Genomic DNA, 72,089 nt, shown 5'->3' with positions numbered 1-72,089 from the left:
CTCCGAGATTAACCCAGTGCAACCAGGATTTCACCCACTTCTCTTTTTTTTTCTCTTTATATATATTTGTTTGTATACAACTATTTTAAGACAATATTTATATAGCTGTTTTTATTTAAAGGGGAGACAATTTCTAAGGCCTGTCCCCGGGCCGTTTGTATATATTTTGACCTGCCCTTTAGGGCTAGGATATTTATACGTGATCTTTTTTTTTTTGATGCACATATTTCTCTTTTTGGACCTGTCCTTTGGATCAGGATGTTTATACTTATGCTTTTTTATTTTTGTGCATACTCTTTATGACCTGCCCTTTGGGTCAGGATATTTTACTTAGTTTGTTTTCTGTCTGTCCGTGCGGTATACCCTAGTACCCCCCTGAGTGGCATAGAAACTTTGTTTTTAAAGCACTCAGTTTTATTCAACATGTGGAGGATGTATACATTTAGACGGTACAAACTCTTTAAACAAAGTCTAAGTTACATTCTTGGCTATTGGTAATATTTTCTGAGGTGATCGGCATTCCAGGCCCTTGGCACAATGGTTCCATCCATTCTTTTTAGCTTGTAAGTGCCTGAGCCGATTTCGTCCTCGATTTCATATGGTCCTTCCCAATTTGACCCAAGTACCCCCACTCCGGGTTCTTGGGTGGCTGGGAAGACTCTTCTTAAGACCATATCCCCAATAGCAAATTTTTTGTTTTTAACTTTAGAGTTAAAATACTTGGTCACCTTCTTTTGATAAGCTGTCATCCGTATTTGAGACTCGTCCCGGAGTTCTTCAACTTGATCCAAGGCTTCTTGAAGCAAAGCCTGATTCGTGGCTGGATCGTAAGTCGTTCTCCTGTGGGACGGGAATAACGTTTCTACCGGGACCATCGCTTCACAACCGTACGCCATTGAAAAAGGCGAGTGACTGGTCGTGGTCCTGGGGGTCGTCCGGTAGGCCCATAACACTCTTGGCAACTCTTCAGGCCAGTTGTTTTTGCAGGCCAGCAGCTTTTTCTTCAAGGTGACCTTTAGGATTTTGTTATCGCTCGCTTGACCGTTTGTTTGAGGTCTGGCCACCGCGGAGAAGCTTTTCACTACTCCGTGTTGGCTGCAGAAGTCAGTAAATTCCTCGCAATCGAATTGCTTTCCATTGTCAGAGACTATTTTGTGAGGCAAGCCATATCGACACACTATGCTTTTGATAACAAAGTCTAGTGCTTTTTTAGCAGTTATGGTCTTCATGGGCTCAGCCTCCGTCCATTTGGTGAAGTAGTCTACTGCTACTATTGCATACTTTACTCCTCCTTTTCCTGTTGGCAGGGACCCAATAAGATCTATTCCCCATACCGCGAAGGGCCAGGGACTAGTCATCAGGGTGATTTCATTTGGAGGAGCTCTCGGTATGTTCGCGAACCTTTGACACGAATCATACTTTTGGACGTAGTCTATGCAATCTTTTTTCATTGTTGGCCAGAAGTACCACTGTCTCAATATTTTCTTTGAGAGACTGGGTCCTCCCTTATGATCTCCACAGAACCCTTCGTGGACCTCTAGCATGATTTGTCTAGCTTCAGGGTCCGATACACACCTTAAATAAGGCATGCTGAGTCCTCTTCGGTAGAGAATTTGATCCATCATTACATAACGATGAGCCTGATATTGAATCTTCCGAGACAGTGCCCTTTCTTGGGGCAACTCACCTTTTGTTATGTATTTTATGATGGGGACCATTGTAACACCCTAACTAATTTAGGCGTATTACGTGATTTTTAAACATGCTGTGCAGCTCGTTGCTAATCAACGAGGTTTATGGAAAACGTGATTAATTAAAATTTTTGCTTTTTAATTAAACTTATAAAATAATATTACAAAAGACTCGGGATCCCGATTACAAAATCATTTACAAAAAGATTTAACTGTTTATACAAAACAATGTCGCCTAGCGACTAGTTACAAAATCAGCCTCGCTGTCCCGATGATCGTACGTTCCAGGCCTAACCGCCCCGACATGTACAATCCTCACAAGCTCGCTCACGGTCCATCAGCTTTAGCCTTGCCTTTACCTACACATAAACGTAGAACTGTGAGTCGACAGACTCAGTAAGAAAAGCATAATAATACTCATACATAAATCCCGGTCATGATCAGACGCCCATACCCCTGATCATAACCCTAACTGCCGTGTCCAACACGATACTGAGTGTCGCTATTGCCGTGTCCAACACGGTACTGAGTCCCGCTACTGCCGTGTCCAACACGGTACTGAGCCACTACTGCCATGTCCAACATGGTACTGAGTTCTGAACGTTCATAGGGACGGTACTATTGACAAGTATCCTCCTGATCGGTCGAACCGGTCATACTCCGGCTACTGGTCATACTCCAGCCTGTACCGACGGGATACGTCAATAGTACGGAACCACCAACCAAGTGTCAGCCTGATCGGTCGAACCGGTCATACTCCGGCTGCTGGTCATACTCCAACCTGTACCGACGTGACAGGGTTGGATGGTTCGAACCAACATACATAATTAATGTAATCTAACAGGCTTCCTACATGCACGCTAAACATGTAATCTACATATGCATACTGTTATACTAATCTTACCTGGATTCCGAATTCAGGTGTGCCGGTCAACCTGACTGGAACTTTAGCTGAGCGGCGGACATGTGCTCCTAAACCATGAAAATCACAACACTATAAGTGACACGCTAAATCACTTCCCGGGGACTTAAACTAGGAACTAAAAGTTTCCCTATCGATAAAAAGCATGGCAATACCCCCTAAAACATAAAAATGAGGAAAACACGGGTTTCTGAAATTTCCCCAACCGGCAGACCGGTTGCCCAACCGGAATTCCGATTCTGGGAATTTTCGAAGCCCATCCGGAATTCTGGATGCACAATCGGAATTCCGGTTCCTCGCAGACAGAATTTCAAAAATTCATATCTCAACCAATTCAACTCCAAATTGATTCAAACCTTCCAGACCTACTCCATATATCCCAAATAACATTTCTAAAGCATCAAACCTACCCAGAATGCACAGGAATGAAAAACACCATTGGAGCTCAAGCTTTGAGTTCTAAACTCAAACTTGAGCAAATCTAAACAACATGCAATCAAACCAGCTTAATTCTACTCAATCAAGCTTAACTAAGCCTCTGAAAACAATTACAAACATCAACAACATTCCAGCAACAAAACATAACCATTTCTTTCAAAAATCACATAATTTACATAGAAAAATCAAAGCTTTACTCAACCTAACTAACATGCTTCCAAAACAATTTAAATAACCCTAATATAACAACCTTTACACCTCTGAAATTAAGGACAAATTCACAGCAGCAACAACAACTATAACTCATGCATGCATCATCATCTTTTCACACATTTTCTAAAAAAAACAAAAGGAAAAGAGTTAGAAACTTTACCAAGGTTGAAGAACACTTAGAATGAAAGAAATTAGCTTGAAAATTCAGAAATTCCAGCCCTAGAATCACCCTACCAGCCGAGAGAGGAAGAGAGGAAAAGAGAGAGCCTTTTTGCAATTTTTTCTATTTTCTAAGTTTGAATGAAAAATGAATAAAATGAAATCTTTAAACATTAATCTATTTCAGCCAAATAACATATAAAATAAACATTTATTTTCAAATAATAAAATCACTAAAACATAAAATCTCTTTGGGGCAAAAAGACTATTTTGCCCCTCCACACTAAAATCACATAAAACACACTAAAGGGGTATTTTTGGGAAATTCTAAATTCCCGGCCATTCCCGACACTCCCAATGTCTAATAAACCGTCCCAAACTACTAACATACTCAGTTGTGATTTTTACTGAGCCAAACGCCGGGTTCCAAAATACCGGGCACCGGAAATGCAAAATATGAGAACTACTGAATGACATAAATGCATCACTGAATTCAATAAATAACAGTATAAATAAATTATTTAAATAGCTATAAATAATTTTCATAATTAATCATAATTAACTGCTAATTTCCAAATTAAACTAAGCGGGCTTTACAACTATCCCCCCCTTAAAAGGATTTCGTCCCCGAAATCTAACCTGAATAACTCTGGATATTGAGCTCTCATATTTGACTCTAGCTCCCAGGTGGCTTCCTCCACCTTGCTGTTTCTCCAGAGAACTTTGACCAATGCTATGGTCTTATTCCGAAGGACTTTATCCTTTCTATCCAGGATCTGCACTGGCTGTTCCTCATAAGTCATGTCTGGCTGTAGCTCAAGGCTCTCATAACTGAGTATATGAGAGGGATCTGAAACGTATTTTCTCAACATCGAGACATGGAATACGTTGTAAACTGCTGATAAGGCTGGAGGCAATGCTAACCGATATGCCACCTGACCTATCTTCTCGAGAATCTCGAAAGGTCTTATAAATCTAGGGCATAACTTGCCTCTTTTCCCGAAACGTTTAATCCCCTTAATCGGAGATACCCATAAAAACACATGTTCCCCTACTTGGAACTCAACATCTCTGGGTTTCGGATCTGCGTAACTCTTCTGTCTGCTCTGTGAGGCAAGCATTCTAGCTTTTATCTTCTCTATCGCCTCATTGGTCCGTTGCACTGACTCTGGACCTAAGTACTTTCTCTCCCCTGTCTCATCCCAGTGGATGGGAGATCTACATTTCCTACCGTATAACAGTTCATAGGGAGCCATCCCTATCGTACTCTGGTAACTGTTGTTGTAAGAAAATTCTATCAACGGTAGATACTTATTCCATGTGCCTTCAAAGTCCATAACACAGGCTCTCAACATGTCCTCCAATATCTGAATTGTCCTTTCGGACTGACCATCTGTCTGAGGATGGAATGCTGTACTGAATTTCAGCTTTGTACCCATTGCACGTTGCAAACTTTGCCAAAACTTGGAGGTGAACTTCGGATCTCTGTCCGAAACTATAGACTTCAGTACCCCGTGAAGTCTTACTATCTCTCTGACATACAACTCTGCCAACTGATCCACTGTAAATGTTGTTCTAACCGGCAGAAAATGAGCAGATTTCGTAAATCAATCCACCACTACCCAGATGGAATCAAACAAACCCGTGGTCCTAGGTAACCCGACCACAAAATCCATCGTGATATCATCCCATTTCCATTCTTGTAGGGTTAGAGGCTGCAACAACCCTGCTGCTCTCTGATGTTCAGCCTTAATCTGCTGACAAGTGAGGCATCTCGATACAAATTCTACCAAATTCTTCTTCATACCGCTCCACCAGAAGTACGGTTTCAAATCTTGGTACATCTTAGTGGTGCCGGGATGCAGAGAATACGGGGTAGAATGAGCCTCCTCAAAGATCTCATTCCTAAGTTCCACACTATTCGGAACACAAACCCTGGCTTTATACAAAAGCATCCCACTGTCTGACACTGAAAAGTCCTTGGCTTGACCAGCCAACACCTCATCTCGGGTCTTCACTAACTCTGGATCCGTCATCTGAGCGACTTTTATTCTTTCCAACAAGTCAGATTGTAGCGTTAAGTTGTGAAGCTGACCTACCACAAACTCAATGCTGGATCTAACCATATCCTCCGCTAGCTGAGGTGAGATCTGAACCATACAAGCTACTTGCCCGGGATCCTTTCTGCACAGGGCATCGGCCACTACATTGGCTTTTCTGGGGTGATAGAGGATTTCACAGTCGTAATCTTTCACTAACTCCAACCAACGCCTTTGTCTCATATTCAAATCCTTCTGAGTAAAGAAATACTTGAGACTTTTATGGCCGGTATAGATCTCACACTTTTCCCCGTAAAGATAATGCCGCCAAATCTTCAATGCAAAAACCACTGCGGCCAACTCTAGATCATGAGTCGGGTATCGCTGCTCATAATCCTTTAACTGACGGGAGGCATAAGCGATAACCCGATCGGCTTGCATCAATACACACCCCAAACCCTGTTTGGATGCGTCACAATAAACTACGAACTTCTCCTTGTCCGATGGCAAGGCTAGCACTGGAGCGGTAATCAACCTCTACTTTAGCTCCTGAAAACTAGCTTCGCACTTGTCAGACCAAATAAATCGTTGATTCTTCTTTGTAAGCTCGGTTAGGGGCATTGAAATTTTAGAGAACCCTTCGACGAACCTACGGTAGTACCCAGCTAAACCTAAGAAGCTTCTGATCTCTGTCACTGTCTTCGGTCTCGGCCAATCCCTGACGGATTCAATCTTCCCGGGATCCACCTTGATCCCATCTTTGCTCACAATGTGCCCTAGGAAGGACACCTGAGATAGCCAGAACTCACATTTCTTGAACTTGGCATAAAGTTTATGTTCTCGAAGCCGTTGTAGTACCATCTGAAGATGTAACTCATGCTCCTCTTCTGATTGAGAGTACACGAGGATGTCGTCGATTAACACAATCACACAGATATCGAGGAAATCCTTGAATAATCTATTCATCAAGTCCATGAATGCTGCAGGAGCATTGGTTAGTCCGAATGACATAACCAGAAATTCGTAATGTCCATACCTAGTGCGGAAAGCCGTCTTCGGAATGTCCTCCTCTCGGATTCTCAACTGATGATAACCCGAACGGAGATCAATCTTAGAAAAGACCGTCTTCCCCTGAAGCTGATCGAACAAATCATCGATCCTAGGTAATGGATATTTATTCTTCACCGTCAGCTTGTTCAATTCCCCATAGTCGATGCACATCCTCATAGATCCATCCTTCTTCTTGACGAATAAAACCGGGGCTCCCCAGGGTGACATACTGGGCCGAATAAACCCTATGTCCAGCAACCCTTGGAGCTGAATCTTTAATTCTTTAAGTTCAGCTGGAGCCATTCTATACGGGGCTTTGGAAACCGGTTCCACCCCTGGTGCCAAGTCTAACACGAAGTCAATCTCCCGCTGAGGTGGTAACCCTGGAAGTTCTTCGGGAAAAACATCCAAAAATTCCCGAACCACCTTGATATCCTCTGGCCGAATGGTATCTGGTCGAGTGGTGTCCACCACCACGGCCAGAAACCCTAAACAACCGCCATGCAATAAATCTCTAGCTGACATGGCCGAAATCACCGGGATCCGGGATCCCTGAACTGAACCAACAAACACAAATGGTTCTTCACTTTTCGGTTGAAAGATCACCATCTTCCTTTTACAATCTATACTCGCCGAATATTTAGATAGGAAATCCATTCCTAAAATAATATCGAATTTGACTAAACTCATCTCTATCAGATCAGCACTTAACTCTCTACCATCTATCCTGATCGGCATAGACCTAATCCACCTATTGGAGATAACCAATTCTCCGCCAGGTAATAGGGTTCCAAACCCTGATTCATATCTATCGTACGGTCTATCCAATTTACTAAAGACTCTGGCCGCCACATAAGAATGTGTAGCCCCAGAATCGAACATCACTGAATATAGCGAGTTATTAACAGAAAGCTGACCTGTGACAACTGATGGGCTGGCATCTGCATCAGCCTGAGTGATAGCGAACACCCTGGTTGGAGTGGGTATCGCTGGAGCTCTCGGTGCCTCTGATCGGAGATGGGGACAATCCCTCTTGAAGTGTCCGGGCATGCCACAGTGAAAGCATCCCTCACCTTTGCACTTACCGCGATGGTGCCTCTTGCAGCTAGGGCACTCGGGATAGGAGAATCGGGTCTCAGTACCACCAAGACGACTCCCTCTGCTCTGGTTCCCCCGGAACCTCTTGTTCTGACTCGAGCCACCGGAAGCAGTGGGTGCTCTCTTCCTCTGATCAATGGCCGAACCACTACTCCCCCTGCTAAAGCCTGATGCAGGAGGGGTAGGAGCCCCGCCACTCACCGGAGTACTAGCTGACTCCGACATATACCCAACTGCGCCCCCAGCTCGCAGTGCCTTCTCCACCATCTGAGCATAGGTGGTGCTGTCGTCCGTGGTAATCATCAAGTCATGCCTGATCTTGGCATTCAACCCGTCCAGATACTTCTCCTTCTTGCTGAAATCGGTCGGTACAATTCCCGAGGCTAACCTCGCCAACCGGTCAAACTGAGTAGTATACTCGGTGACGCTCATATTCTCACGCTGGGTCAGGTGAGCGAACTCTTTCCTCTTGGCGCTTCTGACCGCCTCATTGTAATACTTTGCGTTGAAGAGTTCCTGGAACCTTTCCCAGGTCATGGTGGTGACGTCATGGATCTGAGACACCATGTCCCACCAGACCAGAGCGTCCTCCTGAAACTGGAAAGTGGCACACACCACTCTGTCATTACCGGTGACACCCATGAAGTTCAGAATCTTGGTAATCACCGTCAGCCACTGCTCGGCTTTCATCACGTCCGGACCTCCCAGGAAAACCGGAGGTGCTTGCTTCCGGAACCGTTCGTACAGAGGTTCCAATCTATTGTCCGCCACCACTATCTCGGCCTGGGCAGCAGGGGCAGGTGCCACTGGAACTATGGACACTGGAACTGCAGGAGCACCTGCTGTCTCAACCTCTGAATCTCGAGGTCTTGTTCTTCTATCCGGGCTTGCATTTCCGCAAACCGAACCTCCCAATTCTGGGCTCCCTGATCGGCTGGGGGAGCCTGGGCAGCCTGTGGCGGGTTCTCATCACCCCGACCACGAGCCCTGCCTCGGGGACCTCTACCTCGACCCCTAACAGGTGGGGGAAACTGAGCTCCCTGACCTTGATTCGACCCCACTGAGTTGCCCTGACTCCTGGTGGTCCGTCTGGCGTCCATCTAGTTAGAACCGCCTACGAAACCAAGAGTTGGCATATCAGGTCGTATTCAAGGAGAGCTTACTAATGCCGCTTAATTTGGAAATTAAAAACGAAACATGCGCCTATTCTACTATCACGCTACTAACATGCTTCCTAACAGGCTTTTCTTTTTCATAACTGAATAAAATAAACTACTAAAGCAATAAAGGCTTACTGAACCGTGAAACGAGCTAACTGCTGATGATGATTGTACATGTCGTGACGATCTTCGGAAGACAACCTGGCGGCTCTGATACCAAATTGTAACACCCTAACTAATTTAGGCGTATTACGTGATTTTTAAACATGCTGTGCAGCTCGTTGCTAATCAACGAGGTTAATGGAAAACGTGATTAATTAAAATTTTTGCTTTTTAATTAAACTTATAAAATAATATTACAAAAGACTCGGGATCCCGATTACAAAATCATTTACAAAAAGATTTAACTGTTTATACAAAATAATGTCGCCTAGCGACTAGTTACAAAATCAGCCTCGCTGTCCCGATGATCGTACGCTCCAGGCCTAACCGCCCCGACATGTACAATCCTCACAAGCTCGCTCACGGTCCATCAGCTTTAGCCTTGCCTTTACCTACACATAAACGTAGAACTGTGAGTCGACAGACTCAGTAAGAAAAGCATAATAATACTCATACATAAATCCCGGTCATGATCAGACGCCCATACCCCTGATCATAACCCTAACTGCCGTGTCCAACACGATACTGAGTGTCGCTACTGCCGTGTCCAACACGGTACTGAGTCCCGCTACTGCCGTGTCCAACACGGTACTGAGCCACTACTGCCATGTCCAACATGGTACTGAGTTCTGAACGTTCATAGGGACGGTACTATTGACAAGTATCCTCCTGATCGGTCGAACCGGTCATACTCCGGCTGCTGGTCATACTCCAGCCTGTACCGACGGGATACGTCAATAGTACGGAACCACCAACCAAGTGTCAGCCTGATCGGTCGAACCGGTCATACTCCGGCTGCTGGTCAGACTCCAACCTGTACCGACGTGACAGGGTTGGATGGTTCGAAGCCAACATACATAATTAATGTAATCTAACAGGCTTCCTACATGCACGCTAAACATGTAATCTACATATGCATACTGTTATACTAATCTTACCTGGATTCCGAATTCAGGTGTGCCGGTCAACCTGACTGGAACTTTAGCTGAGCGGCGGATTACAAGCTCCTAAACCATGAAAATCACAACATTATAAGTGACACGCTAAATCACTTCCCGGGGACTTAAACTAGGAACTAAAAGTTTCCCTATCGATAAAAAGCATGGCAATACCCCCTAAAACATAAAAATGAGGAAAACACGGGTTTCTGAAATTTCCCCAACCGGCAGACCGGTTGCCCAACCGGAATTCCGGTTCTAGGAATTTTCGAAGCCCATCCGGAATTCCGGATGCGCAACCGGAATTCCGGATGCGCAACCGGAATTCCGGTTCCTCGCAGACAGAATTTCAAAAATTCATATCTCAACCAATTCAACTCCAAATTGATTCAAACCTTCCAGACCTACTCCATATATCCCAAATAACATTTCTAAAGCATCAAACCTACCCAGAATGCACAGGAATGAAAAACACCATTGGAGCTCAAGCTTTGAGTTCTAAACTCAAACTTGAGCAAATCTAAACAACATGCAATCAAACCAGCTTAATTCTACTGAATCAAGCTTAACTAAGCCTCTGAAAACAATTACAAACATCAACAACATTCCAGCAACAAAACATAACCATTTCTTTCAAAAATCACATAATTTACATAGAAAAATCAAAGCTTTACTCAACCTAACTAACATGCTTCCAAAACAATTTAAATAACCCTAATCTAACAAGCTTTACACCTCTGAAATTAAGGACAAATTCACAGCAGCAACAACAACTATAACTCATGCATGCATCATCATCTTTTCACACATTTTCTAAAAAAAACAAAAGGAAAAGAGTTAGAAACTTTACCAAGGTTGAAGAACACTTAGAATGAAAGAAATTAGCTTGAAAATTCAGAAATTCCAGCCTTAGAATCACCCTACCAGCCGAGAGAGGAAGAGAGGAAAAGAGAGAGCCTTTTTGCAATTTTTTCTATTTTCTAAGTTTGAATGAAAAATGAATAAAATGAAATCTTTAAACATTAATCTATTTCAGCCAAATAACATATAAAATAAACATTTATTTTCAAATAATAAAATCACTAAAAGACAAAATCTCTTTGGGGCAAAAAGACCATTTTGCCCCTCCACACTAAAATCACATAAAACACACTAAAGGGGTATTTTTGGGAAATTCTAAATTCCCGGCCATTCCCGACACTCCCAATGTCTAATAAACCGTCCCAAACTACTAACATACTAAGTTGTGATTTCTATTGAGCCAAACGCCGGGTTCCAAAATACCGGGCACCGGAAATGCAAAATATGAGAACTACTGAATGACATAAATGCATCACTGAATTCAATAAATAACAGTATAAATAAATTATTTAAATAGCTATAAATAATTTTCATAATTAATCATAATTAATTGCTAATTTCCAAATTAAACTAAGCGGGCTTTACAACTATCCCCCCTTAAAAGGATTTCGTCCCCGAAATCTAACCTGAATAACTCTGGATATTGAGCTCTCATATCTGACTCTAGCTCCCAGGTGGCTTCCTCCACCTTGCTGTTTCTCCAGAAAACTTTGACCAATGCTATGGTCTTATTCTGAAGGACTTTATCCTTTCTATCCAGGATCTGCACTGGCTGTTCCTCATAAGTCATGTCTGGCTGTAGCTCAAGGCTCTCATAACTGAGTATATGAGAGGGATCTGAAACGTATTTTCTCAACATCGAGACATGGAATACGTTGTAAATTGCTGATAAGGCTAGAGGCAATGCTAACCGATATGCCACCTGACCTATCTTCTCGAGAATCTCGAAAGGTCTTATAAATCTAGGGCATAACTTGCCTCTTTTCCCGAAACGTTTAATCCCCTTCATCGGAGATACCCATAAAAACACATGTTCCCCTACTTGGAACTCAACATCTCTGCGTTTCGGATCTGCGTAACTCTTCTGTCTGCTCTGTGAGGCAAGCATTCTAGCTTTTATCTTCTCTATCGCCTCATTGGTCCGTTGCACTGACTCTGGACCTAAGTACTTTCTCTCCCCTATCTCATCCCAGTGGATGGGAGATCTACATTTCCTACCGTATAACAGTTCATAAGGAGCCATCCCTATCGTACTCTGGTAACTGTTGTTGTAAGAAAATTCTATCAACGGTAGATACTTATTCCATGAGCCTTCAAAGTCCATAACACAGGCTCTCAACATGTCCTCCAATATCTGAATTGTCCTTTCGGACTGACCATATGTCTGAGGATGGAATGCTGTACTGAATTTCAGCTTTGTACCCATTGCCCGTTGCAAACTTTGCCAAAACTTGGAGGTGAACTTCGGATCTCTGTCCGAAACTATAGACTTCGGTACCCCGTGAAGTCTTACTATCTCTCTGACATACAACTCTGCCAACTGATCCACTGTAAATGTTGTTCTAACCGGCAAAAAATGAGCAGATTTTGTAAATCAATCCACCACTACCCAGATGGAATCAAACAAACCCGTGGTCCTAGGTAACCCGACCACAAAATCCATCTTGATATCCTCCCATTTCCATTCTGGTAGGGTTAGAGGCTGCAACAACCCTGCTGCTCTCTGATGTTCAGCCTTAATCTGCTGACAAGTGAGGCATCTCGATACAAATTCTACCAAATTCTTCTTCATACCGCTCCACCAGAAGTACGGTTTCAAATCTTGGTACATCTTAGTGGTGCCGGGATGCAGAGAATACGGGGTAGAATGAGCCTCCTCAAAGATCTCATTCCTAAGTTCCACACTATTCGAAACACAAACCCTGGCTTTATACAAAAGCATCCCACTGTCTGACACTGAAAAGTCCTTGGCTTGACCAGCCAACACCTCATCTCGGGTCTTCACTAACTCTGGATCCGTCATCTGAGCGACTTTTATTCTTTCCAACAAGTCAGATTGTAGCGTTAAGTTGTGAAGCTGACCTACCACAAACTCAATGCTGGATCTAACCATATCCTCCGCTAGCTGAGGTGAGATCTGAACCATACAAGCTACTTGCCCGGTATCCTTTCTGCTCAGGGCATCGGCCACTACATTGGCTTTTCTGGGGTGATAGAGGATTTCACAGTCGTAATCTTTCACTAACTCCAACCAACGCCTTTGTCTCATATTCAAATCCTTCTGAGTAAAGAAATACTTGAGACTTTTATGGTCGGTATAGATTTCACACTTTTCCCCGTAAAGATAATGCTGCCAAATCTTCAATGCAAAAACCACTGCGGCCAACTCTAGATCATGAGTCGGGTATCGCTGCTCATAATCCTTTAACTGACGGGAGGCATAAGCGATAACCCGATCGGCTTGCATCAATACACACCCCAAACCCTGTTTGGATGTGTCACAATAAACTACGAACTTCTCCTTGTCCGATGGCAAGGCTAGCACTAGAGCGGTAATCAACCTCTGCTTTAGCTCCTGAAAACTAGCTTCGCACTTGTCAGACCAAATAAATCGCTGATTCTTCTTTGTAAGCTCGGTTAGGGGCATTGAAATTTTAGAGAACCCTTCGACGAACCTACGGTAGTACCCAGCTAAACCTAAGAAGCTTCTGATCTCTGTCACTGTCTTCGGTCTCGGCCAATCCCTGACGGATTCAATCTTCCCGGGATCCACCTTGATCCCATCTTTGCTCACAATGTGCCCTAGGAAGGACACCTGAGATAGCCAGAACTCACATTTCTTGAACTTGGCATAAAGCTTATGTTCTCGAAGCCGTTGCAGTACCATCTGAAGATGTAACTCATGCTCCTCTTCTGATTGAGAGTACACGAGGATGTCGTCGATAAACACAATCACACAGATATCGAGGAAATCCTTGAATACTCTATTCATCAATTCCATGAATGCTGCAGGAGCATTGGTTAGTCCGAATGACATAACCAGAAATTCGTAATGTCCATACCTAGTGCGGAAAGCCGTCTTCGGAATGTCCTCCTCTCGGATTCTCAACTGATGATAACCCGAACGGAGATCAATCTTCGAAAAGACCGTCTTCCACTGAAGTTGATCGAACAAATCATTGATCCTAGGTAATGGATATTTATTCTTCACCGTCAGCTTGTTCAATTCCCCGTAGTCGATGCACATCCTCATAGATCCATCCTTCTTCTTGACGAATAAAACCGGGGCTCCCCAGGGTGACACACTGGGCCGAATAAACCCTATGTCCAGCAACCCTTGGAGCTGAATCTTTAATTCTTTAAGTTCAGCTGGAGCCATTCTATACGGGGCTTTGGAAACCGGTTCCACCCCTGGTGCCAAGTCTAACACGAAGTCAATCTCCCGCTGAGGTGGTAACCCTGGAAGTTCTTCGGGAAAAACATCCAAAAATTCCCGAACCACCTTGATATCCTCTGGCCGAATGGTATCTGGTCGAGTGGTGTCCACCACCACGGCCAGAAACCCTAAACAACCGCCATGCAATAAATCTCTAGCTGACATGGCCGAAATCACCGGGATCCGGGATCCCTGAACTGAACCAACAAACACAAATGGTTCTTCACTTTCCGGTTGAAAGATCACCATCTTCCTGACTTGACCCCAAAGGTGCATTTCTTTGGGTTGAGCTTCATGCCGTATCTCCGGACCACTTCGAAGCATTCCTCTAAGTCGTTTGCATGGTTGTTGCATGCTTTGGACTTGACGAGCATGTCATCTACATAAACCTCCATATTTCGTCCCAGGAGGCCTTTGAACATCTTGTTGACCATTCTCTGGTAGGTTGCTCCGGTGTTTTTCAGTCCGAAGGGCATGACTAGGTAACAGTATACCCCCTTATCGGTCCTGAAGCTAGTGCACTCCTGGTCTGCCGTATGCATCTTTATTTGATTGTACCCAGCATAGGCGTCCATGAAGGATAGTAGTTTCAATCCAGAAGTGGCGTCTACCATCTGGTCGATCCTGGGCAGCGGGAAGCAGTCCTTCGGACAAGCTTTGTTTAGATCAGTGAAATCTATACAAATTCGCCAAGTTCCGTTTGGCTTGGGTACCAGGACCGGATTGGCTAGCCACTCCGGATAGTATACGTCGCGGATCATGCCGTTAGTCAAAAGTTTGTCCACCTCTTTCTCCAGAGCCTCGGCTTTCACCGAGTCGAGCGGGCGTCGCTTTTGCTGGACAGGGGGCATGTCCGGATTGACGTTGAGTATGTGGGTGATGACATGAGGGCTTATGCCAGTCATGTCTTCTTGGCGCCATGCAAAGATGTCGATGGCGCCCTTCAGTGTTTTTATTATTTTCTCTTTTTCCTCCAGATTTAGGTTCTTCCCCAGCCGGAGTATTTTGGTGGAGTTGTGGTCGCACACTGATAATTCCTCGACATCCTCCATCGGTTCCACAATTCTTTCGGACCCCACACGGGGGTCTAATTCATCTTCTTCAGCCACTTCGGGCTCAACTGATTCCCGGACCATTAGTACGGGCAGGTGGGTTGCGACATTGTAACATTGTCTTGCTTCCCCTGGTTTCCCCTCACCGTCCCGATTCCAGATTCCTGGGTAGGGAACTTAAGGCACAGGTGCCGAATCGATGTGACTGCGCCAAAATCTACCAAGGTCGGTCGGCCGAGGATCGCGTTGTAAGCGGTCGGACAGTCCACCACCACGAAAGTGCAGTATTTAAATGTGCTTTGGGGGATGTCCGGGCACAAGGTGACTGGGAGCCTTACTTTTCCCATTGGGATAAGTGTCGTCCCATTAAACCCTGTGAGTTGGGACCCACTGGGCGAGAGGTCTCGGTCCGTCAAGCCTATTGCGGTGAAGGCTTCCTTGAAGAGTAGGTTCACGGAACTTCCATTGTCAATTAAGACTCTGACCACCACTTTATTCGCGATGGGAGTCTCTATGACCAATGGGTCATGATGAGGGAAGCGCACTGTCTTGACGTCTTCTTCTGTGAACGTGATGGGTTGGTCCATCAGCCGGTGCCTTTGAGCTGGGAGTTGAGTAACCTCCCAAACCTCATTGTGTTTCACGGCCCCTGCGTATCGTTTAAGCTCCTTGCGAGTAGTTCCTCCGATATGGGGACCTCCGGAGATCATGGCTACCCTCCCATTAGGTCTGGGCGGCAGACCGGGGATGTGCTGGGCGTCGCCCGTGGGAGCAGCTGGAGCTAATGCTCCTGCTGTACTCCCCGGTGTTCCCTGAGGCACACCCTCAGTCGCCTGGCCCGGATTAAGGTGAGGCAACCTATTTTTGATCCACTCGTAGAGGTGGCCTAACCGGATTAGGTTTTCAATCTCGTCCTTGAGATTCTTGCATTCATTGGTGCTATGACCAATGTCGTTGTGGTACTCGCATCTTTTGCTTGGATCTCTCTGGGAGCTATCCTTGTACAACGGTTGTGGCCTTCGGTAGTGTGTATTTTGCCTAGTAGCAAAGTACACACGCTCTTGGGAGTCCGACAGCTCCGTGTATTGAGTGTACTGGGGGGTGTACCCCCTTTTTTGGCGCTTCTCCCTCGTCCGGGTGCTACCCTTGGAGGACCTTTTACTCCTCGAGCCCTGGGAAGGGCCTGCCAGGCTAGCAGCCGGAGCAGAGTGCGAAGGAGTTTGTCCATTCATTCCGAACGGGTTGCCGAAATGGGATGATGCTGGTGCCAAGGCCTGGCCCTGACTATATCTGGGGGTAGCAGAGAATTGTATGCCACTTGTTTGTGGAGTTGCGGTCGGGGTAGTACCCGAGGGCGATACTCCGGGCATGTACCTTGCTATCCCGATGGGATAGTATCCTCCGTAAGCCACGATTTGGGCTTCTTCGAGGTTGATATATTTTTGGACTCTCTTCTGGAAGTCCTGAAGGCTAGCAGCTCCTTCTTGCAGTAGTTCATTCCAAAAAAGAGTCCCAGTGCAGATGCATGCTTGGAGAAGCGCAAGCTGTTGTCCGTCGTCAACTTTCTTGGTTTTCGAGGCTTCCTCTCGGAACCTCTTTATATAATTCTTCAAGGTCTCGGTTGGCAGTTGCTTGATATTAGTCAAGGCACTGACCTTCAGGTTGACCTTTCTTGCGGCGACAAACTGTCTCCGGAAGTTGGTCTGTAGCTTGTTCCAACAGCCCACGGATCCCGGTTCCAATTTTTTGAACCATTCCTCTGCGGACCCACTTAGAGTAAGTGGGAAGCACAGACATTTGGCGTCATTGCTGACCCTCATGACCGTCATGACACGGTTGAACCGTGATAAGTGGTCGCTAGGATCGGAGTTCCATGTATAAGCTGCCATTTCGGGCATCTTGAAGTTCTTAGGGAGTTCCGCCTCTAGGGTGTGCTTAGCACATGGCTCCTGGTCCTCGCTGTCTGAGTCGGAGTCGTCTCCTTTCTGTCTCCGGGAGACTCGGGCAATGTCTTTTCGAAGTATGGCGAGTTCCTCCATAATTCCTTCATTTAACGTATCCGTGGAGACCGCGGGTCCGTATCTTTTTTGGTCAAGGTGATCTCGGAGATCACCTTGGTTCCCATTGATTTGATTTCTCAGATCAACGGGAGGACACCTCTGTCCTCTTCTTCCTCTACCCCCGGCCTCTTGGTGCACAGAAACGCTTTTTTGGTCCTCACGATCCTGAGGGCCAAAGCTCCCTTTTTGGGGCTTGCCCCTCTGCGGACCTTTCCCTTTAGGGAAATCTGAGCGGACCTTTCGCGGATCCTGTGCCTTTTTCTTTCGCCCTGCGGTACAGGTAGGGTTTTTTGCTTGGTTCCCTTCAGCAGGGTACCTTATAGGGCTAGGCTCCCTAGACTTCTGCTGTTGGGAACTAGGCGAGGACGTCTCTGGTTCCTTGCCAAGTCCAGCAGTCATTGCCTTGGGGTGCACGTGAATGCCAGCCGCCTCCATGGCTTTTTGCATGGCCAGCATCACTTCTTGTATTTTCTGGTTTTGTGCTTTCTGAGCTTCGATCTCGGCTTCGTGATCGATAGCTTTTTGTCTCAGAAGCACCAACTCCGAGTAACTACCTTCGTCGTAGGCATACTCATCGAGGTTTTCCTCGTAGTCATCATCTGGAATTCCTTCTTCTTCCTCGGAACCCTCAGCTGCTCTTGAGGCTACATCTTCCTCATTCGGGTCTTGAGCATCTTCTAGAGGGCGAGGGTGACGAGTACTTCTAGTCTCCACCATGTTTGTGAAGTCAAGTGTTCGTTTATAGTAGCTTTCTTCAGCTCTCAATGAAAGCACCAAAATGTTGACCGAGGTTTTCGGCAACTAATAAAATATTATAAAGTTAGTGAACTGTAAGAAAATTAGAGAAGGATTTTTACGTGGTTGGGGCGTTAATGAGCCTTAGTCCATGAGTCTTTGTTATTTATGGATGTCTTTAATACAGAGAATGTATTTGGGGAGTGTTTCACTCTTATAAATACAGAGAATGTTCTTGGTGAGTATTTACTCTACTTGCTCATATGCAGCCCAAGATTCTCGATCCCATTTAATGAGCTTTGAGGGGGTATTTATAGTGTTTTTGGTGGGGTGATCCCCAGAATTATCCTTACAAGTGTATCTGTAAGTATCCATAAAGTTGGGCATTCCCAATGAATATACCATGGGTAATGCATGGTCAAATCCCTAGGTGCTGTAGGGTTTTTATGTGGAATGTCCTTATTGTCTTTTGACTGAAGTGACTCTTCACAGTGTAGCCGTCGCTAGACTTAAATGATCATTACTTTGTAGCTGCTGGTTGGAGGTTGTGCCGTCAGACTTTATTGCGTGTAGCAGTCCCAACACGCTTCCTCCCATGCGGCATTTAATGCGACTTGATTGCTCAGGAGAAACCTGACACCTCGCGGAGATGCCTTAGCGTTACTCGAGCTTCCGGAAGCATATGGGGTTCCATACACCTTCTCCGAGAGCTACGTCCTGGACGCTGCCTTACAGCACAAAGACTTAGCAAATTTTGTAAATTGCTTGATCCACGTGTCCTTGTCTGGTTGGTCCACGTACATTGGGCAAAATCAGGGGCAACAACTATGCAGTCTGCAAGTTATAAATATATCCTATTGACTCTACATTCAACGAGTTATTTCATTCAATATTTATTAATATAATTGTCATTATATTTGTTTGTTCATATTCTCTGAGATTAACACGTGTCACCTTCTGAAGTACCAGCCGAATTTCGGGTATAACAATTGCCCCTTAAAAAGTCATTTTTAATGAAAAGTACTTTTTAAATGATTACAGAGGGTGTATTTGTCATAATCCATTTGGAAAAAATACATGCCTTTTATTTTGGCAGTTTTGTGGTTATGAGGCACATCATGAGCATTAAATAATCATCTTTTCCACTTCTCTCTTATTTCTATTTGTTGGATCCTTTGTATTTCAATCTAACGAAGTCCAAACCCAATGGTATAAAACTGAAAAAGGAACCACCTTTTCACCATCTTTACCATTTCAAAAAATTTCTTGAGCCTTTCTGCGAAAAACTCTACCCCAGTTTTACGAAGCTTTGCATGCCCTCACTATCACTCACTTTCTTTCTGTGAATCTCCTCGGACTTGCTTTTCGACAAGTGTTCTGAAAGATCATCACGCCGTTTGCTTCATCCCCAGTTGTAGAATCGTTCATCGCATCACAACCCGATTTCAAATAGTAAGTAACCCATCCTCCTCTGCATTTTTTTTTACATTCCTGGGTTTGATCATTATTTTTATAGTCTACATTTTTGCCATTTCATTTGGTTTTAGTGATTTCGGTTTAAAATTGTCTGGGTAATTTTTTAGGGTTTAGGCAAAGTACAGGTTTTTAGGTTTCTCATATTTGTAAATTTCTGGTTTGATAAACTTTAATCCAGGAATTAGGATTACCTTTTTTTTTTTTGTAAAAATGTCCCAATTTGGTTCAAAAGTTTATCCCAGAGAATCTTTAGAAATCGAGTGTCCTAATGAACTTTCCATCCCATACAAACCCAGAACTTCAAAACCCAAGTCCAAATTAGAAATAAAAGATGCAAAAATTAGAGACCATTTAATAAAAACCGATCAGGATGATATTGTTAGTCACCATAGGCATTTCTTACAAGAAATAACAGAGGGTAAACGTTGTTTCTTGCGAGATGCTGCTTGGCCTGAACCTCCCAATTTATCAGCTATTACTTTGACTAAGCCCTTGTTTTTACCCAGAGTCACAATTGCTTTTTCGCCAGGTGACCTGGACTTCAAAATTATGTCTTCCAAGCCTCGTAAATCAAAGACTCCCTAAGACCCCAACCTTACCTTCGAGGCTGAACTTATCAAGTTGAGGGTACGAGCCATCAGGGACTATGTAGGTAGCATCCTAAGGACTTGTGGCATTGACCAAAAATGGAAATGCCAGGTAAGATCTGTAGCCCCTGGTGAGTTTAGTTGTTACCCACTAGAACGGCTTACTCGCAAGGCACTCGAGTGGACTAGTGGCAAGGCAAGTACGAGTGGCTCGACAGGGATAGGCGCTTGGAGCCTCGAGCATATCAGGGGTGGACCAATTCTCCCCCTACGAGATTACTTTAAGGACTTCCTTTACCATCTCAGAATCGCCCCATTCCAATTGGTTCCTATTTCTTACAGAATCCTTGCAAGCTTAAGGGTTTTGTAAAAAAAAATTAGGATGAGAGTGCCCCACTCCCTTGGAAATAGTCTACCTTTACTTGGTTAAGGCAGTCCCTGCGAGGAAGAATGTTGTAGGGGCTTTTATTATCTTAGGACTCACACAAACGATTGTAAGATCATTGTTGGGTTGCCAAATAAGACCGCTTTCAAAGAAGATTTCTTCTAGGCAAGTGGTCTCTCCCCAATCAACACAACCACCTTTCGTATAATATGTAAGTAAATATGCTCCAAACATGGTTTTAGATTATTCCATGTCCTTAATTTTGGCCTCACTGACTTGTAATTTTACTTTTTTTGATAGTTGTCTCGAAAAGACCAGCCCCTACTCCCGAGATGGCCAAGCGACGCAGGCTTCTGCTAGGTCTTCCATTCGGTCTCCGATCAGCTGAGTTTCTCCTGAACGAGGCCAATCTGAGATCTGTTGGACTACTCGCCGAAAACAAGTATACTTGCGATTATAAGTATCCCAAGTATGCATCATGGCAGCAGGTCCCACTCCCAACTGACGAGGAGACTCAAGACTATGTGGCTCGGGCGCATTACCTTTAGAATGCAGTCCCTCAAGAAGCTAAAGAAGGAGCATCCTGAGGTAATCAATGTGGATGGTCGCCCATAGTGTTTAGGGCCGAGCGTACCACTCTAGTGTCTTTTTGATAGTTGGTACCCAGAATTCTACGTTCAGCTTAGCTGTTCTAACTCCTACTATGGGATTGCCGAGCAGTATGGTACCCAAAATAAGTAAGGTTACAACCTCTTCAAGCCAAGTGCATTTTTGTTTATTTGTTTTTAGCAAACCCTAAAAAATACTTGTACATTTTTGTTTATTTGTTTTTAGCAAACCTTTATTTCTTTTGTCACCCAACATCGGGGTCTCGATAGGATGAGACAACTGGAGAGCGAGCTTTAGAAGACCATTGGGAAGCGTTAGGCCGTGGCTAGGGAATGGAATGAGGCTCAGTCAGAGATTTCATGCCTAAACAAAGAGGCTGAGGAGGTGAAGAGGGCTAACAAAGCTGAACTTGAGGCACCTCAGAAGGAGGCCAAGGACAACTTCGATCTGTGCCAAAAACTCTAGGAAGAACTCAGTGCAGCCAGCGCAAAGCTCGAGGGGGTTGAGGCCAACACCAAAGAATGATGCAACACCATTACCAAGCACTCCATCTACTGAGTTTGGATGGTGAATCCAGAAATGGATTTGAGTTTCCTGTGAAAATGAAGGAAGTCCTTGCCTACTACGAGCAAGTCAAGAAGGCAGAGGAGGAGGCTGAGGCAGCGGGAGAAAAAGAAGAAGAACCATCCAAGTCTCCTACTATGTAGGCTTGGTTTTTAGTTTTTTTTTTACTTTAGGAAAATGGCCATATGGCCGAGACAATGGTTTGCCCTTTGTGGCCCTTTTTTGTAAATACATATTTGCATAGTTGGATGGCCAACTTTGCTTTTATTTTATCTTTTATTTATTGCCTCATATTTTTGCATGCGAACTTAATATGTTGGCTTACTTGTGTTTTTACTCACAATTTAAACAATTATACTTTGATCAAATTTAACATACTTTAAGGCTTTGCATGGCTCTTATTTTCCTTTGATATTGTTTAAGTAGTTAGTAATCTACTATGTGCGCGGGCAGTTATTATCTACTATACTTTCGATTTGCGAGCAGTTATCAGTTCTGCTTCACGTAAACAATTATAATCTATTTTTAGACAAACTTAAACATACTTTAAATAATTCATCTCGTGAATCACTTTGTATATTTTTGATTGCCTGTATGAATAGTTAAGCCTTCTATTCACACCTTAGATTAAGTATTTTTTTAAGGCATCTTGGTGCCTCGTTTTAATACATTCCTATAAAATGAAAGTCGTTAAACATTCAGCTTCGCATGTAGCTTATCGTTGTTTTTATGAGTTAAATCTCATTTACAACTGCTACTTTTGACTTCGCATCGTCCATAGATGACTTCAATCAACGACTTAAAAAACTTTGATTTTTTTTAAATGGGGAGTTTGCAACATATTATGTATTTCCAGATAATTTTCAGTTGATCATACACATATATATATATGCCTCGCAAGTAATTTTAAAGAATAAAACTTTGTAATTACTTGGAAAATAATTCAACTTTATTAATAATTGAAGTTCAAACTATTACATCAGAAAGAGAGATTACAACATTAGTTTATTGGTAGTAGGGTTGCAAATGCTTAACATTCCACTGGTTCTTTATTAGCGAGCCGTTAAGCCGAGCTAATTTATAAACCCCAGTTCCCACTATTGCTTCGATCACATAAAGACCTTCCTAGTTAGGGTTAAATACTCCTGCAGATGTATCTCTCGTGTTTGCAAATACTCGCCTTAGCACCAAATCACCGACATTCAAGAGCCTTTTCTTCACTTTCTTATTGAAATATCTCGTAGCTCGGTGTTGATAGGCTGCATTAGTAATTTGCGACTCAGTATGTTTCTCTTCAAGTAGATCCAAGGACAATTTCAAGAGTTCTTGGTTTTCTTCTTGATTATAAAAATCTCGTCTGTGGGTCGCAATATTGACTTCTACTGGCAGCATTGCTTCCGAGCCAAATGCTAACGAGAATGGAGTATGCCTTGTTGCTGTTTTCTTAGTCATTTTGTGAGCCCAAAGTACTTATGGTAGTTCATCTACACATCTGCCCTTTGCAGCGTCCAACTTTTTCTTGATAGTATCCTTCAAGGTTTTGTTAATAGCTTCTACTTGCCCATTTTGCCTGAGGCCTTGAGACTGACGAGAAGCTCTTGATAATTTTATTTCTTTCGCAGAACTCAGTGGATAACTCACCATCAAATTGAGTTCTATTATCAGATACTATCTTGATGGGTATTCCAAATCTACAAATTATGTTCTTGACAACAAAGTTGAGAACTTTCTTGTAAGTTATAGAAACCAGAGGTTCAGCGTCTGTCCACTTTGTGAAGAAATTGACAGCCACAACTGCGTACTTTGCTCCTCCTCGCCCTGTGGGGAATGCCCCAATCAAATCGATTCCCCATATTGCAATGGGTATGGCGAGGTCATCATTCTTAGTTCCGTTGGTGGTACACGAGGTATATGTGAAAACCTTTGACACTTATCGCATTTTTTGACAAATTCGTATGTGTCTTTATTTATAGTTGGCCAATAGTATCCTTGTCGAATTATTTTCTTTGACAAGCTTTGCCAACCTGCATGGTCTCCACAAAAGCCTTCATGGATTTCTTTAATGATTTCGCTTGCTTCTGCGGGGAGCACACACCGTTGGAGAGGCATTGAATAGCCCATTCGACACAATTTGCCTTCTATTATCGTGTAGTGAGGCACTAATTACAAGAGTTTTTGTGCCTCGTTTTTGTCAGTTGGAAGTTGGCCGTGGAGAAGATAGTTGACTATGGGTGTCATCCAGGTATGCGAGTTTTCTATCATCTCAACTTCTTCCTTTTCACATATACTTGGCTCGTCCAACACTTCCACCAGTACCAAGTTCAATTCATCAAGTTCGTTTTGCGAGGCCAGTTTTGCCAGGGCATCGGCATTAGAGTTTTTTTCTCTTGGAATTTGCTTGATTTTAAAATAATCAAACTTTTCCAAGTTCTTCCGAACCTTCTCTAGGTATTTTGCCATTTTTAAACCCCTTGCCTGCTATTCACCTAGAACTTGATTGACAATTAATTGCGAATCACTATGGCATATAAGATTTTTGACCTTTAACGCTTCAGCTATCTTTAAACCAGCGATCAAGGCTTCAAACTCAACCTCGTTGTTTAAAGTGTCAAATTGAAATCTTAAGGCATAGTGAAACTTAAAGCCTTCTGGCGAAATTAGTATCACCCCTACACCTGAGCCATGTTCATTGGATGCTCTGTCCACGTACAACTTCCAAGTATTTCGTGTCTCGCTGAACAAGTAGATTTTCATCTAGAGTTATCCCTTCTATCAGGAAATCTGCTAAGGCTTAGCCCTTGATGGATGTTCTTGGGTGATAAGTTATGTCAAGCTGCCCCAGTTCAATTGACCATTTTATCAATCTTCCAGAAGCATCTAGTTTTGACAAAACTTATCTCGGGGGTTGATCAGTTAACACCTTTATTGGATGTGCCTGAAAGTAAGGCCTTAATTTGCGAGATGCATGAATTAGGCATAGGGCAAGTTTTTCAAGAGGTGGATACCTCGATTCTGCCCCCAGTAACCTTTTACTAACATAGTAAACTGGTTGCTGGTGCTTTCCCTCTTCTCGCACTATTGCTGCACTAATCGCATTTTTCGAGACAACCAAGTAAAGGAGTAAAGTTTCTCCAGTTATCAGTTTTGCCAAAATTGGAGGTGTTGACAAGTGCCTCTTTATGCTTTTAAAGGCCTCCTCGCACTCATCTGTCCCTCGAACTTTTTTTTGCCTCGCAATACATTGAAGAATTGTAGGCATTTATTAGTTGATTTCGAGATGAATCTGTTAAGAGCTGCCATTCTTCCTGTTAAGGCCTAGACTTCTTTTGGTTTCGTTGGTGATGACATTTCTATCAAAGCCTTAATTTTCTCAGGATTGCTTCAATGCCCCTCGCGTTGACTATGTATCCCAGAAATTTTCCTGAGGAGACTCAAAGGAACACTTTTTTGGGTTAAGTTTCATATTGTACTTTCTCAGTATCTCAAAGCACTCTGTGAGGTCTTTTGTGTGATCTCCACTTTATTGACTTCACCAACATATCACGACATAGACCTCCATGTTTCTTCCTATCTGTTTCGCAAACATTTCATTTACTAGTCACTAATACGTTGCCCCAACATTTTTCAATCGAAAAGGCATGACTTTATAAAATAAAGTCTTATGTTGGTTACGAAGCTTGTATGCTCTTGATCAGGGACATGCATTTTAATCTGGTTATATCTAGAATATGCATCCATGAACGTCATAAGTGTTGGGTTTTATGCCCTAAATAAAACTCTATTTCAATGTAATCCGGATTATTCAATATCAATAAAGAAACATAAGTATTTTTCACTCATTTGTGTATGTTTTGGTTCACCTTATCAATTATTTGTCTATTTGATTTATAAATTCATCCAAGCCCTTTTTGTTAACTCAAACTTTTCGATCTCCTTGTTTTGATGATTAGCAAATATTTGATTATTATTTGTTACTAATGATTTATTGATTTTGTAGCAAATTTAAAAGAGAAAATAAATATTTTGGTATTTTTACCAAACTTTTAAAAGCAACACTAAATGGACTCAACAAGCATATCAAGAGCAAAAGATTCATCAAGGGATCAACAACTCAAGACCCTATTCAAAAGAGGTCTTCAAAATCCCAAAGTCAAAAAGTCAACCCGAAAGTCAAAGTCAAAGTCAAAGTCAAGGTCAACTCTCGGGAAAAATCAACTTGGGATCAAAAACATGCAAATCAAGCTAGGAGGCTCATCTACATCAAGACTACTCAAAATTAAATGGTATAAATCTAATTTAGTCTTGTTAAAGTGATTTGCATAGCACACTAAGTTTTTATAAATTTGAATTTTGGCCCATTCACTAACTTGTGCAACAAGTTTTCTCACACGATAGTCCAAAAATTTTTTTGATTGAATTTCTAAATTACATTTTGTTTAACTAAGAGAACAAAGTTGGAATTTCTGAAATCGGATAATCGAGTAAGAAGTTATGCGCGTTTAAGTCCCGAAAATTGGCACTTTTGCCATTCGGTCATCAGAATTCGGATGGCAAGCGAATTCCGGTTGCAAATCAATCCGGAATTCTGGTTCCCATCCGGACTTCCGGTTCATGGCTGACCCCACCTCGGGAAACGTGCTAACTAGCTATAAACGGCTAGTTTTTCATCAAACACTTATATAAACTCGATTTTTCTTTCAAAAAATAAGTTGGTTGAGCATTTATTACATATATCTAACCTATCTAAGTGAGATTAAGGAGCTTCTAAGTTTGAAATCCAAACCAACACATTTCACACACTTTGAGCCAAAATTTGATTTTATTCATCTTAAGTGTGCTTGCTTTTCACTCTAGGTTTCCATTGTATCATCATATTTCTAGAGTGATTTTAGCTTGTATATCAAACACATTTCCATATTGTGATTGAGGTGAGGTTGGCACCGATTTTGTAAACAACCCGGAAATAGTGAGATTGGCACTTTAACAATCCGAGAAAGAGGTTAATAGTCCTCGGGGGTGCGAAACTATTGTAAGAGGTTTGGAAATACCTTGGTGAAAATTTCCCGATTGTAAGGGTTAGTCAAGCCCGTTAACTTGCAGCTCGATATTGGAACTCAAAGCTAGGTCCATAGCTTTGAAGACCAAGGACGTAGGTGGCATAGTTCTCTGAACCTTGTAAAAATCGAGGATTTGCATTTTCTAATCCTTAAACTCTTTACTTTACAAGTTTAATTATTTGTCTTAATATATCGCTTGCCATACTACTTGCTTTTACTTGATTAATTGACTAATTGCATAATTTTGTGTTAAAAGTTTTAATTTTCCGAAATTAGTTTAAATTTCCAATTCACCCCCCCTCTTGGAAACATATCTTGGGCTAACAATTGGTATCAGAGCTAGGGCTCAAATTATTTGATTAGATTTCACAATCTAGAGCATGGCGTTTCCAAGTAATTCACAAAATAACATGTTAGAAGGTTTTAGCACAAATAGAGCACCATACTTCAATGGAGTAGATTTTCCTTATTGGAAAATTAGAATGGAAACTTACCTTCAATCTATTGACTATGATTTGTGGCATATTGTGTCTAGTGGTCCTTATGTTGCTAAACATGTCATAAATGGTGTTGAAGTAATTAAGACTTATGAAGCATATGATGAAAATGATAAGAAAATGCTTTAAAAAATGCTAAAGCTAAATATGCTCTTATATGTGGTTTGGATAGAGATATTTTTAAAAATATTGAACAAGCCTCTACCGCTTATGATATGTGGAAAATGCTTGAAGTTACTCATCAAGGAACTAGTGCTATGAAGGAAACTAAAATTCAAATTTATTCCACTCAATATGAGAACTTTAAGATGAAATCGGATGAAACCATTGCTAATATGTATACTCGCTTCACTACAATTACTAATGGTTTGAACTCTCTTGCCCAAGCAAGTACTTACTCAAAAGGATATGGTGACCAAGATTTTGAGAAGTCTCACCAAGGCTTATCAAGGAAAGGTGGTTGCTATTCAAGAAGCCAAGGATCTCTCAACACTTCCCTTGGAAGAACTAATTGGCTCACTCATGAACCATGAAATTTTCATGAGTGCTCGAAGAAGAGGAAGTTGAGAAGAAAAAGAAGACTATTGCATTCAAGTCTTCCTCCTCCCATGCCATTAGTGAAGAAGATGAGGAAAGTTTATGTAGTGACATGGAGGACTTGGCACTCTTCTCTAAGAAATACAAAAAGTTCATGAAATTCAAAAAGAACTTTGGGAAGAGGCCACAAAAGAGGAGTGACTCAAAAGAAAGAAAAAGCAAAGATGATCCACCAATTTGCTTTGAGTGCAAGAAGCCTGGCTTGGACATATGAAGATGGATTGTCCAATGAGAAAGAAGAACAAATACAAAGGAAGGGCAATGTTGGCGGATTGGCTCAATAGTGACGAAGAGGACTCCGAAGAAGAAGGAAAGAATGAAGTGGCAAACATGTGCATGATGGCACTTGATGATGGGGTAAGCATTTCTAACCAAAATGATTGTGATAGTGAAAATGATGATGATAACTTAGATATGTCATATGATGAGTTGTCTAATTCATTTAAGGAACTATTTGATGATTTTGGTAAATTGCTTGTTAAAAACCAAACCCTTAGAGAGAAGACCAACATGCTTTTAAAAGAAATTGAGATTTTGAAAATAAATGAAAAAGAACTTATAGCTAAATCTCAATGTGCTACATGTGCTTCACATAAGAAAGAAATTATTGATTTGAAAGCCCATGTGAGAAGCCTAAAAAATGACATATATACCTTCACTAGAGGTAAGGAAGGCTATGATCTCATGGTGGGAAACCAATCATGTGGTTTTTTCAAAAAATGGTATTGGTTATGATCCTAGTAAGAAACAAAAATTTTTGAGAAATTTTTTTGTGAAATCATCTAGTCTACCTCACTTTACATGCACATATTGTAGCAGAGATGGTCATACTATTTCCTATTGTCATGTAAAGAAATTTGCATATCTAGGCAAGACTAAATGGGTAAAAGGGTTTAGAACTAACATGCATGGACCCGAAAGTTATATGGGTACCAAAAGCCAACAAATGAACTTGTTTTTGTAGGAATCAACAAGAAAGAGCCAAAGCTTATGGTTCTTGGATAGTGGATGTTCAAAGCATATGACCTAGGTGATCCATCAAGATTTTCAAGCTTTAAAAGCAAGGAAAGTGGCTTTGTCACTTTTGGAGACAATTCAAAAGGAAAAATCTTGGGCATTGGTGATATCGGTAACATATACTCTCCATGTATTAAAAATGTGCTTCTTGTTGATAATCTTAAACATAACTTGCTTAGTATTAGTCAATTATGTGATATAGGTTTTCGTGTTGTGTTTGAATCCTCAAAAATGCTCCATTGAAAATGTTTGACCAATGAAGTTATTTTCCTTGGAGTAAGGAAGGATAATGTGTATGTTATTGATGTTGACTCTTTTGATAGTAAAAATAAATGTTTAACCGTTATGAATGATAATTCTTGGTTGTGGCATAGAAGATTAGGACATGCTAGTATGGATTCTATTTCAAAATTAGTTAGAAAAGATCTTGTTATTGGTTTGCCATCTATTCCGTTTGTTAAAGATAAACTTTGTGATGCATGCCAATTTGGAAAACAAATTAAAACATCTTTTCATTCCAAGAAAGAAATTTCAACTACTAGACCTTTGCAATTGCTTCATATTGATTTATTTGGTCCTTCTAGAATTGCTAGTCTTGGTGGTAAATACTATGCATTTGTAATTGTTGATGATTTTTCAAGATTTACTTGGGTTATTTTCTTGACTCTTAAAAGTGATGTTTTGGAAAACTTTGTCAAATTTTGTAAAAATGTGCAAAATGAAAAAGGATATTCTATTACCTCCGTTAGGAGTGACCATGGTGGTGAGTTTGACAATGATGCCTTAGAATTGTTTTGTGAAGATCATGGTTTTAACCATAACTTTTCGGCACCAAGAACTCCACAACAAAATGGAGTTGTCGAAAGGAAGAATAGAACAATTCAAGAAATGGCTAGGTCAATGCTAAATGAAATTTAATTACCAAAATATTTTTGGGCCGAGGCGGAATCAATACTTCTTGTTATATTTTGAATCGTGTTTTCATTAGGCCCAACATGAATAAAACCCCTTATGAGCTTTGGAAAGGAAGAAAACCCAACATTGGCTATTTTAAAGTTTTTGGATGCAAATGTTACATTTTAAACACCAAGGACAACCTTGGAAAATTTGATGCTAAATCCAGATGTTGGAATTTTTATAGGGTATTCAACACATAGTAAAGCTTATAGAATTTATAACAAAAGAACTAATGTTGTTGAAGAATCTATTCATGTTGCTTTTGATGAGACTAACCGCCTACAAGCAAAAGTTTAGATGATGATGTTGTAGGTTTGGGAGATGAGGTTCAAAATCTCGAAATTGGAGAGACTTCTAATGCTCCTTCACAAACTCCCAAAGAGGAACCACCCGTGGAAAAGGTAAATGAAAGCCAAGGTATGAACTCTAACCTTCCACATGAGTGGAAATTCAAAAGTGCTCATCCTATAGACCAAATTCTAGGTGATCCTTCTCAGGTGTCACTACTAGAAACTCCCTTAGAAACTTGTGTAATTTCATTGCTTTTATTTCTCAAATTGAACCAAAGAATTTTAAAGAGGCCGAAGTTGATGAATTTTGGCTTCTAGCTATGCAAGAAGAAATAAATCAATTTATAAGAAATAATGTTTGGGAGTTAGTTCCAAGTTAGTCACATCAATCGGTGATTGGAACAAAATGGGTCTATAGAAATAAGGTAGATGAGCATGGGGTCATTGTGCGTAACAAGGCTAGATTAGTGGCCCAAGGTTACAATCAAGAAGAAGGAATTGAGTATGAGGAAACCTTTGCCCGGTAGCAAGACTTGAGTCCATTAGAATGTTGTTAGCTTTTGCATGCCACAAGAATTTTATCTTGTATCAAATGGATGTAAAAAGCGCATTCTTAAATGGGTACATTATGGAAGAGGTTTATGTCTCTCAACCACCCGGTTTTCAAAATCATAAATACCCTAACCATGTTTACAAATTGAAAAAGGCTTTATATGGTTTAAAGCAAGCTCCTAGAGCTTGGTATGAAAGACTAAGCACTTTTCTTATTTCAAATGGTTTTTCAATGGGAAAAGCGGATAATACACTTTTTATAAAAAGAAAATCCAAAGACATTATTATAGTACAAATTTATGTTGATGATATTATCTTTGGTGCTACTAATGATGCTCTTTGTGAAGAATTTTCTAAGTGTATGCATAGTGAGTTTGAGATGAGCATGATGGGAGAACTCAACTTTTTTCTTGGACTTCAAATCAAGCAACAAAAGGATGGCATATTCATAGGTCAAACTAAGTACATCAAGGATCTCCTTCAAAAGTTTGACTTGGCAAATGCAAAGTCCATGAATACACCCATGAGCACATCCATAAAGATGGACAAAGATGAAAGCGGTAAGAATGTGGACATCACCAAGTATCGAGGTATGATTGGCTCTTTATTATATTTAACCGCTAGTAGACCGGATATTTTGTTTAGTGTTGGTCTTTGTGCTAGGTACCAATCTTGTCCTAAAGAATCCCACTTAAGTGCCGTTAAAAGAATATTTAGATACTTGATAGGCACAATGAATCTAGGACTTTGGTACCCCAAGAACTCAAACTTTGAAATAGTTAGCTACTCGGATGCGAAGCTTTGCGGTTGTAAGACGGATAGAAAATGTACTAGTGGAACTTGTCACTTTTTAGGAAATTCCTTAGTGTCATGGTTTAGCAAGAAACAAAACTCGGTAGCTCTCTCCACAACCGAAGCCGAATATATAGCGCGTGGTAGTTGTTGTGCACAAATACTTTGGATGAAACAAACTCTTAAGGATTTTGATATTGATTTTGAATGTACACCCATAAAGTGTGATAACACTAGTGCCATTAACCTCTCTAAGAATCCAATATTGCATTCTAGAGCCAAGCATATTGACATAAGGCACCACTTCCTTAGAGATCATATCCAAAGAGGTGATATTATGCTAGACTTTGTAAGCACCGAATTCCAATTAGCGGATATATTCACCAAGCCTCTTAGTGATGAGAGATTTAGTTTCATTAGAAGAGAGCTAGGAATGACCAACTTAGATGAAATATAAGGTTTGCTAGCTATGAAAAATTTTATATCTCTTTACTTACTTATTTATGCATAATTGTTCCAAATATGATATTAATGAGATTTATATGCATAGATGAGAAAATTTATTGATACTTGACCTATATGAACTCTCCTTGTTGAAAAACTTAAAATTATAGGTCAAAATGTGGATTTTTGGTGAACTTTGGACTTGTTTTTGAACATGTGAATTTTTGCATATTTGATTTTCTTATGTGTCTATATGCTTGAATATGTGAAATAGAGTGTATTTAGTATGCCTATAGGTTTGCCTTGATTGAAATTTGCATGAAACAAATTTTTGGTACCTCACTTGTTGAATTTTTAGATTTTTAGGCCTAAAAGAGTGTTTTTCGCCAAACTCTCTCATTTTTCAACATTTTTCGATTCCGTAAGTTTGTACACCTCACATTTTATTTTATAAAACTGCTGGAAAAAGAATTTTTCAATTTCGTTGCATAAAACTCATTTTTGGTACGGTTCTAGTTTTCTTGACAATTTTCGAAAAACTTACCGTAAATCGTCATTTTTCATTATTTTTCAGATTTTCTTGTTTGAGCAATTTTGTTTTATCATATTAAAGGTATTAGAATTGGTTTGGGGTCATTTGGGTCAAAATTGGATTTTTTAGCCCACTTTTAGAAACTTTTTTTCTGCTGGTCCTGTACCAACCGGAATTCCGGTTGTACCATCCGGAATTCCGGATGGCACAGGATCAGCAAAGGGGGCATTTTTGTCATTTTCATGCGATTTTTTCCCTTTTTAAACCCTACCACCGAATTTTTCTTCCCCCATTCAGTTTTTTCAACCCTAAAATGTGACCACCATCTCCTTCTCTCTAAAATTCTCTCTTTCAAAGCCTCATTCTCATCTTCCAAATAATTTAAAAAAAAAAAAAGAGAAGTGTGTTCTTCAATGGCTTCCTCCTCAAGAGCTCCCAAGAAAATGGCTAGTGCAATTCAACAAAGGGAAATAAGGGCAAAAGCAAGGCAAGAGCCCACTCTCTTCTTCAATGATGAAGATCCTGACAAGTTTGTCAATGATTTCTCCTCTAGGAAAATTCTCAAAGGTAAAATTTGTGATCTCCCTAGCCTTGATTGTGTTGATTTTAGTCATCATTTTGATACCCTAGGATGGACATCTTTTATTCAAATTAACACTCCATTGTATCCTAGGCTAGTTCAAGGTTTTTATGCTTGTATTAAACCTACATTACAACCTTTAGGTGTTAGAGGAACCCTTAGAGGAGTAGCTTTTGAACTCAATGTAGCCTCTCTTAATGACATGTTAGGAGCACCTAATGGTGGCATATTACTTGAACCCAAACTTTCTCTCAAAAATGATGCCATTTTTAACTTTGATGAGTGTTCTAGGAATATTTGTGGTGATGGCCCTTTTATTATGAGACCAAAAAGACACCAACTCACTTTAGAGGCTAAAATCCTCCACAAATTTATTGTTGCAAATCTTGCTCCTAGAAGTGGCCACCAAGATGAGATCAATTCCATTGATCAATTACTCATGCATCTCATTATAGCCAAAACCACACCCATCAACCTAGGCTATCTTATTTTAAAATTCATACTTGATGTGGACAAGCCTAATATGATTAAGGCATACTTTGGTTTTCTTCTGTAGCTACCTTTTTCCTCTCTTAGGAATTCCTACCCTACATGAAAAGAAAAATGATCCTACCTCTAGTGACATTCTAGGATCCAAAACTTTCAAGGCTATGGGTTACAAATTCCTTAACAATGAGTGGGTGTTCACACCCAAAAGAGGGCAAAGAATGCAAATTGATTTGGAGAGTGATGATGAAGAAATTAATTTGCCCGCAAGTGAAAGTGAAGAAGAAGAAGAAGAAGAAGAAGAAGACATGCCTCCTCAAGCTCCTCCCATGCCTACTTTTTCCCAATTCAACCTTGAGGAAGCTTTCACTCGTCTTCACACCTCGGTTGACAACCAATTTCAAACCTTGCGAAATGATCTCAACTCACAATTCTCCAACCTCAACAATGACATCAACACCATGAGGAGTGACATGGTTCATGGGTTTGCTAATGTGCAAGAGGAGATGGCACAATGGAGGGCATACATGGATCGCTTTGGCCCCCCACCAAACTAGTTCTTGCATTATTTTTTTTTTTTTTGGCTTATTTAGTTTCCTTTTATTTTCTTTTTTTTTTGGTTGTGTGCAAAGGCTTCATGCCTTTTGACTTTGTGTTAGTTTTTTTTTATTTGTTGTTTGTTTGGTGTGTTGAATGTTATTTTGGATGTTATGTTTTTTTTTAATGCATTGGCATGTTGCTTTGTTTTTATTTTTATTATTTTTTTTTTTTCTTTTCTTCTATATTTTGTGAATTCCTTGCCACCCTTTTTGATGAATCAAAAGGGGGAGAACAATATTGATTAATTTTTTTTTTTTGGCATCACCTCAAATTTTTTTTTGGTATCTAATCTTTTATCATAAGTAAAAATTGAGGGGGAGTTTACAACTTTATGCAAGGTAAAATTAAAAGGTAAATTTTTTTTTCTTGCACACATTAAGGGGGAGCTAATCCAATTTACTTTGTTTAAATTTTTCTTTCCTTTTAAAAATAATCAAATATTTGATATCATCAAAAAGGGGGAGATTGTTAACTCAAACTTTTCGATCTCCTTGTTTTGATGATTAGCAAATATTTGATTATTATTTGTTACTAATGATTTATTGATTTTGTAGCAAATTTAAAAGAGAAAATAAATATTTTGGTATTTTTACCAAACTTTTAAAAGCAACACTAAATGGACTCAACAAGCATATCAAGAGCAAAAGATTCATCAAGGGATCAACAACTCAAGACCCTATTCAAAAGAGGTCTTCAAAATCCCAAAGTCAAAAAGTCAACCCGAAAGTCAAAGTCAAAGTCAAAGTCAAGGTCAACTCTCGGGAAAAATCAACTTGGGATCAAAAACATGCAAATCAAGCTAGGAGGCTCATCTACATCAAGACTACTCAAAATTAAATGGTATAAATCTAATTTAGTCTTGTTAAAGTGATTTGCATAGCACACTAAGTTTTTATAAATTTGAATTTTGGCCCATTCACTAACTTGTGCAACAAGTTTTCTCACACGATAGTCCAAAAAATTTTTTGATTGAATTTCTAAATTACATTTTGTTTAACTAAGAGAACAAAGTTGGAATTTCTGAAATCGGATAATCGAGTAAGAAGTTATGCGCGTTTAAGTCCCGAAAATTGGCACTTTTGCCCTTTGGTCGATCATGGAATTCGGATGGCAACGGGAGTCCGGTTGCAATCAATCCGAATTAGGTTCCCATCCGGACTTCCGGTTCATGGCTGACCCCACCTCGGGAAACGTGCTAACGGCTATAAACGGCTAGTTTTTCATCAAACACTATATAAACTCGATTTTTCTTTCAAAAAATAAGTTGGTTGAGCATTTATTACATATATCTAACCTATCTAAGTGAGATTAAGGAGCTTCTAAGTTTGAAATCCAAACCAACACATTTCACACACTTTGAGCCAAAATTTGATTTTATTCATCTTAAGTGTGCTTGCTTTTCACTCTAGGTTTCCATTGTATCATCATATTTCTAGAGTGATTTTAGCTTGTATATCAAACACATTTCCATATTGTGATTGAGGTGAGGTTGGCACCGGTTTTGTAAACAACCCGGAAATAGTGAGATTGGCACTTTAACAATCCGAGAAAGAGGTTAATAGTCCTCGGGGGTGCGAAACTATTGTAAGAGGTTTGGAAATACCTTGGTGAAAATTTCCCGATTGTAAGGGTTAGTCAAGCCCGTTAACTTGGCTCGATATTGGAACTCAAAGCTAGGTCCATAGCTTTGAAGACCAAGGACGTAGGTGGCATAGTTCTACCGAACCTTGTAAAAATCGAGAGTTTGCATTTTCTAATCCTTAAACTCTTTACTTTACAAGTTTAATTATTTGTCTTAATATATCGCTTGCCATACTACTTGCTTTTACTTGATTAATTGACTAATTGCATAATTTTGTGTTAAAAGTTTTAATTTTCCGAAATTAGTTTAAATTTCCAATTCACCCCCCCTCTTGGAAACATATCTTGGGCTAACACTTTTCACATACTTGATCTTGTTTATTGTATTGTCAACACAGTGGAAAGTAAACATGACTATGTGATTAAAGATTCCTAGATTTATTAGAACACTAGGGTTTTACTGATATGACAATCTACAACAGAGTTTACTTGCATTTGGAGAAATGCTATGTTCTTTCCAGAGCATTGGTTAAAGTAAAGCTTGGGTTGGATGCATGGAGTATGCATCGGAATGGACCGATATTGAACTTTGACATAGATTTATTAAACTTACTGTAATATCTATTCAATTCAATATCACCTAGTTGATCATAGATCAAATGATCTTAATCCTGATATGATTAGGCTCAATCTCAAGAGTGTTATTCGTGTTCTTTGATTTGTTAGTTAAGCCTACTTTTCGGTCAGGGTGATACGTACATTTTGGGAACACGGTAGTGCAATTGAGTGGGAGCGCTAACATAAATATGGAATCTATAGCTTCTATATTGCGAATAGAAAGTAAAGGATGATTTCCTTCGAGCTTAACCAAACGAAAATAAATGGTGGAGTACTCATTTCACTTAGCTGAAATGTCATTTATACGGGTTAAGTGTTTTAAGGATAAAATACATTGTAGGGTGTTACAGTAATTTAATCCCTTTATAGTGTAGATCATCTATATAGAGGATCATTGATCAAATTAGGATTATAACAATGGATAATTAATAGCGTGTCTATATGGTGGAACATATAGAGCGTTCTATATAGCTGAGAGTGCAATTCTAAGTTCTATGCGTGGATTCAACGAAGAATTAATAAGTTAGTGAATTTTAGTGCTAAATTCTTGATCTACTTATTGGAAGCTCGGTTATATAGACCCATGGTCCCCGCACTAGTTGAGATAATATTGCTTGTAAGACTCATATAATTGGTTTTGATTAATCAATTATAATTCTCAAATTAGACTATGTCTATTTGTGAATTTTTCACTAAGTAAGGGCGAAATTGTAAAGAAAGAGTTTCAGGGGCATATTTGTTAATTATGATACTTTGTATGGTTCAATTAATAAATATGATAAATGACAATATTATTTAATAATTAATTATAGTTATTAAATACTTAAAATGTACATTTAAATGGTTGAATGTGAAAATTGGCAGTTTTGAGAAAATGGGATACATAAATGATAAAACAGGAAAGTTGCAAAAGTGAGGCCCATTTCCACAAGCCAAGGCCGGCCACATGCATAGGTTTTATCATTTAACTTTTTCATTATTTTAATGCCAAGTAATTCAACCCTAACCCTATGTGGTATTCTATAAATAGAAAGTAATGGCTTCAGGAAAGTATCACAATTGCATCTCATTCCTTTCAGAGAAAATTCCTGAGCCGCCACCTCTCTCTCTTTCTTCTTCTTCTTGGTTTCGAAATCCTTAAGTGATAGAGTAGTGCTCACACACAACAAGTAGTACATCAATCATAGTGTGGAAGATCGTGAAGAATCCAAATTCAACAAAGAAGAATATTCGGGATCAGATCTTGATAATACGCTGTGACAGAAAGGATACAAGGGTTAGAGATTTGAGTGGAAGGAAACATATTATTCCGCTGCACCCAATGTAAGGTTTCTCATACTTTATATGTGTTTACTTATAATCGTTTTAGAAGTTCATATTTAGGATGTTAATCAACATACTTGTGAGTAGATCTAAGACCCTGGTAAAATAATTCCAACAATAAGCTCATGTCCAACAGTAGCATCCACTAACTGGTCGATCCTTGGTAGTGGAAAGCAATCCTTTGGACACGCCTTGTTTAAATCTGAGAAGTCGATACAAGTTCTCCAAGTTCCATTTGGTTTTGAGACAAGGTCAGGGTTGGATATCCACAAGGGATAAAATGCCTCACGTATAAAGTCATTACTCAACAACTTATCCACTTCCTGCTTGAGTGCCCCTTATCTCTCAAAATCCAAGGGTCGTCTCTTTTGTCTCTTGGCTGGGAAATTTGGGTCGATATTCAAGTGGTGATAAATAATTTTAGGGTCAATCGCTATCATATCTGAGCGGCTCCAGGCGAACTGATCCTGGTTTGCCCTTAAAAAACTTATTAGTTGCTATTTTAGTTTGTTATCCAGGTTTTTCCCAATGAATACACAATTTGTGGGATTTTTTGGATCTTAAATAATTTCTTCCAATTCCTCAATTGGTTCTGTTCATCTTGAATCCGAGGATGAAGATCCTCATCCTGCTTCTCGTATTCCTCAGTTGTGACTGCCATTAGTTGATGACCAGCTTTTCTATTCTGTAGCTCTATGCGGTAGCATTCACGAGCCAGAAGTTGGTCACCTCGCGCCACCCCTACACCTATTGATGTCTGAAACTTCAGGGATAGGTGTTTAATTGAACTAACTGTCCCTAGTCCAATTAACGTTGGTCGACCCAACAGTATGTTGTAGGCTGATGGCAGGTCAACAATTAAAAAATCTTGCATTATGGTAGTGGATAAAGGCGTCTCGCCCACTGTTAATGGGAGTTCAATTATTCCTTGACTGGCAACACTATCGCCTATAAATCCACACAGATTTACCATGTAAGGTTTTCACTTTGCTCTTTCCAGTCCCATTTTCTTCAATGTATCCTTATAAAGGATATTCACTGAACTTTCGTTATCCACCAACACCCTCTTTATTCTTTTATTGGGAAGCTGGATTGTAATCACTAGTGGGTCGACATGAGGATATCTCACATGCTTTGCGCCTTCCTCCGAGAACATAATTGGAGGTTCCTCAGTCTTAGCTTTCTTAGATGATTCTGGAGCAAAGGCTGACTGTTCATTCTTAACTTCCTTGACATATCTCTTTTGGGCATTGTTACTTTCTCCAGTGAGATGTGGCCCTCCCGAGATAACGAGAATGTCTTCTCTTTCAAGAGGAGGAGGTTGTAATCTATGGTTTCCTGGGTTATTGGGCGGATTTGGCTGGTTTTGTCCATTGCCTTGTCGCTTCACATATTGTTGAAAGTAACCACGCGAGATAAGGATATCTATCTCGTCTTTCAATTGACAACATTCTTCTGTCGTATGCCCTATGTTCTTGTGAAATTTACAAAATTTTGTTGCATCTCTTTTGTGTCTCGCATGTCTCATGGGCTCAGGTTTGTAGAATGCAACCTTGTGCTCATGTGCGAGGTAGATATTTTCTAGAGTTTCATTATGCTTGGTATAAATAGTGTAGATTGGCACGTACTTGTCGTGCTTCTTCTGTTTTTTCTTATCTTTGGTTGATTCCTTAGAGTCATCTTTCCTCTTTGTACTAGAGCCTCCTGGATTGTTAGCCTTTGTCAAAACAGTGCTGGGTTTACTTCCCGAGCCAGTCTTTAACAACTTCATCTCTTTCCTTGCTTCCTCTTTTCGAACAAACACCTGAGCTCTCTCATTGAACTCCCTGATGTTTTTAACTGGGCGATCTTGTAAATAATCCCACAATTCACCTCCAACTGTCGAGAGATCAGTCGTGATCCCTGCTTGAAGAGCTGTAAGCTAGATACTGTCGTTCAAGTTTCTAAACCTTGCAGCAGTTGTACTGAAACGACTTAGTAGGTCTTAAGTGTCTCGCCCGGTTCCTGCTTTATGTTAGTAAGGGAAGATGCTTTAGGTCGCCTGTCTCTTGCTGCCTGAAACTGTTTCTTGAAGTCTTTTGATAGCTGTTCCCAAGAGGTGATTGAGTGATGGGTGAATTTGTTGAACAAGCTGCTCGCTGCCCCAGTTAGCATGGTGGGGAATAAAATACAGCGTAAGTTATTCGTAACATTGCTGGCTCGCATGATGGTATTAAAGTTATTTAGGTGAGCGACCGGATTCGTAGTCCTATAGTATGACGAGACGTGAGGGTTTTTAAATCCTTGGGGGAATTCAATGCTCATAATGTCTAGATGGAAAGGCTCGGGTTCTTTGTCTGAGTCGTAACCAGGCAGTTTCCCATATTTCACATCTTGGTATCTCCTAAATTTTTCCTCCAACTCAATGATTCACAATTGGATAGGATCCTCTTGCTTTTGATTGAGTTATTGACGTAAGTCAGGCTTCTTCTGGTTCAATTGCTCACAAAGATTCAGCCATTGTGGGTCATAGTTACTTACAGACCTTATCCTTGAGTAGCTTTCAGTTCTAGTTGTGCTCGTACTCTGTCGATCATTACCGCGACGAGTTCTATCCCCTCCTTGCGTAGATCGACTATGATATCGAGATCTTGTACGTCCTGAGCGAGAACTTGCCTCGTCATGTACGGGCCTTCTCCTTTGGGAACGGGTTGATACATGTCCCTTGCTGGGGATTGTATACACTCCTTTCCCTATCAGTGCAAGAAGGATGTTGACGATGTCTCGGGGGCAACCCACTTGTCCTAGGTTGAGTCCCAAGATCTCTCTCGTTACCACGAGGGATTTCCTGTTCCCTAGTCCGAGGTTGACTTCTATTTGCATTTCTTCGAGAAGACTCTGGTAAATCACAGTTTCCATTCACATAAGTTGTAAATCCCCGAGGTCTCTGTGGCACTTCTTGATGAGGTGCCTGGTCATCTGGTTGTTCATCTTCAAGTGCATCCCTAGTTTCCCCAGGTTGCTCCTCCTGAGTGTTTGGGGGTTTTCCTGAGCCATTTCCTGCCTCCTAGTTCGTGAGCCGCGAAGTCTACCTCGTGGCCTCCTCACTCCAGGATCTAGTTGGTTTTGTGTGTTGTTTTCCTGTGCCGCCCTGGCTGCGGCTGCCTCCCGTTCCAACTCAGGGTTTCGTTGGTTTGCCTCCTCCAAGCGTCGTCAGAATTGATGATTTTCCAACTCGACCAACGGTACGTATCTTGTGGGGTCATAGGCACCCTCACTCACAGGCGTAGAACCGCCAGCATTTGTGTTGGGTTTCTCATTCCCAGTTTCTGGGTTCTGGTCACCATCACGTTGGCTTCTTCTTGAACGTGTTGACCGTGTTGAACGAGTTGTTCATGAATTGGGTAGCCTCCGTGAGCCCATTGGCTCTTTCCAAGACGGTGAGTAGTCTCTTCAGGATGAGTGTTATTGTTTTCCCCATTATCAGCCATGGAGAAGAAATTCCTTCTTTGATTAGGAGGGATTTTTCTGAGCTTTTATCACGTAGGCTCTCAATGAAAGCACCAAATTGTTAACACGGATTTTCGTTAATGATTATGAGCCTATTTTCGTAATAGATTGGCACAGAAATTTTAAGTGATCTAAGAAAAATAATAGAAACAGAAAGAACACCAGGTTTTTACGTGGTTTTGCAGTTAACTCTGCATAGTCCACGAGTCAATCTTTTTCAGATCTTTCTAATATAGAACTAGGGTTCTTTACCATCAGTGTATTCTTTTTTCTCTCAAGGTTTTTTTTCCGTCCCTTTTTTTGTATAATCTGCCTTTATTTATAGTAACATAGGTAGGCAGTTAATTACATTTAGATTCGAATCCCACAACAATATTTCCCCGAAATTGTGGGCCTTAATTAGGCTCCACGTAAATAAATACAGTTATTATTTGAAAATCACACAGCTGTAATTTAAACTGCTTTTAAAGGGTCAACGCTGATGTGGATTAAGACACGCCGCAAAACATATCTCGTTGAGATGTCTTGCCCGGTACATAAACGACATGATTTATTCATAAGTCTTCCAATAATGGCATGACCACCAGCATACTGAGCAAACTTAAGAACTGCTCTTTGACCATAAGGCCTTGTAGACTGGACAATCATGTCCTGGGAGTTCTCAATAGCAACAATAACCCCGGCGGCGAGCTGGAGCTTACTAGGAGTATGCCTTCCTGTACATAGCGAGATGGGTGTCTCGCTATGCGTTATCTATGTCCTTCGAGCTATTACACTTAGTTAGTATAATGTATTACACTCTAAGTGTTCTAACAGCCAATTCACCTTATCAACACCTCCTTACATATTGCGAGGTAGATGCCTCGCTATGTATTATCGATGTCTTCCTTGCGATTACGTCCTCTGGCACGAAATTGTTTCTCGTTAATACGTGATTCAATGGTTCGTACATCCTTGTCTCCCTAAAGACTGTGCAATCTGCGAGTTATAAATATACCCTATTGACTCTGCATTCAATGAGTTATTCCATTCAATATTTATTAATATGATTGCCATTATATTTGCTGGTTCATATTCTCTGAGATTAACATGTGTCACCTTCTGAAGTACCAGCCGAATTTCGGGTATAATACTTATGCTCTAATTAATTAGTTTTCGAAAATCTTGATAAACATTTTGGTGCTTTCATTGAGAGCTGAGGAAAGTTTACTAGTCGTTGCATCACTCCAACCATGGTAAATACCTAAAAGAATATAAGCAAGAAAATTCCATTGGACACTGTTATGGAGGAAGCAGACTCCCTCGCCTTTGGCCCTCAAAAATGTAAGATAAGAGAAGAAGGTACGACCAATGCCGAGAATCACAGGGAGGATGCCGAGAATGTGTTCAATGGCCTAGATGACAACCAGCCCCTGAGAGTGGGGAAGAAGAGGACATGGCAATGACTATGTGAGAGATGGGTACTACAAAGATGGTTATTATTATGACCATGACCCTAACCTGCTACAAGTGACCAAAGAGTTAGAAGCTACTCAGACGGAGTTAGCAGAATAGAGGAAGCTCACTGTAAAAATGAAAAGAATGATGGATGTCTTCAAAATAAGTTTGACAACTTGGTGAAGTCCGAAAACGAACCTTCGGTGGAGGTAATGGCCAAAGAGCGTGCTCACAAACAAAAGGAAATCGAAACCTTGAATCCTCACAAGGATAAAGGTAAAGGCAAGGGGGTGAGCCCCCACAAAAATTTGCTCCTCAACCTCCTCAAAAAGATACGAATTCGGCTAGCCAGCCCTCGAGGATGCAGAAGGCCACTGATGCTTTCGAGCTTGGATGCCCTTCTGATCCTAGAGGCAAAACCGTGGCAAGGGGGAAAAATAAAAGAGTACCTAAGCCCAAAGGGCGGAGGAACCACCCTAGCAATTCTGTCAATCAGGACAAAAGGACAATTGTGGAACATTCGGAGGACAGCTGGTCCACTACAGACCTTCGACGATGATTAGATGCCAAGTACGAGAAGTATAAGAGTGAAAAAGGCAAGGCCACGTGGGGTGACTGTTGGAAATTATTTTACCAAGATCTAGATCTACTACCAAGTATGTTTTATTAACACCCTAATATGAATTCTAAAACAATAAAATAAACACATAAGAGTTTAAGAAAACCTTACATTGGGTGCAGCGGAATATTATGACTCCTTCCATTCAGATCTCTAGCCCTTGATTCCTTTCTGTAGCAGAGCATAATCAAGATCTGAACCTGGATCTCTTTCTCTCCTTCTTTGATGTTAATTTTCCATAGTCTTACATACTATGATTGAGGTACCACTTGATGTGTGTGGGCACTACTCATTCACTCAAGGGATTTCGAAATTTAGAGAGAAGAAAAGAGAGAGGAAAGTGGCGCTCAGGAATTCTCTCTGAAAAGAATGAGATGCAATTGTGTGTTGTTTCCTGAAGCCATTACTTTCTATTTATAGAATGCCCTCTAGGTTTAGGTTAGAATTGTGTGGCATTAAAATAATGGAAAAATAAACTGGTAAAAGCCTATGCATAGTGGGCGGCCTATATAAGGAAATTGGGCCTCACTTTGCAACTTTCCCATTTTGTTATTTTCCATTCCCATTTTCTCAAAAATGCCAATTTTCCAATTTGACCATTCAAATGGCAATTCTAATTATTTAATAAATTAAAAATAATTATTAAATAATATTGCCATTTAATGTATTTATTAATTTAGACATATAAAGTATCTTAATTAATAAATAAACCTAGAATCTCTTTTCTTTACAATTTCGCCCTTGCTTAGTGAAAATTCATAAAGTAGACATAGTCTAACTTTTAGAATTATAATTGATTAATTAAAATCAATTAACTGAGTCTTACAAGAAGTATGGTCTCAACTAGTATGGAGACCATGGGTCTATATAACCGAGCTTCCAATAAGTCGAACCGAATTTACCAAGTAAATTCCCTAACTTATTAATTCATTATTGAATCAACTCTTAGAACTTGGAATTGCACTCTCAGTCATATAGAACGCTCTATATGTTCCACGATATAGATACGTCATTAGTTATCCATTGTTATAATCCTAATTTGATCAATGATCCTCTATATATATGATTTACACTGTAAAGGGATTAAATTACCGTAACACCCTACAATGTATTTTATCCTTAAAACACTTAACCCTGTATAAATGATATTTCAGCTAAGTGAAATGAGTACTCCACCATTTATTTTCGTTTGGTTAAGCTCGAAGGAAATCATCCTTTACTTTCTATTCGCCTGATAGAAGCTATAGATTCCATATTTATGTTAGCGCTCCCACTCAATTGCACTACCGCGTTCCCAAAATGTACGTATCACCCTGACCCAAAAGTAGGTTTAACTAACAAATCAAAGAACACGAATAACACTCTTGAGATTGAACCTAATCATATCAGGATTAAGATCATTTGATCTAGGATCAACAGGTGATATTGAATTGAATAGATATTACGGTAAATTCTAATATATCTAATCAAAGTTCAATATCGGTCCCTTCCGATGTATACTTCATACATTTGATACTGGTAAACTTTGCCAATGTCCTGGAAAGGACATAACACTTTTCCAAGGTGTAAGAATACCTATCGCTGATTATACCATGTCAGTCTAAATCTAGTTTTCTGACAAATCAGGGAATAAACTTTCGAACATATAATTAAGATTATATTCCACTGTGCTGACAACACTATAATCATTAACAAATTCATATGTTCTGGACTTAAATGGAATTCATACATTATATATATAATCATGAAATAAATCATGTGAACCATGCAACATAAAATGTTATTTCTGATCTCTATTAATAAGTAAATATGATTATATTGAAATGAGTTTTATTTAGGGCACAAAACCCAACAGTGACCTCAGGAACCACTTAAGTGATAAGATGAGGGGATGTGATCTTCTCGGGAGTGACACAAAGAGATTGGAGGAGCAAATAGCTACTCTAACCAAGTTGGTCAAAAAACAAAGTGGAGTCCTCTTAGACTCGAAAGATGAAGACCCGGAACCTTGTGTAAGGAGGATCACGAAGACGCCACTTTCGGAGAGCTTTAAAATGCCTCATATTGAGTGTATGAGGGAAGGACTGATTTGTGAGCACATTTGGCAAAGTACAAGAAAATGATGCAAGTAGCCTGAGTCAGTGATGATGCCAAGGGCTTATGCTTTTCCTTAACCTTGACCGAGTCAGCAGAAGATTGGTGGAAACTACTAACTCCAGGATCAATTGACAGATGGAAGGATTACAGTCAGCTTTCCGCAAACAGTTTATTGTTGCACGTGACAAGGACATGGAACTTAGTTCTCTTACCAATGTCAAACAACAACATAATGAAAGCTTGAAGGCTTTTATTCAAAGGATGATGGAGGCAGCTGCCAAGACTAAGGTTAGTGATGACATGAAACTGATGGCCTTCCAATCTAGATTAGATGTTGGCTCTCTGCTATGGGGAAAGATGTAAAGAAAGAGAGCCAAAACTTTGAGTGACTTTATGGCGAAGGCCCAAGGCATCACAAACCTTGAGGACGCCTACATACAAGCCTTTGGAGTCCCTCCAACTCCAACTCTGACTCCTTCCACGACTACTCCCAACTTTGCATCCCGAATTCCAACTGTTTACGGACCTACTACTTCCGCTCTCGCCCCTATGCAGACCCATATTTTTAGGTATGGGGCGACTCAGACTGGATGTAGTGTAGCTATGGACAAGCGAAGACTGAGGTCTCAGAGCCTACTGTAAGCCATTCCTGGAACAAAAGAGGGGGTAAAAGCCACAATTGCAGTGATTCTTCAAAGAAGCCAAGGAAGGAGTATGACCTAAAGTACACTGAGTATACAAGTCTAATAGACGCTCAAGAAAATATCTACAAAGCAACCTGCAACATGGATTACTATAGAAAACCTCCACGGATGTCGCACAAAGGGAGGAATAGACATTATCAAAACAAAGAATACGAGTATCACAGGGAGAAGGGTCACACCACTAATGAGTGTGATTATTTGAAAGATGAGATTGAAACTTTCGTCCAGGCGGGACACTTGGGACTGTGGGTTCGAATCCTTATCATTTATCCTTGACAGGGGGTTCGTGCACGGACACATGATCGTTCTCGAGTAGCAAAACATTGTAAATCCTCCACAGGGGTATGGCGTTCTCAAGCTCCAAGAACATCATTACCTACCCTCTCTGCTTTACCGGCCTTAGCTGGGGTAGCGTTACTTGCACGGGGACCGGGAACCCCATATCCTCCTGGACTCGCTCTACCTCCGATGGACGGACACGTGGCTACAATCTCAAGTGGACCCCATCTTGCTGGAAGTACCTGAAACCCACAAAAAAGGTATCTGAGCGAGGTAAAAGAAGGGGAAGTATGCGCTCTGGTGCAGTCTCCTGCACAATGTCCTAAAACGATGAATTTTCCCATCACCTTTACCGAGGATGATGCTAAAAACGTGCGCTTCCCCCATAATGATCCTCTAGTGATAGACACACATATCGCCAACAAACGAGTTTCTAGGGTCCTTGTGGAAAATGGAAGCTCAGTCAACATCCTGCTCAAATTGGTGCTCCAGGGGATAGGGCTTACTTAAGCGGACCTACTCCTTGTCCTATCCAATTGCAAGGCTTCAACGGGGATGACCTAATGCTGATGGGTAAGATTCAATTGCCTATCACCCTCAGAGGGGAGATAATGCAAGTTCTTTTAAGCACTCAACCTTTGTGGTGGTGGACTGCCTGACCGCATACAATGCAATACTAGGGTGGCCAACCCTAGTGGACTTTGGGGCGGTAATTTCCATCAGGCATTTATGGATGAAGTTCCCATGTGACAAAGGATGTGCTGGCATGGAGCCATTTTGATATGATCGAGATTGACCGTAACACCATCTGTCATGCTTTGAACATTCGAGAAGATGCGAGACCATTCTGCCAGAAGAGAAGACCGCTAGATTCGGTAAGAGCAGAAGTTGTGAAGGCAGAGGTGGATAAGTTGACAGCCAACGATTTCCTCCGAGAAGTGTTATATATGGTATGGCTTGCAAACCTTTTTTTTTTTAAGAAACCCAATGGCTCATGGAGAATGTGTATTGACCTTACAAACCTAAACAAGGCCTACTCTAAAGATTGCTTTCTGATCTCATGGAGAATGGTAGATGCCACATTCGGGTACAAGTTGCTTAGCTTCATGGATGCCTACCCCAGGTATAATCAAATTAAAATACATGTCGCGGATGAGGAACACACTAGCTTCCAAACTGACAAAAGTGTTTATTGCTACAAGGTGATGCCATTTAGGCTTAAGAATGTTGGAGCCACATATCAAAGGATGGTCAACCGAATGTTCAAAAACTAGCTAGGGAGAAACATGGAGGTGTATGTAGACGACATGTTGGTTAAATCCAAGACTTATGAAGGAGATGGCCAAGATCTTGAGGAGGCCTCGAAGTAATCAAGAAGTACGGGATGAGGCTGAATCCCAAGAAGTGTACCTTTGGAGTTTCCTCCGGGAAGTTCTTGTTGGAATTATTTTACCAGGATCTAGATTTACTAACAAGTATGTTTGATTAACATCCTAATATGAATTCTAAAACAACGAAAATAAACACATATAAAGTTTAGAAAACCTTACAGTGGGTGCAGCGGAATAATATGACTCCTTCCATTCAGATCTCTAGCCCTTGATTCCTTTCTGTAGCAGAGCATAATCAAGATCTGAATCTGGATCTTCTTTTCTCCTTCTTTGATGCAGATTTTCCATAGTCTTACATACTATGATTGAGATACCACTTGATGTGTGTGGGCACTACTCATTCACTCAAGTGTTTCGAAATTTAGAGAGAAGAAAAGAGAGAAAAGCGTGTAGCTTTTCTGAGAGGAAACAATGTTCAAAGCTGTGTGCGTGTCTACTTCCTGAAGCCAACACTTTCTATTTATAGAAAACCCTCTAGGTTTAGGTTAGAATTGTATGGCATTGAAATAATGGAAACTATAAATGGTATTCCTTGTGCAATGTGGCCGGCCATACAAAGGAATTGGGTCTCACTTTGCAACTTTCCCATTTTGTTATTTTCCATTCCCATTTTCTCAAAAATGCCAATTTTCTAATTTAACCTTTTAAATGCCAATTCTAATTATTTAATAACTTGAAAATAATTATTAAATAATATTGCCATTTAATATATATTTATTAATTTAGACATATAAAGTCTCTTAATTAATAAATAAACCTAGAATCTCTTTTCTTTACAATTTCGCCCTTGCTTAGTGAAAATTCATAAAGTAGACATAGTCTAACTTTTAGAATTATAATTGATTAATTAAAATCAATTGACTGAGTCTTACAAGCAGTATGGTCTCAACTAGTATGGGGACCATGGGTCTATATAACCGAGCTTCCAATAAATCGAACCGAATTTACCAAGTAAATTCCCTAACTTATTAATTCCTCATTGAATCCACACTTAGAACTTGGAATTGCACTCTCAGTCAAATAGAACGCTCTATATGTTCCATGATATAGACACGTCATTAGTTATCCATTGTTATAACCCTAATGTGATCAATAACCCTTTAATAGATGATCTACATTGAAAAGGCACTACTATTACCGTTACACCTGTTGGAAATTATTTTACCAGGATCTTAGATCTACTCACAAGTATGTTGATTAACATCCTAAATATGAACTTCTAAAACGATCATAAAATAACACATATAAAGTATGAGAAACCTTACATTGGGTGCAGCGGAATATTATGTCTCCTTCCGTTCAGATCTCTAACCCTTGTATCCTTTCTGTCGCAGAGTATTATCAAGATCTGAACCTGGATCTCTTTCTCTCCTTCATTTAATGTTGAATCTCCTTCTTGTTGAATGTCTTTCTTCACGATCTTCCTCACTATGATTGAGGTATCACTTGCTGTGTGTGGGCACTACTCTAACACTAAGAGGTTCGAAATTATTCAAGGCAGAAGAAGAGTATGAAGGTGGCGGCTAGGGTTTAGAAAGCGAAGGCTCAGGTTTTTCTCTGAAGGAAACCAGAAGTAAAAGTGTAAATTTCCTGAAGCATTCACTATCTATTTATAGCATTCCACATAGGGTTAGGTTTGAATTATTTGGCATTAAAATAATGAAAATATCCGATGATAAAGCCTATAAAAGTGGCCGGCCATGGCTATGTGGATTTGGGCCTCACTTTTTGCAATTTTGCAGTTTTATCATTTCTGCATCTCATTTTCTCAAAAACGCCAATTTTCAAATTCAACCATTTAAATGCCGATTCTAACTATTTAATAACTATAAATAATTATTAAATAATATTGTCATTTATCATATTTATTAATTGAACCATACAAAGTATCATAATTAACAAATATGCCCTAAAAACTCTTTCTTTACAATTTCGCCCTTACTTAGTGAAAAATTCACAAATAGACATAGTCTAATTTGAGAATTATAATTAATTAATCAAAACCAATTAAATGAGTCTTACAAGTAATATTGTCTCAACTAGTGGGGGGACCATGGGTCTATATAATCGAGCTTCTAATAAGCAGATCAAGAATTTATAACCTAAATTCACTGACTTATTAATTCTTCGTTGAATCCACGCATAGAACTTAGAATTGCACTCTCAGTATATAGAACGCTCTATATGTTCCACCATATAGACACGTCATTAGTTATCCATTGTTATAATCCTAATTTGATCAATGACCCTCTATATGAATGATCTACACTGTAAAGGGATTAGATTACCGTAACACCCTACAATGTATTTTATCCTTAAAACACTTAACCCCGTATAAATGATATTTCAGCTATGTGAAATGAGTACTCCACCATTTATTTTCGTTTGGTCAAGCTCGAAGGAGATCATCCTTTACTTTCTATTCGCCAGATAGAAGCTATAGATTTCATATTTATATTAGCGCTCCCACTCAATTGCACTACCGCGTTCCCAAAATGTACGTATCACCCTGACCCAAAAGTAGGCTTAACTAACAAATCAAAGAACACGAATAACACTCTTAATTTTTCCTGTTATTTTAATTTGTGTGATACTTGGTATATGATTTGTTAAGAACGAAATTCTAAAAATTATTTCGTCAAAAATAAATTATTGTGGGTTGAAATTAAAAGTGAAAATTTTACATCATGGAACCAAATCAAGTAAATGTGGAAGAAAAAACTCTCATTGATCATTTTTCTCCCATTTATGCTAATTCTTCATCATGCATTATTTTTCCTGAAATAAATGCTACACATTTTGTGTTGAAACCTTCTGTAATTCAATTTTTGCCGTCTTTTTATGGGTTAGATAGAGAGAATCCATACATGCATGTGAAAGATTTTTTAGAAATTTGTTCTACTTTTAGATTTCAAAATTTTTCTGATGAATCTGTTAGGCTTAGACTTTTTTCATTCTCATTAAAAGATAAGTCTAAAGCCTGGTTTAATTCACTCCCAGCCCTATCCATTTCTACTTGGGATGAATTAGTTAATAAATTTTTGTCCAAATTTTTTCCAATGTCTAAAACGGATAATATTAGGAGAGAAATCTCTGAATTTTATCAAAGAGATCACGAAGAATTTTATGAATGTTGGGAAAGATTTAAAGATTTATTGCTAAAATGTCCACACCATGGTTTTGAGAAATGGAGATTGGTAAAATACTTTTATGATGGATTATCTCCTTCAAACCGACAAATGGTACAATCAATGCACACTGGAAAATTTTTGCAATTTAGAGGGGATAAGGCTTGGGAGTCTCTTGAGAATCTTTCGGTAAATTCTCAACAGTGGAATTGCCAAGATCCTAGATCGAAAGCTTCCAACACACCTAAGAGAGGTGGAATTTACGATGTCAAAGATGACGTAGATATCATAACATCATTAGCAAATCTAACTAGGAGAGTTGAAGCTATGTCATTAAGTCAATCCAGGAATACTCCTATCCATAGGAATGAAATTTTTTCTCTATGTTATAGTACAAGTCATACTACCCAGTCTTGTCCATCATTGCCTATATACCAAGAGGCATTTTCTGAAGATGTGAATGCTCTTCAAACTTATGGGAATCCATTTGATAGCCCATTTGCTCAGTCCGACAATCCAAATTGGAGAAATCATCCAAATTTTTCATGGAGACAGAACCAGGCTCCAATGAACCAAGGGCACCAATACAACTCACCCAATCAGAGTCATGCCCAACATAATATGCCATATCCTCAACAACAAAGAAAACCATCTTTAGAGGATACCCTACAACAGTTCATGCAAACCACCCAACAAGATTTACACACAAGTTCTCAATCCATGTCAAGGCTTGAGACACAAATTGGTCAACTTGCTACTGTTGTAGCTGAAAGGGAAAATGGAATACTTCCCAGTCAACCCATTCCTAATCTGAAGAGTCAGTGCGAGGTAAGTACATTTAGACCTATTGAAGAAGCTAATTCAATTTCTATCCTTAGGTCTGGAAAAATTATTGAAAAACCTGATTACATATCTCAACCTGATGCTAAAATGAACATTGACTCGTTAAAAGAAAATGAAAAGAGTCAGCCTGAAAGTTCACATTCCAAAGACTCGGTTGAAAAAATGAGTCAAACTTTGTCGTTCATTCCAAAAGCTCCATTCCCACAGAGATTGATCCCAAGCAAAATAGGTAGTCAGTATAGTGACATCTTAGAGGTATTCAAGCAAGTAAATATAAATATCCCTTTCTTAGATGCCATTAAGCAAATACCTGCCTACTCAAAATTTTTAAAAGATCCGTGTACTGCAAAAAGAAACACCAATGTTCCGAAAAAGTTAGCTGATCGATCTGTGAAAATTCCTAAAGAATCAAAATCACTCCCTAGACCACAAAAGTTATTTCGACCTCCTGATTGGGACATTCCTTTTGATCCCGGTAAGTTACGTTCTAAATGGACTGGTCCATTTTCTGTTCGTATTGTTTTACGGAGCTGTTGAAATTGAAAATTCTAAATCTGGTAATGTATTCAAAGTCAATGGTCAAAGGTTGAAACCATTTTTAAAATTAACACCACCTGAAGTGGAGGAAACGCTCTTTCACAACTCGATTTACCAAAGTTTGTGAATTCTTTCACTGCTGGTCCTATCTTTAATTGCTTTCTTTATTTTTCAGTATTTTAGTTTATTTTCTGTCATTTGTTTTTTAGAAAATCAACATCTATCACTGTGCATATTCTCTGTTTTTTTTCAGTTCTCATCTCATGTTCTTATCATATACATATTTAGACATTGAGGACACTGTCTCATTTTAGTTGGGGGTACTGAGTATATTCTTGCGTTAAGTTCAATAAATTTCTTACCTTATTGAAAATTTTGAGTCAAATTCTGCTGCTAATTATGTGAATAAATAAATATTGTGTTAGACTAGTTTATACTATATTTAGTTACTTAGATAGTAATTCCAGTAAAAATTGCACAAACCAAACATATGATTTGATTGTTTTTTAACACATTTAATTGAGAAAAATCTTAAGTTAAAAGCTTTCATTTTTTGTGAGAAGTGAGAATTGAGAAAACGACTTTTTGAACATATATTGATCTTCTGAATTGGTAAAATCAAATTTTTTTGAAATTTGAAAATATGACAATTACTAGAGGGATACTTTTTTTTAGAATTGAGCCTAATTGTAAATTTATTATCTTTATATTTTCTTATCACATGTTGCCTCTTGTAAAAAAAAAAAAAGAGTAAAGATATATATTGTGGATATTGTTAAAAAAAAAATACATATATATCATATAAAGAGCAATATCTTACATACTATATATATATATATAAATCAAACAAGAGCAACATTTCTCTATCAGCGTAGCTTGGTCCAAATTCAAAATATACCAAAGAAAATTTTCCTACGGTAAATAATTATTGTGGATATTGCCCTTAAAAAAAATACATATATATCATATAAAGAGCAATATCTTAGTTTTAATCATTTAGCAAAGTAAAAAATATATATATATCGGTAAAAATATATATGCATATAATATATATATATATAGAAAAAAAATAATATATCATCATCAATCAAAAGAGACTTTGCTACAGTTTATTTTTCGTAAATTTTAGTCACCAAATAAAAAAAAAATCGTTGTTGATTTCTTTATTTTGGCTCTAGGTATTGTAATGAAATCCCGAAAGTTAACTTGTCATTTGAATTTCAAAATATTTTTGGTTAGCCTATCTATTGGTCAATAATTGTTTACATTGTTTGTCCTAAAAATCTTTATCCATTTGAGCGTAAATTAATATATCTTTCCAGCTCCAAGAGTGACAACCCTTCCTCTTTTCAAATATTTCAATACCTGTGAGGATTTGGAGTTGAGACTTTTACTTTAAAGATTTTTTAATATTATCTGTGTTATGGACTAAAGCAAAGAATATGAGTTGAAACACACACACACACACACACACACACACAAAATCTGGAATTATATCTATTGTAATTTTTTTATATAGTATTTTATAGAGTTTACACCAATATTTTATTTTGTTTCGATTAGTCAGAGTTTGTTTGATTTGTTCATTTTGGTAATATTTTGTTATCCGCTTGAATTGCTAGGGACTAGCAATAAGCTAGTTGGGGGTTGTGTTAAATGCCAAAATATTACATATTTTATAGTGTAAAAATACAAAATAAAATTAATTCTTTATAATATTTTCAAGAAATTAATGCAATATATTATTATATTGAAAATATTTTATTTAAGATTAATTTTATCTTTGTTTATAAATAATAATAGTATTTATGGCATAATTGAGAAAAAGAAATAAAAAGTTAAAAAAAATGCATTGTATTTATTTAAAGAAATACAAATTAATTAAATTTTAAATAAATATTTTCATTAAAATTATTGTGATATATTTTATGTTGAAAATATTTTGTTTGGATTTAATTTTGTTTGTGTTTGATTGAGAAAATAGCATTTGTGAAAGAGTGGAAAAGAAATAAAAAAGTGATAAAAATGAGGCCAAAAACTATGAAAAATAGCATTTTTGAAGATAAAAAACAAAGTCCAAGAAGGAGAGCCCATTTGGCCCAAGCCTCCTCTTCCTCTCTCCGCTGCCACGTGTCACGCGCAGAGGCCATCTGCGCCTGGGCCCCACACGGACAGCACCAACAGGTGCCTTGTCTCCTCTGCCTCCTCCACGCGCGCGTGGCATGCACCGGCCCCTATGGGCCATGTGTTTCGTCCACTCGCCAGCCACACGGCTGGCCTTTGTTTGGTCCAAGCCCCCATCAGCCAAAAGCCACTTTCCACTTGGCTTTCTCTCCTCTCGCCACGTGTCAAGTTGCACACCAAAGCCACCAATCCGAGCTTGACACGTGGCACTCCGGTTATAATTTTTTGTATTTACATTTTTACCCACATGCAATTTGTAATAAGTTTAATTGTGTATTAGTCCTTTTACCCTTCTATAAATAGAAGCTTAGGTTTTTAGAATTCAGTTACAGTTTCAGAGTTTCAGACAGAAAAATCCAGAGAAAACGCTCAGTTAGTTTACTGCTTTTCTTAGTTAATTTTCTTATGGGTTTCTAAGTTCCCTTATTATTAAGGTGGACGATGAAACCTAGTGTATTTAATTAAGTATTTATTTTTATATTGATTCTCAGTACAATATATGCTTATGATTTTCGCTTCTTAAAATAATTTTCTTTCATCTTTAATATCACGTATTTTTGATAGTTAGAAATTATTAATGCTTGGTTCTACATTTTATTAAAAATAATATTCTTTGATTTTTTTGTATTTACATTAAATTGTTTCACATTTAATGCTTAGAAGTTATAATTTTAAAGCGAAGGAAAATCTATTTTTTTATTAGAAAATAATTGGTTTGATTACTGGTTAAATTATGAGAATCAATATAAACATAAATATTTTTATATACACTTAAGTGGATTCTGAACCCTTAATAATATCCCAAATATTACTGAAAATATCTATTACTGTCATTTTTACTGTTTAAATACTTTATTTTATTTTGTTACCAAAAATCTCACCATTTTCAGGACTAGGTTAGAGTTTTATTAGCTTAGATTAAATTAGTATTTTCTTCGATTTCACGCAATTCCCATGGGTTCGACCTCGTTCTTCACAATCTCAATACTACAATAAAGATTCGTGCGCTTGCGAGTTGATAAATGTAAAACGTACCATTTCGGTATACAACAACTTCCAAGCCCACACCATAAAAATACTAATGACTCATCCCCTCTGCCAAGTGATTCAGAAGCCAGATTCCTTCAGTAAGTTGCTAAAATGGGCCATGGAACTTAGCCAATTCGATATCCAGTACCACCCACGGGTATCTATTAAAGTTTAAGCCCTTGTTGATTTCATAGTAGAGTGTTGTAGCTTGAATGACCTCTCAGAAGATCTAATCCCAGAACTGCCCACCTAGAAGGTCTATGTAGACGGTGCATCTAATGAAAAAGGAGTCAGAGCAGGGATCGTGATGATTTCCCTGCAAAGGCACCAACTTCAGAGTGCTCTATGTTTTAGCTTTTGCGCCTCCAACAACGAAGCAGAGCACGAACTATGCTGGCATGCTTAAGATTGGCTAAGGAAGTGGGAGCCCAATAGATTGAAGTACACAAAGAATTCTCAACTGGAGCTGTTGTAAGGATTCAAAAGTTACAACATCTGTCAGGTTGCGAGAGAACAAAATTTGTTCGCAGACATGTTAGCTAAACTTGCAACAGACCCTGAGATCATACAACACATAGTAGTCCCAAATTGTCACCTGAATAAACCAAGCATTGAGGTCTAGGGGGTAAATGCCATAGTCGGCAACTCTCATTCTTGGATGGCACCCATTTATAATTTCCTAAATTTAAGAGAGCTTCTTGGGGACAAGGCCGCTTCCAAAAAGGTTCAGTACCAAGCTCCCCGTTACGTGATTATGGATGGGAAACTTTATCGCCAATGACTATCTATGCCATACTTGAGGTGCATCGCTTGAATAAAAATCCACTGTGATCCATGAGATTCATGGTGGCTTTTGCAGAGACCATACTTCTGGACCTAGTTTATCCAAGAAAATCCTTCGCCAAGGGTATTTTTGGCCTACAAAATGATTGCATAGAGTATGTAAGAAAGTGCGAGCAATGCTAGAGATATGCTAAGGTTCCATGTGCACCACCTACTAAGATCACACTCATGAGTAGCCCATGGCCTTTTGCAGTTTGGGGGATAGACCTAGTAGGATCCCTCCCCACAGGAAAAGGAGGAGTTAAATACGCGATAGTTGTGGTTGATTATTTCACTAAGTGGGTCGAGGTAAAACCAATGAATACTGTCACCTCAAAGAAGGCCCTAGACTTTGTTATTAAGAACATTGTGTGTCGATATGGACTTCCATACAAGATCATCTCCGATAACGAGAAGTAGTTCGACAGCGAGCACTTCACCGGATTTTGTGCCCAACATGGAATTATGAAGAGCTTCTTAGCTGTGGCTCGGCCACAGATTATCGGACAGGTGGATCTTAATCCTGATATGGTTAGGTTCAGCTTAGTTGTATTATTTATGTTCTTAGAGGTGTTCGTGGAAGCTAACTAATGGTTCTGGCGGATATTTACATCTTGGGAACATGGTAGTTCAATTAAGCGGGAGCGCTGATCATATATATGGAATCTATAGCTTCTATAAGTATTTAGAAGTGAAACGATGATTTCCTTTGAGCTTGGCTGAATAGAGATAAATGATTGAGGCTTCATTTCAATAATTATATTAGTTTACTGAAGTATCATTTATAGGTAGCTAAGTGTTTTAAGGATAAAATACATTTAAGGGTAGAATGGTAAATTTGTCCCTATTCAATGTAGATCATCTATAGAGGATCTTTGATTATTAGGATTGTAACAATGGATAATCATAACATATCTATATCGTGGTACATATAGAGCGTTCTATATAATTGAGTGTGCTATTCAATTCCAAATCTATAGTGGCCCAAGATGGAATTAATAAGTTAGAGAATTTACTTGGTAAATTCTAGATCTATTTATTAAAAGTTCGGTTATATATGCCCATGGTCCCTTCACTGATTGAGATAATACTGCTTGGAGAATCAGTTAATTGATTTTAATTCAATTACAATTCTAAAATTAGACTATGTCTTATTTATGAATTTTCACTAAGCAAAGACTTAATTGTGAAGAAAAGAGGTTTTGGGGTCAATTTATTAATTAAGTTGTAAGGTCTAATTAATAAATAATATAAATGATAATTTTATTTAATAATTAATTATAATTATTAAATAAATAATTTTGACATTTATAGGATTGAATTGGAAAATATAGTATTATTAAAAGAAGAATAAGGGCCAGTTTGGCACAGCTGTGCTGTGGGGAAAAAGCAATTTGTATCTTTGTGGGAAAAAAGCATTATATGAAGCTGTGGAAAAAAGCATTTGAGTGTTTGGTAAATTATAATTTTTAAAGTGCTGTGAGTTGTTAAGATTCTATTACAATAATGATAATATTTTAATCTAGTTCATTATAATTACAAATATATATAAAAAAAATATGTTATATAAATTTTTTATTTTTTTATATATTTTTAATTATTTTTTTCTATAGTATAAATTTATATGCATTTGATAAAAATAATTTTTAATATTTTTAAATTATATTTTTATCACTTGCAAAAGATAAAATTGTAGTTTATAAGAAACATAAATTGATATTATTTATTAATAATAAAAATATAAATATAAAATATTTTTTAAAATAAAATAAAAAATTAGAAATTTAAATATTATTTATTTTTAAATATTTTTTCATTTAAAAAATATTTTTATTTTTTATAATATATAATAAATAATTAAATAAATTTTTAGTAAAAATAATTTATTATAAAGTCTTTTAATCAAAACAGCTTTTTCTAAAAGTTGGGTTGTCTGAAACTTTAGCTTTTAATTTGTAGCTTTTCCATAATTTCTTCAATAAGTTATTTTTTAACAAAACACCTTTTGTCACGAACTTTTTGAGAAGCGACTTTTAGCTTTTCAGGAAAATGCTAAACGCAGCTAAGTAGTTGAAAAAAGTGGTAAAATTATAACTAAAGATTGGTCCTTTTCATGTAGGGTCATTATGTTATTTTTTCTTAATATTTTATTTTTTTTAATCCATATAATTCAACTTAAGCACTAGTTCATGTAGGGCCATTATGTTATTTTATTTAACTATTGTCTTTAGGATTGGACTAAATTGGATGGAAAATGAAATCCAGAATAGCTGGGCATTTATAACTATGCACAGTATAAAAACTAGGTGAATGAAAGAAAAAGAAAGCAAGTTCCTAGAAAAAAAAAAAAAAGAAAAAGGAAAATAGCAGAAAGTATGTATGAAAATGTAACCTCAGAACTTTGCGAAAAAAAAAGAAATTGTAATCACAGAAATCATCAACAGAAAAATTGTAATGTGACGTGAGAAAAAGTGCTGAAGTCAAATCATCATTGTTTTTAGTTTTGTTGTTCAAAGGTTTTTCTGTTATCTTTTTGTCAACGCGCAAAAGTTCCATTGTTTTTGTCAATTACACGTAAAGTTAAACTTTTAGTACCCGTTTTTTTTTTTAAGAAAAGAAAAGAGAGAGAGAAGGAAGAACTCGTGCTCAATTGCTATACTCTCTCTCTTTCCCTCAGGCGTCCTCAATCACCATTCACCAACTCTCTCTCTCTCTCTCTCTCTCTCTCTCTCTCTCTCTATGCAGAGAGAGAAAACCTAAAGCGAGAAAGTTCCACAGCTGTCAAGGCCGATTCGATTGACGGTTTTCGAGCTCCGAATTCGGAATAAGTTTTGGATTCGAATCTACGCAATGAGTTCGAATTCGGAGTTTGTTCAGAAGCTTGAGTCTTTGCTTGGGGTTTCATTTGGGGGTTCGGTCACGGACTCGATGATATTGATTGTGACGACTTCACTGGCGGTGATATTTGGGGTTTTGGTGCTGGTTTGGAGGAAATCAACGGATCGGAGCAAGGAGGTGAAGCCTATGGTGGTGCCGAAGCTCTTGGTTAAGGATGAAAATGATGAGCTTGAGGTTGGCTCTGGTAAGACCAAGGTCTCTGTCTTCTATGGTACTCAGACTGGTACCGCTGAGGGCTTTGCTAAGGTAGAGCACAATGGAGACTTTATTGTTTTGTTTTGTCATTGGTAAATTAATTATTTATTATTATTAGTATGCGTTTGGTTAGCTGGGAAAGATGGATTTCGGGAACCGAAAGTTGAGTAGGAACATAGCAATGTGTTAAGTGGAAAATTGGATCAAAAGCTTTGATTTTGTTTTTTTTTTTTGGGGCCTCAAACTGAACTTTTTAACATTTTTTCTTATCATCTAGGCATTAGCAGAAGAGATCAAGGCAAGATATGAGAAGGCAGCTGTCAAAGTTATTGACCTGGTAAGCTAGATGGAATTTTTTTTCTTGACATTGCATATCTGCATGAGAATCAGCTGCATATTTTTCTTCACCTCAATTTGTTTATGGTTCACTTTCAATCAGGATGATTATGCTGCGGATGATGATCAATATGAAGAAAAGCTGAAGAAGGAGACTTTGTCATTTTTTATGGTGGCCACGTGAGATAAAAACTTATATTTTCTATTTTTTGATAAATAAGATTAATCTGGATAGCTAATATATTTACTCTACATTTGGGCCTGACTTTGTAGTTATGGAGATGGAGAGCCAACAGATAATGCAGCTAGATTTTTCAAATGGTTTACTGAGGTTGGTTGCTTGTTTCAAGTCACTTTGATGCCGTATTCTAAATTTAGTATTTTGGCGTTCCACTCTCTCTCTCTCTCTCTCTCTCTCTCTCTCTCTCTCTCTCTCTCTCTCTCTCTCTGGGTGTGGTGTGCGTATGTGTTTGATATATTTCAGTTCAGGAAAAAGGCAGGGTTGCTTTTGCATTCTAAGCTATATTTTTATATTTTGCTTTCTTGTCTAGGGAACAGACAGGGGTGCTTGGCTTCAACATCTCAGATATGGTGTTTTTGGTTTGGGTAATCGGCAATATGAACATTTCAATAAGGTAAAATATGTCAATATAATTTGATATTGCTTTTCTCTTTTCTAAAAAGAAAAGAATAAGAAATTGTGATCTTATGGGACCCATTTTGCAACAGATTGGGATTGTGATTGATGAAAAACTCAGTGAACAAGGTAATTTTTTTTTTAAAATAATTTTTTAGGTGAATTATATATTATGTTGTTAAATTTTTTCAGTTTTCATTGATGAAAGTTTTCTATATTGGATTTCTTCACCTGTTGGCCAATTTTATAAGTTTGTCGAAATCTATCGAACATTTGATTTTTTTTTAGCTTTATGTCTAGTTTGGTACACGTCTATTTTTTGCATTATTGCTGATTCCCTAAATGTTGCCCATAAATTATGCTGCAAGTTTAAAATCTTATTAATTAAAAATTTGTGCTTACTGTTTTACAAGTTATCTAAATTAGTTAAGGAACCATATTTTAACTGAATAATGGGATTAGGTTGGTAAGTCTTCGTTTTGATTTGTTGTGTTTATAATAGCAATTGTCACTTTCGTATCAAGTTAGTATATTTATGTCTGAAGGATAAGACAATGAATAATAAGCATTTACTAAATTCTGTGTGGTATGCATATCAGCATGTCCAAGCTTTCCTCTGACATACTTTCTGTTGCACTGAAGTTGATGGAATGACATTGACAACTTTATAGTGAACCTTTTTGGCATCTCTTAGTTTGTTTATTGTCATCAACTGTATATGATTATAAGCTGAGTTGTTCATAGTTATTTATTTTCTTAGTAACAACTGAATTTGCTAGTATTTAATATTTATCAAAAATTGCTATCTGGTTTTATGCAGGAGCAAAGCGTCTCATTCCTGCCGGCCTTGGTGATGATGATCAATGTATTGAGGATGATTTTTCTGCTTGGTATGTGCGTTATTCCTATGATGATAGCTTCTTCTGTTTTTCCTTAGATGTACTAGCTAGGAAGATTGAGTTTTGGCATCATGATTTGAATGTTCGCTATTATGTAGGAAAGAATCGTTGTGGCCTGAATTGGATCTATTACTTCGAGACGAAGATGATACAGCTACTGTATCTACACCATATACAGCTACAGTTCCTGAATACAGGGTTGTGATTCATGATCCTAATGTTACCTCTTTTGAGGATAACTACTTGAATACGGCAAATGGGAATGCTACTTTTGACATTCATCATCCGTGCATGTAAGGAGTGACGTGAACTTTTTTGGTTCTTTCAAACATATTTTCTTTATTACTAGTATATTACCTTTTTATTGTATGAATATTTCCATCACTAAGTTTCAAGCGCAATATTTTTTTCTGCAGAGTTAATGTTGCTTCACAAAAGGAGCTTCACAAGCCTGAGTCTGATAGATCCTGCATACATCTGGAGTTTGATATATTTGGAACTGGTATAACGTAAGTTCATATCTATATTCAATGCTTCTGTTAAAAGATATTAATAGAAATCACTAAACTTATACAGAAAATATAAGAACAAACCAGCAAGAAAGATAAAGAAGATGATGAAACCTCATCGAGTTTTATTAAAGAAATGGCAAGAATATACAGTAAGAAAATGGCCGGTATTCGATATACTGCTAACTCCCCATAATGGCAGGTATTCAATGAACTTACTGTCCCTCCCACTTTATATATACCCATACACCGCTAACCACCTAGAACAATGTACCAAAATACCTTTAATGTCAACATATCAGGTTACTTCAAAAGGGTCTATTGCATTTTTAATACAGTAAGTGCATTTATACAAGCCCCCTTTTACGTTATAGAAGAAGTATTTTGTATAAAGGGTGTTTGTTTGAATACTTCTTTAGCCGATGGTCAGCAATCTTTAAGTTTTGCTGATTTGCATAATTCAATTTTAATATCTCTTCATGCATCAATTTAAATGCTACGTTACTTCTTCCATTCGGACATTTCCCTTTTCCATTTACGCACTATGTAACTACTACCACTCACATATATGGGGAGAAATGTGAAAGGAGTTTAATGTAATTGGCAAAACGTAATTCATTATAATGTCTTATCGACTAATATGTTAAGTCTTTATTTTGCCATATTGAATGGCTTGTCATTTAGCTTGGACATTGTAAAAGATAGCTCTAGAAGTGAAGGTTTTACTTGAGTTGAGCTTTGTATTTTTGGACATTTCCCTGTTCCATTTATGCACTATGTAACTGCTGCTCACATACGGGGAGAAATGTGAAAGGAGTTAATGTAATTGGAAAAATCTAATTCATTATAATGTCTTATCGACTAATATGTTAGTCTTTATTTTGCCATATTGAATGGCTTGTCATTTAGCTTGGACTTTGTAAAAGATAGTTCTAGAAGTGAAGGTTTTATTTGAGCTTTGTTGTGAATACAAAACAATTTTAACTTACATCCCGTAAAAAGTAAATCAAATTGCTATAAGTTTTTCTTATTCTGTATTAGTTATTTTGTGATTAGATGATGATTAACTCCCTTCCATGTCCTCAGGTATGAAACTGGAGACCATGTGGGTGTTTATGCAGAGAACCTTGATGAAATAGGTGAAGAAGCTGGAAACTTGCTAGGTCAACCTCTAGATTTGCTGTTCTCTGTCCACACAGACAATGAGGATGGTTCTCCCCTTGAAAGCTCTTTACCTCCTCCATTTCCTGGACCTTGCACACTTCGCAGTGCACTGGCTCGATATGCTGATTTGTTAACCCCACCACGAAAAGTATGTTTAAGCAGTTTCCTTTTATGTGGTTCCTTTCTGTTATGATTATTATCTTTAAAGAATATTTATCACTTCATTATTACTTTCTCCAACAGGCGGCCTTAATTGCTTTGGCTTCACACGCAACTGAACCAAGTGAAGCAGAAAAGCTGAAGTTTCTATCGTCACCTCAGGGGAAGGTTGTACATGCAGCCCTGTCTCAGATTTTCTTCTTGTTTCCTCTGAACTGTTTTTCCTTTTACTTGTCTTGTTTATATCGGCTCTTGCTTCTAATGTCCAGGACGAGTACTCAAAATGGGTCGTTGGAAGTCAGAGAACTCTTCTTGAGGTAATGGCTGAATTCCCATCAGCAAAGCCTCCACTTGGTGTATTTTTTGCTGCAGTTGCCCCTCGCTTACAACCTCGTTACTACTCAATTTCTTCTTCACCACGGTGACAACTTTGCTTCCTTTGCATTCCAAAATAATTTTTCAAGAAATGTAAACGTCTAAAAATTAATCGCCTTTGTGATGCAGGTTTTCCCCTCATCGTGTCCATGTTACATGTGCTTTGGTTTATGGTCCAAGTCCCACTGGCAGAATTCACAAAGGAGTGTGCTCATCCTGGATGAAGGTACTGCTGAACTTTGAACATACTGCACTTTTTTTTTTTCATTTTGTGAACCACTAAATACTAAGAGCCTATTTGGCATTGCTTTTGTTTTCAAAATTGTGTTTTAAAAAAATGAGAACACAAAATAGATTTTTATTTTTTTTATATTAAAACAATTCAACAAAAAATTAATTAATATATTTATAGAAAAATAAATATTAAGGGTCCGTTATAAACAATGAGATGAAGTAATTTGAAGGGAAAATGATGAAAACTTTAGAAAATAACTTCTTGTTCTCAAAATTTTCTGTTTTTTGTAACTTTATTTTTAAAAATTATTTTCTAAAAACAATGCCAAACACCTGTATTTTTGTTCATAAAACAGTTTTTTAGTTATGGTGTCAAAATAATCTGTTTGTCCTTAAAAAAAGTTTTGCTTTGTAGAATGCAAAAAACATGGTAGGATCTCATATTAGACAATTTAGGCATCTAAACCCATCATTCTTTGGATTAACTCAGAATGCAGTGCCTCTCGAGAAGAGTCAAAAATGTAGCTGGGCTCCTATTTTTATTAGGCAATCTAATTTCAAGTTACCTGACGATCCTTCAATCCCGATTATCATGGTGGGACCTGGAACTGGTTTAGCACCATTCAGAGGATTTCTGCAGGTTTGAAATTACTTCAATTCCTTATATTTTCTTTGTACACATATACGAGGAAGAGAGTAGTTTCAGTATTCTTCTTATCATTCTTCAGGAAAGGCTGGCTCTTAAAGGGGAAGGTGCTCAACTTGGTCCTGCACTTCTATTTTTTGGATGTAGAAATCGTAGAATGGTAGTAACTCTGGTTCTTGGGTTGTTTATATCTTTTGAAAGCATCGTACTCGTACGCCTTTTGTTTTCCAATTTGTCTTTGCTTTTGTAGGATTTTATCTACGAGGATGAGTTGAACAATTTTGTAGAACAAGGTGCAATGTCAGAGTTGATTGTTGCATTCTCACGAGAAGGGCCACAAAAGGAGTATGTACAACATAAGATCATTGATAAAGTAAGTATTAGCATCTGAAAAACAGTGGCTACTGTTCACGAGGTTCACACAATTTTAACATGCATTTAATTAAGCTTCATGATCAGGCATCTCAAGTTTGGAGCTTGATTTCGCAAGGGGGATACCTCTATGTATGTGGTGACGCCAAAGGCATGGCTAGAGATGTTCATCGAACTTTGCATACCATGGTACAAGAACAGGTGATAATTCTGTCTCTGCCATATTTCATCAAGAATAATATGTGCATTAAAATTGTGGACTAAAAATTACAGTGACACTGCTTAAAATAGTGGGTTTCATACGAACCAAATATGATTAGTTGAACCAAACTGTTATGTCATTGTGTGTAATGTTTTGGTGCACATCATTGTAAGTCACTGTATAAATAGTCACTCTTTCATCACTTATATAATAGTATAATACACATATATATCCAATGTATAAGACAAATATTCATATAATAATTACCCGTAAGTAATAGCTAGAACCTTTTCATCATCGATGTACAATTCTTATATATCAGTGATCCGGTGATCCGCGACTAACAATAATGACAGACATTGCTTTACGATAGCATATGCTGCAATGTTCTTATTCTTATTCATTCATGGGGCTAATCTAAATATCTCCATGACGATTGATGTAGTGTTCACATCGTCATGCATTTAATGACAATTACCAACGATTATTTACTGTTAAATAATCTGTTACTTAAGAGCATTGAGTGTCATTAAATGACTAAATTAGAAACGAAGTTACTTTTAGGCTGGTATTTGTCCGAAAATGATAACTTTTGGCTAGTATTTAATTTTGAGCATTTTAGTTGATAATTTTTAATTTTTTACCCAGTATCGCTGTAAATCTACCATTGTGAGAAAGAATGATATCAAAAACTTTTTGTTATGATTTCAGGAATGTGTGGACTCATCAAAGGCCGAGTCTCTAGTGAAGAAACTACAGATGGATGGGCGATATCTTAGGGACGTCTGGTGACAGTTCTAACTTTCTAACTTCTATTATTCTGTAGCATTCTTGAAACAAACATAGTAGACTTTGTTCGTCCTCAGTCTCAGGCTTCGAATGGTAAACATCAACCTCTGGAGATTATAAAGGCCATATTTGCACTACTGTGCTGGTAACTGAACCCAGTTTCCTCCCCGTAAAGGTTTGAAATATATTTGGTAGATTTTATTTTTCCTTTTCCAGAAAAGGGTAATTTTATTGTAGGAAATAGGGTATGAGCTAGTTACAAGGATTCGGAAAAACATATAATATTTTATTGGATGGCATTGTAATGAATAACATAACGAAATAATGGTAGAGAAGTATTAAGGTCGAAGCCTGCTCCTGATTTGGGTGAAAGCCAGAATACTTATTTTAATTTCGCTCTTAATTTTTTGTAGCTTAGTGGTGTTTGAGTTAAATTTCACATGTATGTTGCAGGTTCGAACTAATTGGCGAGAAAAAAAAAAAAAACTCGTAATAGTTTAACTGGACATTTCTAGGTGGGAGTAGGGAGAGCGCTGGGCATAAATAGTCCAAACCTGCCAATCCAATCTAACCCAACATGAGAAAGGGACTTTAATGGAACAAATGCACCAAGAAAATCTATTTCTTTCGGCGTTGGTTAAATCTTTCAAGTAATCGATAGAGAGGGATTGTAGTTTTTTCTAATAACCCTGTGATGGTTGGAGATAGTGCTGTAAATATGAGTTGGATTTTTTGACATAGTACAAAACTGACATGAGTTTGAGAGATACAAGCACGATCTGCAAAAAAATGTATTTAGGTAAGACACGATATAAAAAATATGGGCTTAGACACGACATAGCACGATAAATTCAAAAGCACGACACGTAAGCACGAATTAACTCGAAAGCATGACACATTGACAAACCCAATAATTTGATAATAATAACATGATAAATATTTATTTATCAATTAAAATAATAATTCAAATTCTAATAATTATACCTTAAAAAAATTATAATAATTATAATTATTTTATTATATGATTGCGTGTGATTATTATTAACAAAATATGTAAAAGTAATTTAAATAATAAAATACGCATGTATTTTAGTATTTAGTTTATAAATAGTAACAAAAATGCAAAAATATGAAATTTGAGTTCGTATGAAAAAGCTTGTTAGTCTATTTAGAAAAATAGGCCGGTTTGAATAAAGCACGACACGAATTTGAACACGACATAAAATTATTGGACTTACGGGTCGTGGCGTGCCTACCTTATAAAATTATTACACGACACAACATGATCTATATTTTTTTATGACATAGCATGACACGACTTATATTTTTTTATGGCCTAGGACGACATGATCGGTAATTTTAAAAGTTCAAAAATATGGGTCGGAATAGCACAACACACACGTATTTATAACTATGGTTGGAGGGGTAACCAGATCAAAAGAAAAAGAGAAGAGTGAGAGAGAGGGTCAGTTTCTTTTGGGGTTTAACTTCTAATAAACAGTCATATCAAATTGTCACAACTATCATGTCAAATTAAATTTTAAATATTTTTTTTATAAATAAGATCGCCCAACATAATGAAGTGGTTGGTTGAAAAGTTCCAACTGAAGAATTTGGGAGAAGCCAACTATGTTGGGGATTCGTATCATTCGAGATAGAAAGAACAAAACATTAGCACTTTCTCAAGCAACTTACATTAATAAGGTGCTGGAAGGATTCTCGATGAAAAATCCAAGAAAAGATTACCGTCCAACCAAGCAATTACTCTGTGTAAGGAACAATGTTCTAAGACACCTCAAGAGCAGGAGGATATGAGAAAGTACACCTATGCATCAATAGTTAGGAGTCTTATGTATGCAATGTTGTGTACAAAGCCCGACATATACTATGCAATGAGAATGGTTAGTCAGTATTAATCAAATCTAGTTTTGAAACACTGAATAGTTATAAAGCACATTGTTAAGTATCTCCGGAGAACGAGAGATCTTATGCTTGTTTATTCAGGTTGGGCGTTGAACCCTAATGAATATACTGATTTTGATTTTCAATTAAATAAAGATAGTTAGAAATCGGCGTTTGGGTCAGTATTCACTCTTAGTGGTGGAACTGTAATCTGGAGAAGCATTAAGAAATCCAGTATTGCAGATTCGATCATATGGAAGCCGAATATATAGCAGCTTGTGAGGTAGCTAAAGAAGCAGTTTAGTTGAAAAAACTCTACACTGATTTGTAAGTAGCTCAAGAAATAGAGAATCCACTAGTTTTATACTGTGACAACAATGGAGCAGTAGCTAATTCTAAAGATAAAGATACCATAGGAGAGGCAAGCACATTGAGAGGAAATATCATCTGCTCAGAGATATTGTGGAAAAAGGTGATGTGACAGTCTTTAAGATATCGTTGGAACAGAACCTGGCAGATCCATTCACGAAGATGTTATGTAACACCCTAATATTTGAGGCACGTTACGTGATTTCTAATTATTATGTTAACCTTTGCTAATCAAATGATTTTAAAATAAAAAGTGTGATTATAAATAAAATTCATTTTAAAACTTTACTTAAAAATAAACTTCGTTAAACATTTACAATTTGGGATCCCGTTATTTAGTTATAAAATACATACATATTATATTAATTCCAAAAGATACATCTATATGACAAACCAAAAGTTTCGCCAACTGATCTCCTATTGATCTCAATCCTCCAAATTAAGGCAACTAAATATGTACAATCTTCATCGAAGTCCTCCACTCACTCCTACTCAGCTTTCGTTGGCTTTAACTTACACATTGCGAAATAACTGTGAGTTGACATGCAACAAGAAAAGCGTAAACACATAATAACATAAATAATTGACATGTAACTAAGCGCCCATACACTTAGTTACTATAAATCAATTAATTGAATTTAGTGCATAAACTGAGATCCAAATATTCGTACATTCATAGTATGATTAACCATAATGCCAACCTAACTTAAGAATTCTAGTCATACCAATGTTGGTAGCATTGATCTATACTATTCAATACTGCATAACATGCTAGATATTAGTATCTTGGTGAAACTCTACGTATACACATACACACATACTACTATCTTGGTGACGACCAACCATAGCAGCAACATGTAAGAGCAAAGTGTAATGGTAAGAATAAGGGGAAAGAGAAAAATCTAGAATGCAGTATCGAGAAAACAAAGGCATTGAGCTAGGAAAATTGGATCTTGAGTAGGATAAATAATGATACTAGAAACGAGAAGTCTAGCCAAGAAAGTAACATATCCGAGATCATCTCGAAGCATAATGGCACAGCCACTTGGCCTGTATAGTCTTGGACGAAGTTAATGAGGGTGGGAGTGACTGTCACAACAAGGGAAGCCTCAAGTGTTCTTATAGGATTCTTGGCCCAAATTTATTTTAGCTTATTAACCTTCTCAAATGATGTCCCTCCTTTTTTTGACTCGGTCCACCAAAAATTTGAACCGTCTAACATGCTTTTCTGCTTGAGACTTGCTAAGGTGAGCCGGGGTAATTGGGATTTTAGAGGGAGTGGCATCTTCAGACTATTCAATTGGGGGTTCTTCTGTGGCAAGTCCCCCTAATTACTCCACCGGAAGTATCATCCCCATTGTTTAGTTGATTCTCTTCCTGCTAACTCTTGTTCTTATTCAAGTCGCAGGGAGATCTACAAGGGAAGTTTCTTGAATTACTCTCCACTTCTAGTTGTTCGTCTAAAGGAGTGGGCATACTTGGACTCTGAGGTGTGGAAGCCTTGGCCAGGACTATTGGAGGCGCCTACGGGAAAATAGGGGGGGTTGATTATGAAAGGATTCTCCATGGCCACTATAACATCTACCACTGAGGCCTCTAGGATGGTAGTCACTGCTAGTTTATATATGATTTGGGAAAGGATTCTGCTAGCCATTTGATTTGCAAGTAAAAAAGGACAAACAACTTAGTACGCAAAGGTTGACAACCAGGATCAACAACAAAGAGGTAAGTAAAATTCAAGTTAAACAAACAAGCAATTTGAAGACCTAAGAGTATCTCCAATGGTGGTATTCTTTAAGAGTATCAAAAATTTTCACATCACTTAAAAATATATTATTTTATTTTATCTCTTTTTCACAATATTTTTGACACTTTTTTTTTTTCTAAAATAAGAAAATGGTAAGTATCTCTAAAAATTATTAAAATATTATTATATTATTATTTAACATATATTAAATAAATAATTTTTTTTTTTTACTTTATGATAAAATAATAAGAAAGAGAAAATGTAAAGGATGCTATGGTATAGCATTCTTTTGTGGTATTCTTTTTTATTCTAATAGTAAGTATGAAATAAAAAATACTAAAAATGTATCTATGTCATCAAGCATCCTTCATAACATCTCCATTGGAGATGCTTTAATAATCTCACGAAAAGTGATACACCTGATCATTGACTACATCCCTCCTTAGGTTGCTACCCCGTGGATGAAATTTCCTAGGAGTGGCCCACCCTCGGGGAAAAGTATTGGTTGGGAGTTGACGAAAAAGTGCAAAACCTGCACTAAGTGTTGGAAATCTAATCCTATTAGATCGAGTTATACACAACAAAAACTATAAATTGGCGAGTAGATGTATATGGTCAAATATATCAAAAAATTTCTACTCATGAAATAAACAACTTATTTTATCATAAATTACAGATCTTATTAATTTATCAAAATAATAATTATGCATCGTATATAGATATACACACTTATATACGTATATACACAAATACTACATACACATATAGTTATATATTCTAAATACAATCTATATATTATGCATATCACACACAAAAGATTAAGAATCACAAACATTTTGAATATGATCAAGTGTCATTGAATCTTTTGTATAAATAACGATCATTTAATCCTCGTTCATTTAGTACTTTTTTTTTTAAGGAAAGTTGTATCCATTAAGATAAATTCTAAAAAGACAGGATACAAGAAAGTGAAATATTTGCTCAAATAAGAGAATAGCCTCCTATTCTAAGTCTAAAGCTTGCTTGGCCAGTCGATGAGCGACATAATTAGACTTTCGAGGAACATAGCTAATTGAAGCTTGAGGAAATGAAGACAACAAGCTATTAATTTTGGTTATAAATTCCTATAGGTGAATATTATTGGAGTGACCTTTAATTACAACATCAACAAGAATTTGACAATCAAATTCTATTTGGCGGATCATAAGTGAGTGCTTTTGACACCATTCGAGGGCGAGTTGGAGAGAATGCGCTTCCATCATAAGTGGTTGGTGGACGCCTTTCCAAGGTGTAGCTAAGGATGCGACAATATCTGAGGTATGATTTCGAACTATTAAGCCAAAGCCCATTCTGTTCTTTTGAATAATTTGGGTAGCGTCAACATTGAGCTTAAGCTGGCCTGGAGGCGGTGGCTATGTAATGGAGGGCAACTAGCGTCTTGAGTGTTGTGTGGCATTTTCCCTATATTGTGTTGTTGGTATTGAAATAGATAATCTTCCATCCATTGGATGGTTAGAAAGGTGTTTGGAGCTAGCTTGTTGTGTAGTGATTCATTCCTAATGCCAAATTTTCCAGAGTAAACAAATAAAAAACTGAAAGTCTTTCATTGTCATTATGTCAGTACACATATAAAGCATCATTGCAAGAAAAGCATTTTAGTACTAATATTTTTGTGAAAGATTGTTAATTTCCAAACCTGGTAGACGGTAGAGCAACCAAACAAAGCATGTGCTAAGGTTTCTTCGTGACTATGGCATCGAAAACACATTGGGGACCTCACTATTCGGCTGTGGTAAAGGTTCACGCTAGTAGGGAAGGCATCATGGTATACTCGCCATATAAAATGTTTGATTTTCAAAGGTATCTTCAAATTCTAGATCAACTTCCATCACTTCGCTTGGTTAGTTGTAATGGAGGGTGTGGGTTCAAATTGGTGGAGAATGTCATAAGCATGATGGTAGCCAGAATTTACTGTATAGGCTCCATGTGGAGTGTAAGACCAGTAGGGTCAATCTTGAGCAAGTGGGCAAAGGAGTGGGATGGATTGTATAGCTTGGTAAACGTCGCTTGGGAAAATGGTTTGAATTTGTGGTATATCCCATTCTCTGTTGCTTGTAATAAGGCTAGACACGTTCCCATCAAGGGTATTTGGTGTTTGAAGGTAGGAGAGTTTTCCGTAACCTGGGATCCAGGAATCCTTGAAGATGGAGATGGAGGTACCATTACCCACTATATTACGTAAACATGACAAGAGGAGTGTTTTGCCCCAAGAAATGCTATTCTAGACAAGAGAAGGATGGTGCCCTTTACTGGAATTAAGGAAAGTAGAATGAGGGTAGTACCAGGCCTTAAGAAGATGGGAAACAAGAGAGGACGGAGCCTGAAGAATACGCCAAGCCTGTTTGGCTAACATTGCTTGATTGAAAGCTTTCATTGATCAGAAACCTAGGCCACCATGGAATTTAGATTTGTAAAGGTGGGACCAAATCTTCCAATGAACTTTCCTATTGTGCTCAGTTCCTCCCCACCAAAATTGAGC

General features: G+C 38.3%; 3 protein-coding genes and 1 non-coding gene across 6 annotated transcripts; 2 read left to right on the top strand and 2 right to left on the bottom strand.

Annotated features, from left to right (window-relative positions):
* Positions 1-24,528: 24,528 nt before the first annotated feature.
* On the bottom strand, positions 24,529-24,894 carry LOC115717940 (uncharacterized). Its single transcript, XM_030646909.1, has one exon. The coding sequence runs from the start codon at positions 24,892-24,894 to the stop codon at positions 24,529-24,531; it is 366 nt and encodes a 121-aa protein (XP_030502769.1).
* Positions 24,895-50,648: 25,754 nt separating this feature from the next.
* LOC115703282 (small nucleolar RNA R71) lies at positions 50,649-50,755 on the bottom strand. The gene has a single exon (XR_004009059.1). It is a non-coding gene; the product is annotated as a small nucleolar RNA R71 (small nucleolar RNA).
* Positions 50,756-50,813: 58 nt separating this feature from the next.
* Positions 50,814-52,082, top strand: LOC115717945 (uncharacterized). Its single transcript, XM_030646915.1, has one exon. It carries the CDS (start codon positions 50,814-50,816, stop codon positions 52,080-52,082), a length of 1,269 nt encoding a protein of 422 aa, XP_030502775.1.
* A 6,322-nt stretch (positions 52,083-58,404) lies between these two features.
* LOC115705938 (NADPH--cytochrome P450 reductase) lies at positions 58,405-65,935 on the top strand. 3 transcript variants are annotated; one of them, XM_030633439.2, is made up of 18 exons: positions 58,405-59,261; positions 59,488-59,547; positions 59,650-59,726; positions 59,820-59,877; positions 60,098-60,181; positions 60,276-60,312; positions 61,004-61,073; positions 61,181-61,375; positions 61,499-61,591; positions 62,678-62,903; positions 62,999-63,082; positions 63,184-63,335; positions 63,419-63,515; positions 64,014-64,163; positions 64,252-64,329; positions 64,420-64,542; positions 64,629-64,742; positions 65,455-65,935. In XM_030633439.2, exons 1-18 carry the CDS (start codon positions 58,968-58,970, stop codon positions 65,533-65,535), a joined length of 2,073 nt encoding a protein of 690 aa, XP_030489299.1. In that variant the 5' UTR covers positions 58,405-58,967; the 3' UTR covers positions 65,536-65,935. The 3 variants fall into 3 exon arrangements, with proteins under 3 accessions (XP_030489299.1, XP_030489290.1, XP_060961113.1); XM_030633430.2 differs by having other exon boundaries at positions 58,406-59,261; positions 64,617-64,742; XM_061105130.1 differs by lacking the exon at positions 60,276-60,312 and having other exon boundaries at positions 58,406-59,261; positions 61,186-61,375; positions 64,617-64,742.
* Positions 65,936-72,089: the final 6,154 nt, after the last annotated feature.

The sequence above is a fragment of the Cannabis sativa genome, chromosome X (assembly GCF_029168945.1).
Source record: "Cannabis sativa cultivar Pink pepper isolate KNU-18-1 chromosome X, ASM2916894v1, whole genome shotgun sequence".
NCBI lineage: Eukaryota > Viridiplantae > Streptophyta > Magnoliopsida > Rosales > Cannabaceae > Cannabis > Cannabis sativa.
The sequence above is the reverse complement of the archived record's forward strand: the minus strand, read 5'-3'. Positions and strand labels throughout refer to the sequence as shown.

Excerpts from the sequence above, each read along its gene's own strand:
- LOC115717945 (XM_030646915.1), top strand. The coding sequence starts at position 50,814 with ATGGTACAATCAATGCACACTGGAAAATTTTTGCAATTTAGAGGGGAT.
- LOC115717940 (XM_030646909.1), bottom strand. The coding sequence starts at position 24,894 with ATGCCTACAATTCTTCAATGTATTGCGAGGCAAAAAAAAGTTCGAGGG.
- LOC115705938 (XM_030633430.2), top strand. The coding sequence starts at position 58,968 with ATGAGTTCGAATTCGGAGTTTGTTCAGAAGCTTGAGTCTTTGCTTGGG. Across the intron at positions 61,592-62,677 it reads ATATTTGGAACTGGTATAAC|GTATGAAACTGGAGACCATG; the intron begins GTAAGTTCATAT and ends CCATGTCCTCAG. Across the intron at positions 63,083-63,183 it reads TATCGTCACCTCAGGGGAAG|GACGAGTACTCAAAATGGGT; the intron begins GTTGTACATGCA and ends TCTAATGTCCAG.